The sequence below is a fragment of the Caloenas nicobarica genome, chromosome 25, assembly GCF_036013445.1.
Source record: "Caloenas nicobarica isolate bCalNic1 chromosome 25, bCalNic1.hap1, whole genome shotgun sequence".
NCBI classification, from domain to species: domain Eukaryota; kingdom Metazoa; phylum Chordata; class Aves; order Columbiformes; family Columbidae; genus Caloenas; species Caloenas nicobarica.
The window spans coordinates 3,599,632-3,671,720 of record NC_088269.1 but is presented as its reverse complement, the minus strand read 5'-3'; positions in this window follow the sequence as shown (position 1 = coordinate 3,671,720).

Here is a 72,089-nt window from a genome sequence, read left to right as displayed (position 1 = left end):
AAATATTTTATAGGAAGCCGTGCTAAGTGTTCTAATTTGTTTCTGTTGATTATCATCACAGAGATTATTTCCCTTAAAAAGTTACTTTTAACAGAAGTTAAAAGTTGGGATTTCCATCCCCCGGGTACCAGCATCCTCCAGGTACCATCATCATCCAGGTACCAGCATCCTCCAGGTACCAGCATACATTTAGAATGTCTTTAAACTGAGGAGTCGGGCCATGTATTTTTAACTTGGGAAACTGTTTTATGAGCAATTGTTTTAGCACACTCCCAATCTGTAGGATTTTTTTATTTCTATAAATCATCCTCTGAAGCTTTCTGAATGGATCATACATAGGTGGCTGTGAATACGTGATGATCTGGACCAAGCTGGACTCCAAGCCTGGCTCAGGATGTGCTGAATTTAACTGGATTCACATGTAGGTGTAGGTGGAATATATTTGGTCACTGAGTTTTCATATGCTTGATTTCTTGTTCTTCAAATGGTTATGAAGGTCCAGTAAAGGAAAATAAGCTGCTGGTTCATGGTTGTGACCTGGACATGGTAAATGACTGTGGAAAGGACAGAAGCAGCAAGAGTTGCTTGTATTTCATGTGCTGGAGGAATTGTCTGGTTACCGATGGCCAATGCACCAATTGGTATTTTCCCTTTTTCCCCTTGTTTTTCACCAGAAATTTTATTCTTAGCAAAACTGGAGCCTGCATGTGTGCTTGTCATTGAGTGTGCACCACGCTGGACTTTCTCGCAATAACACTTTGTATTCAGGTTTATGGGAAGTGAGTTTTAGTTTGTTCTCCTTTGTATAATATGAAATAAAGACACATTGTAACAGTTGGACCTCCCACATAGCACAGGTCAGAAGATTCCAGCTATTAACTTCATGCTGCAAGTGTTAATTACCATACACACAATGTGCTTAATTCTCTTTTCATAGATGTTATTGTTTAGTATAATGCACAAGTTTATTTTCGTCACCTAGAGTGGGGTTATTCTTATCTCGCTCAAATGCATTTAGGCAAAGATATAGTGGCAAGTTATTGTTTTTAGTTAGAAAATAATAAACTTGCAGATAAGTAACGGTGACACAAACACCAAAGGTAAAGAAGTGGAGTCGTTTACCTCTTTGTGAAGGGAACCTCTGGCAGAGACACAATGAAGCTGCTTGTATTCTCTCCCTTTCAGGAAATGCAGATTCTATCAGAAAACAGTATTCTCCCCTGACTTTGGGGTTTTAGTGATACCATTCAAAATCAGAAGCAATGCCATTTAAGTGAATATGTTTACAATTCTGTAAAATTGATGAAAGAGCCCACTAAGGTGGGGAGTGGGATTGTTTGCATGCCAGCAAATGGTTTGGCAGCTACTCTGTGTTTTATTCTTTGGCAAGAGATAACAGTATTAATTTTCGGCTACTTTTATATGATTTTTGTATTGATGCTTTTTTCAAATTTCAGCTTTTCAGACAAAAAGAGCAAGAGTTTTATCTTTCATGAAGAAAACATGAGCGAACGCTTCATTTTGCTGTTAAAAGTGGGAAAAGAGGAATAAATTTCAGGGAGGACATTGTATGTTTTCTAGCAAACTACGTGTATAGAGGTTTGGATGGATACTTAGCTTTAGTTTTTCTTGCACTTTTGCTAGGCCACACACGGCATTCTGCAAAGAAGCACATTTAGCAGTTCCATTCTTGCATCTTGTACTGGGCTTGGTCCAGAAGGTGCAAAACATTTGAAGCAGACAAGCTGTGAGGAACCTGCTGTTTCTGTGAAAGCTGAACCAGCTCTGCAAGGAGCAAATGCAGGAGTTGTTTTGGGTGTTCTCTCACTCCCCTCGTTCACTTTGCTCTTAGAAGTCACGTGAACAACTTGGCTGGTCATCTAAACCATCCCTCTTTCTATAGCCACCCAACCCCTTTTATCACGGTGTCCAAGTACTGGAGTAGTAGAATTGTCCTCCCGTCTCCCCATTGACGTTAAATCATCCCCAAAGGAGATTTGGGTAAGTTAAATCATCCAAAAAGGAGATTGAGGTGTCTGAGAGTTGGAGAAAGAAAATGTTTTCAAAGGCATGGAGGGGAAAGAGGTTTTGTCATGCAGAAATATGAGCCAGCTCCTTAAAAATCAGATAAAATTCGCATTGAACTGTGGCAGGGTCTTTAAGTGAAATGTGAATTTTAATCTCAATTGAGAAGAGAGTCAAGGCCTTAGGATTCAAATAAAAAAGGCAAACAAACCATTACATAATGATTTCTTCTTCCATTAAGAAAACATTGCTTTAAATATGGGAGTTCTTTAATGACTATGTTCGATTGCTTGAGAGAACCTGTGCGTAACAAAATCTTTTTTTATGTGCAGTATGAATGGTTCTGTTATCATACGTATTTCTAATTTGTAATTAAGCACCTTTAAAACACTGTTCACCATTTAAGTGTCAGTGCTTTCTTGAATAGTCTTAATTTCAGTAAGCTTTTAATGCTTTATTCATGGAGAATATTAAAAGGCATTTAGTCATCCATGAAAATATATGTATGGTATATAAGGCCAGAATCAAAGGGATGGATGAGAAATAGCAGACAGAGTTTACAGTTCTCATGGAAGAAAAGATATAACCGTTTTCAGGAGTTATTTCAAAAGCAGCAAAATATGTATATGTTAATACAATTTCAGATAATTTTCTTCCATTAGCTAATTTGGAGCTCAGTAATTACATGGCTAAAAACTCAAAAACCCTGCATGTATTTTATGCTGGCCAGCTTTATTGGCAAATTATTTTTATGTGCCTTTTCTTTGTGCCAAGTGAAGTATTCTCATTTTTTGTTTTCTTCCTTTTTTTTTTTTTTTTTTTTTCATTTTTAGGTAACTTGCTACATAAATGTTAAACAGGTGCTGATTTGAGTGGTAGCCTGGTATATTAATTACTGCACATAACGAATCTCAGAAAATGTAATCAAGGACTAATTGGTGTCAATAAAAGTAACACGGACAGATGCCTCCTTGTGTAGTGTAAGCAATGTTGGATATTTCATAAGCAAGAGAAAAAGTCCACCTCCCATGGGCAATACTCTGCCATTTGATTTTCCTCGGGAAGAAAGGCTTTAGCTGGATGCTAAATAAATAAGACAGAGAACATATGAAGTACAGGTGTTCATCAGCCTTGTTGACTGTTTGCATTTGATTTTATTGATTTCTGCCTGGGAGTATTTGTTTTAAGCTCAGGAGAATTTGAGCTGCGACAGTGTGATATTGAAACTAAAGGTGATGGCTCTTTGCCTATTGTTATTTCTTTCCTATATTATTGTATTTCTTTCCTGCCGTAAAGGAAAAGTATCATGGGGTGGTGTCCTGGTTGACATTCCCTAGATGGACACGGTGCTCAGGGTGTTGCTGTGGCCTTTCCACTGGCTTTTCTAGGCTTGATTTCAAATTATGGGAAAAAAGATAAGCTTGGCGGCTGGTGCCACAAGATGCCAAGAGCTCAGCTCCTGGTGAAGTCACGATATTCAGTAGAAATGGCTCATCAGACAACTGCTGTAATTTCATGTCATCCTTTTCTTTTTCCCCAAAGCTCAGGGCTTCTGTCAAGCATGGAGAAGACAGAAATGACTGAGAAGGGGCTGTCAAGAGTGAGGAAAGGAGAAAAAACACAGCTTTTGAGATTCTATTCTGCTTTCCTCTCCCCGCACTCCAAATCCTCATGCGTTGACGTGTTCTACTTTCATGGCTTTGCCAAAAAGTCTTTTTTCCAAACGTATTTATTAGCACCCAGCTGCCCAGCCTCTCTTGCGCCAGTCTCTTTTGCTCATCAGGCTCTTGTCATGGGATTTGCTAATAGCTTAAGATTGAGTGATCAAGGTCAATGGAAAAATAATGTTGTGCTCCGATGTGGAATTTCTTGTTTTTCCTAGCGGCACTAATAAAGGCTCAGTTACAGTAACACGGCCTTATCTGCCTTTTGCTGACATTATGTATTTCACAGTTTGGGGTAATGTTTTTGACATGTTTTTATTTCCTTTTCTTAAGGCGCTCTGAGTAAATTTTTTTTCTTGTTCCATTCTCGACAACCTTTTCTTGATGGTTCATTAGCCATGATGCCCGTCCCTTCTCCGCTCCTCTGTCCTTAAGCACATTTCCACTGCACCCTTAAATAAAACTTCACCGCCTCGATGAGATTTCACATGAGATTTGCAAAGAAACAGAACACCAGAGACATGCAGGAAAGCTCTGGGTACAAAGAATGAATATAGCAAGCTAGGTGGTTTACTCTTTTTTTTTGTCCCCCATCCCATTGCTTTCAGTAATTCATATCCAGGTAGTAATTGGCTGAGGAATGGAGGTTGGGAACAGGCTTTAAAAGAAAAAAAAATTCACGTGGTTATTCTTTTCTTTTGCTGTTCTCTCCTGGTACAGTTTTCCACAAGAAATATGTACTTAAATAAGGACCTGTCCGTGTGCATGTGTAGCTTTTTTTTCTTTTATATTTTGATGTTCATACCCTTGCTCAATGATGCAGATAACTAATTTAGCAAAAAGCATAATATCCAGAAATGGTTATTTAGTATCCTTACTTATGTGCAAAATGCTGGATATTTTGGTCTCTAATTTTGTCTGTAGCCTTTAGCTACAGCAGTGTTACTAATAAGCTCCGTGTTATGTATCCGCAGATGTTCCAAGATCTCTTTTCATGGGGAGTTATATAGCATACTAAATTTTCATGCAAGCAGTCTCTGCACCACAAAGGTATAAAATCGGAAAACTTGGATAAATCCACCAAGGCAACTGGAGGAATATGGTTATTTTCGGCAATAACTTTAATAGAATGGGCATATACATAGCAATAAACGTCCCCTCAACTTTACAAAGAGCCTGGCAAGGGTCACAGCACAAGGTGTTTATTACTGTAAGAGTCATTAGAGCTGAAAAGACAGATTTCCAGGCATTTGGATTGTCGCTATCAAATGTCATATTTGATATAAAAATGTAAATTTTGCAAGTATCTGTCGACTCTTTGTTATAATTTAATTATCAGAACAAGCACTTTGTCATGTGGCGGCTGCTGCTCTCAGCACATTGAGAAAGGAGACAATTAAAACTGCGGGACCGTTGCAGCTTCTTGGTGCTGTAACAGGTATTTGAATTGATGTTCCCTTATGGGATCAGCCTAAAAACCTGCATGGTACCAGAATTCTTCCACTTCAGGCTTAACCACTGGCTTAATGACTTTGTGGGACTTTAACTTTTTTTGCTTAGGGCTGGGCTCAGCTTTGTAAGGCGGAGCTGGCTGGAATTATTCCTCGCTTTGGCAGAGGTTCGTTTTCTGCCTCCATGGAAAAATCTGTGGATGCTCTTGTGTGCATCAAATATTTCAGAAAGCTGCCATGAAAAATGCTTTGATGCGTTTTCAGAGCCCGATACTTCATCAAGGCTGCTAATCCATGTCTTTATTACATCTTTAAAATCTTGGGAATACCCACCAGTTCTTCATTTCCTCGTTTGTATTTCCCAGGTAGGGAACTAATTGAAATTGACTTTGAAACCACTTAGAAAATAAATAAATAAAAGTTATTGAACCAAATAATGCAGGTGAGACTTGTCAAGGATTAGCAATGTAACTGATTTGTAGCCTGAATTATGTCACTAACTTTATAGAACCAACCACTTCATGAGCAAAGCAATTGACTCCCGGATGCCAATTATGCCTTGTACTACTTAGTTTTTTTATAGTGCATATACATTATAGCGCATATACATTATTTCATCAACTGTGGGGTTTGCATTTTAAATGAAAAATTCCACTTTAATTAACTCCAGTAAAAATTGAAGGCCTCCGTTCTCTGAGGTTAAAACAAACAAAAAAACCCCCCACCACACAAACCTCAAACCTTGTGGACCTACCCACTGTGCAGCAGGAAACCTGTGTCACTTTGCTCAATCCATCTATATGGCGTTATTTTATTCAACACTTCGGAACAGAAATAAGAGAATGATGCCTATCTAATATTAAAGTATAGCTGCATTTTTCTCATTTTCCTCTTTTACTTACTTGAAAGAGCCATAGGGAGACGTGGGTGCTTGATGTTTACAGGATCAAAGTGCTGCTTCTTGCTAATACGGTCTCAAGATTTAGCGATTTAAATTGTGGACGGATTTCTGAAGCTCAAGTATGTGACAGGTAGGTATATAAGGAAGAAAAAAAATCCTTTATCATTCGTATTTGTGTTACTCCGACATGGGCAGTAGATTATGCTAACTGAATGGTTTATGGAAATGAAGCCAAACAACTGGTGATTAAAGTGTTATGCACGGAAGTGTGTAAGTGGTACCTGACAGAAGCTGAGTGACAAAGTATAATAAATATTTGACATGTCCTGTAAATATATGACACTCGGTCAGAATCCATTTGAGTCACAAAGCACCTAGGGCATAATAAAGTTTAATAGCACTATTTCAATTTCACCCATTTGCTTATGAAGTTTTATTATTGGAATCTTTCAGCTATGGATTTTTGAGCTCTAATTTCACAATTCAAAGCATGGGGCTTCAAAAGATATCAAAGGGCTGACTCCCTTAAACCTGAAAGGTAGATTTACTCTCCCGATATTTATAATTTTCCCTCCTTTTGACACGGCTGCAACTTGGGCTGAAAGCTTTCCAATGGATTGGTGTTCCCTGGAATGCAAGGAAAACTTGTAAACTCTACATCATGAAATACTGAGCAGGGTGTACAAGTCAAAGAAACAAACCAGAGGCCACCTAGGAAGAAATGGAGACGACAAACCCAAAGGAAAGAGCGTGTTGTTTCGTTGCATTGTACTAGATGAAAGTCGGGTGAAACCAGTGATTTCTGCAATCTGATGATCGATCAGTGATCAAAGAAAGCAGCAATAGCTGGTTTTGTAAAAGCTTGCCTCCAGGAGAAGGTTCCTCAGCCCTCATGGTTAAGGTTGGTACAGGTCACATCGTAGTTGTTTAAAGGAGGGGGATGCGGCACCGGCTGTGATTAATCAGCTGCTTCTCTCCTGGAGAAGCTGAAATGAGCTCGCAGAGCAGGGGGATGCTGGGGAAGCTCTTGCAGGAACAGCGGGGAGAAAGCGTGGTGGAGAAAACAGAAATAAGGAGGCAGGAGCTGCTTTAACTTTTTTTTTAGTAGAAACTTGATTGATGTTGAAACAATAAACACACCCCTGGAGCCAGGGACTGAAATACAGATATTGACGTGCTGCTCTGTGGATAATAGAGCTTATGAGGGGAAAAGCGGAGGCTGCGGCGGATTCTAGTGCTATGTGAGTGCAGCTCTGCCACAAAATTCTTGTTTATTTTCAGAGCTTCCTCAAACGGTAAGAAAATGTTCCCTGTAAGACAGACCATGGGTGTGCTGACGGGTTCCAGAGAGTAAAAAGAGCACTAGATTAAATCTTAGGCTCACTCCTTTTGAATTAATTTTGAATGCCGCTTTTCCCATTGCTTTCTTCAGTTAAATAGTAACTTATGCCTTTAGCTGCTGTAAAATGTGAACTGTGCTCCCCATCCTGGGTTGTTTATTTTGGGGGGTTTACAATAAAATGCGGATAATGTTGACAAGGACAGTTTCAAATGTGTGTATGTTTTTTATCTCATTTCCAATGTCTAGAGGCCTGTTGCATCTGAAAATTAGTGCAAAGGCCAGCAGGAATCCCCAATACGGGCTTCACCTCGAAGGATCACAAATCTAACACACCATTTGTTAGTGGCCTGTAGGGAAACTTTGCTTGCTTGTTTTTAGCAGTGCAGTTATTTTCCTCTTCTTCTGGGTCGATTATTTGCACAGTAATAATAAACATTTTCTTTAGATTAGCAGGGAAAATAAATAGGAGGAAAATGCGATATATGAGCTGGTTGCACCGCCAAGGTAGTGCTGAAGTGGAATATCGTAGGCCCCGGAGCTAGCTCGGTGCTGTTTAATCTGAACTCAGAAAAGCTGGTTGGTTATTCTGGGCATGCATGTATCGCTGCTCAATTAGATGGATGTTTGTCCTTGTTCTGTTTGTGAAATAGCCAAGTGAGGTTTAAATTCTTTCTGCTACAGCAGCTTATTGCCAGTGTAACTAAGCCTGAATTCAAGGAATATACTTCAGTGAAGTTCACGGACCCGATTAGTTCTAGTTGACCATCAGGAGCTTGGTCCCAGTTCAGTTCCTACTGGACAGTTGTCCAAGTTACAAAGCCTGGCATTACAATTGGCGCTAATTGGGCCCCTCGTTGCAGTCATAACACAGTGTCCGATAATTCAGTGGCCCAGGTGTTTGAACCTTTTTCCAGGCAAATGCTCATTAGCCTCCGATGATATTTACTCTGAATGTAGAGACTCATTCAGCAGAGAAACTTAAATGAATGTAGTAGTGCAGCGGAAAGCAAAAAGAGGTATTTGTGTCATGTCCCTCCTTGGAAAGCTAAATGACAGTGTCGCTGTCTTTAATGCCATTTCTACAAATACTGAGCTTGTGTGTCAGCAGGAAGGGCCGTTTTCCTGGCAATATCCCAGCTGTTTTGCTGCCCTGTGCTAAGCAGCAGCTGGGAATGTGTACGACCTGGGAAACTTGGTGAAACATGACGATCACGTCTCGTCCATCGTCCAGACTCATCCTCTTCCCTGATGCTACCAGGATGTGTTACACTCATTAGCTACAGGATGGTCCATGTAGAGGTTTTCTGTCTATATCTGAAGCTGAATACCACTTCATATCTAGGCTGTTTCAATTTTATACTCTTTTATTATGACCTCTCAAGCAGCTTTTGCAGGCTCTACCGTGCAGAAAAGAAAGGCGATAAGGGCTAAATTTGGCAATTTGTTTTCGATGTGTATAGAATTAATCGTATGCTGTGTTGTGTGGTGAAATCCTGTCCTGATTCAAAGCAGTGGGATTATAACAGTGGGCATGAATATGATATTCCTTAACATGTTGAAGAAAGGTAAATGTTGCCCTCCAAGTTTTAATCTTCTTTCACCTTCTTTCTCAACTCTATAACTTCTGTTAATCCCGTTGGTTCCTGCTTACTCTATTCCAACAGATTTTCCATATGTAAGGAAAAAACAATAATACTCTACTGCATGATTCTCAGTTGTAAGCCAATGGCAGATTTATTGGTGTTTTCCAGCAGTATGTTACATAGACTTTTATTTATATTTGTGATCTAATTCTGGCCAGGTACCTGGTAACGCAAATGATATTTAAGCGAATAACTGTCACCCTTGCCTAGAAAGAGAAATAGTATTGGAAAGAGATTAGATTTATTCAAATTTGTGGACGATATATAGGGGATCTTCATTTTTTTTTTCTATGCAGTCTCTAGACTTAGAATTGACAAAAAGTATGCAGGATACTCTTCGTAAAAATAATTGGTCCATATTTCTAGGGCTTGGTGATTAATAACTCATGAATCATGTCACAGGTGGCTTTACGTTGCATATTAAGTACTTACCAGTCATTTATTTAAAACAAGCGTCAGTAATTTATACATGGGAATGGATGATGGGCAGGGAAATATCTGCTCATCTATTTCCAAGCAGTTTTGAATATCCCATCCCAAAAGTGATTTAATTTTTAGAGCCAATGTCATTTTTATTGAGAGGAGAGGCAGAAGCCCAGGCAGATCTGCAGGCTGGCAGCACAGCTGAGTTTGTACTTCTGAACGAGATTCCCCGGGGCGGGATGGACAAGAAAGAGAAAAGGAGAACAGGAGCAGTTCCTCTCTGTACAGACCATTGATGTGGGAGGGCAGAAACAAGGAAATAATCCATTGGAATTTAAAGAGAACATCTGTACTATCCGGGAAAGGAAGCAGATATATTGGCTTCTTGCTTTTTTGACTGCACCTTCTTCCTATCCCATCCCACCTTTCCGACCGAGCCCGATGAATCCCGTGGTGTGTTTCCCAACAGCAGATCTCCCGGCGGTTTCCCCGGAGCCCCACGGGGTGTTCACTTCACGTCGTGCTCCGTGTCGGTGCTGACACCGCGATGTCTTGTGCATGGTGCATTGCCATGGAGATGGGCATTGCCATGGCAACCGGCACCTTTCCCAAGGCAGCAGCAAAAGTGAAATAGCAAAATCTTGGGATCTGATACTTCAACATCAAAAACAAGGCAAAATTTTTCCTGATCTTCCTCCTTCACTTTGAGAATAACCAAAGCACTAAACGCATAAATGAATGGAGTTTTCTTAGTTCCGGTGTTAGTAAATTAACATTCTTTTGAGCAGATTTGACCTTCATAGATTGCCTAACAAAAAAGGAATCTATTTAGGAACAGCCACTGCAGAATAGCCATTGCAGCCCATCTTTTTGCTACCAGTGAATTTAAAGGCAATCAGTTCCATAGATACAATTGGCTCAGTTTCCACATCCATAAAATGGGCATGAGAAGCAGATGAAAGGAAGATGATGATGTTGTGGGAGGGGACTTTAGGTGACGGGTTGGGATGGGAAAATCCCGATGTCCCTGCTGACACAGAGAGGTATCACAGAGCCCTGCTGCTGAAATTAGAGCATCTCTGGTCTCTCCTAATGGACCACTTGGATATATCAGGGATTTGATGTATTGCCAAGAAAAGCAAAGTTAAGAAAAACCCGTTTACCGTATGTGCCAGTCAGCGTTCTAAAAAACTCTGGTATGTGTGAGGAAATAACGGAGTAGATCATCAAAAGCTTTGTTTTGTTTTATTTAGGTTAACTTTCTCCAGAATAGAAAACCTGTTTTCACATATTTTTCCATATGTGTTTTGCAAGTTCTGAATGACATTTTAAAATATCAATAAGATACAGGCTTTAGGCAAAATTACTTTTCAGCTGCTACTCTGTGTTTGAGCCTTTAAAATGTTAATCTGTGCCTTTGTTTTTTTAAATAAAAATCCATATGGAGAACATAGCCAATAGTGTTGCAAGCCATATGATCATGAAACTGCATGTACCCTTTTTTCATACCTTGCGTTTAAAAAGAAAATATTCTTATACATATATGTATTACATTGCCCTGCCTCACCGTTGCTATTGTTTTTATTTCTCTCTTCCTCACTTATCCTTGGCTTATATGGTAAAATAACATCTTCACTGCCCTTGTGTGGCTACTTCTGGTCCTTCACTGGGTTATACAAAATTATAAAATTTACTGAAAAGCCTGTTCTTAGGGAGCAGTTCCTCTAGTGCAGTCTGGATGTTTAAAGAAGTTTGGTGTGTACTGTGCCGTCGTTTCCATTCAATGTAGTCAAGCTACAGGTGATTGATAAAAACATACACAATTTAGAAATCTTTAGCACTTAATTCTTTGGAATTGCGGTTGCTCAGCAAATGTTATGGTGTGCCCTTTATACAGGAATCATGAAATGGTAGGAAATTGCCAGAAATGAGTTCAATTGGGGAAAAAAAAAAAGGCAAAGAAAGGAGGAAACCGCCCCCAGTCCAGAAATTACTATACTCAAAGCCACATATTTCATTTCACTGTAAAGATGTATTTCCAACCAATTCAGAAAGATTAAAGTTGGCAACTTTGCAATAAGGTGATTTTGCCATCTTTTAAGTTAATAGCACGATAGATACAACTTGTGTCTCTGAGAAGTCAAGCTCTTTTCTCTCTCCCTTTCAAGTGGTATTTTTTTGAAAGGTACCATCAGCTGCTTTTGTTGCAGGCATCTCAACATGTACTTTCTTGCGTGAGTTAAAATCAATGTCTGATATAATCTCTGTTGGAAGTCAGAAATGGAGCTGCTGGTTGCAGCTACCGAGCAGAATTTTGTGAAGATGCACTCTGGCTGCGTTCTTCCCTGATATCTGACATTTTATCGCTAAAATGACTGTGGAAAATAAGTTCTAAGGGCTTAGAGTTGCTACTGGAAAGTTTGCACTTCAGTGCCTTATTTTGATGTCATCTCTGACTTCCATATTTATGTTTTATTAAAAATACTCCAGTGATGATGGCTGAGATTTCTGCAGACCAGAGGTTGGGGGTTTTCCACGGGGGAAACTGTTTGGTTCTGTTCATTTGAACTGGCAGGAGAACGTTTGCTGGTTTGAAAAGCCAAGATTCAGACGATGATTGTGTTCACTTTAAAAACAATAAGTCAATAAGAACGTGGAAAGAAGATTCTTTCAAGTGGCATTGATAGAGTAGATGAATAATTTCAGATGCTTCCCAGGAGGTTGTCCAGATAAACAGACTCCCAAGCTGCTTATTAAAGAAGGAGAAATAATTCTGTGCTGTCTGCTCATGGGATGTCCACAGACAGATCATGATTTTAATGGTTAGATCCTCCAGCTACTGTTCCGCTGGACACTATTCAGCATGGAAAGTTGCATCTCTCTTGGATCATAAAATGGATTTGGATTAAGCCCAGGAGGAGAGCTGTGGAATTAACGGATGGACAAAGGGTCACTGCCTTTGGAAAAAAAAAAAAACTTACTTAAAATAAAAAGACCCGTCAGAGTGTTTTAAGGACACTTGCAAGAGAAAAACTGCAGCTGGTCAGATACTTAATTTTTGCCTACAGCCTGGCCATGTAAACTCGCAATGATAAAATTAGCTGGACCACATAAAGCAAACAAAATAAATGGATATTTTACAATATGTAAACAATTACAGAATGACATTTGGCTTTAGGTTAATTTCTTTGCCTGCTCTGGAAAATTGCCCTCTGGAAGCAAACATATTGACTGCATTATCTTCAATGCTATAGAAAAAAGGGCTAAAGTACTAGTGTTTCAGATAATGACATCAGCATTATTGTGGAGTTATGTTAACTTAAATGGCAGGTGGAGACATCAAATTAATCTCCTATGGTAAGCTGTACTGCATAAATAAAGAATTCATTTTTTTGATGTATTGATTCTCTGTGGATTGCTTGCCCAGAAGATGCTAACATCAGCTTATCTGAATTAATACATGATATTAGAGGAGGGAGCTACCGTCAATATTCCAGCACTTTGCAGACTGCAACCTGCACTTAGTCATGAATCAGGTTCATTGTTATGTACTTTCCATTCAGGAAAGCCCTTGCACCCCTTGGGTGATGGATATTGAAGCTGGAATATTTAAATATCAGCCCGTAGGATGTTCAGAGACAATCTGTTTCTGCTGGAGGTTGTGCAGAGCAGCTCTGGTGTCATGTCTCCTGGATTTCCTTTGGCCATGGGTCTCGTTTTAGGGTTGCAGAAGTGAAAGGGTTTGTATTCGGAAACCAGGAAATCACATCATCCTTTCATTGCTGAATGAACCGAAGCAACTATAGTGTTGTTACCGTTAATACCATATAGGATTGATGCTTTTATGGTTGAGATGTGGAAGTGGGGTTTGAAATACATCAGTTTTTAACCTTGAAAAAAAAAATTAGAAACACTTTGCTCTTTAATTTGTCTCGTTGACCTGTTTTGTATTTGTACAGCTCCTGGTGCATTGCAGCCTTGAACTGAACAGACATATGTGTCCAAGTAACAATCCAGAAAGGCAATAATATTAAAATGACATAACTCAAATATTCCAATCATGCAGAGCCCTTAAAGAGGGTGAATAGTCCAATTTTACTACAGGAAGACTACTTCAAAGCCTAAAGTTAAGAACAGAAATGTTTTTGAAAGTCTAGACAGTAACAGAATTAACTCAGAAACATAAAGATATCAAGAGAAATGTTTTATTGCATTTCAGCTCGGTGCTGGTCAGCATGGCTGAGCATTAACCATGATAAGCAGAGCTCTCTATTTAATTGAAAACCCATCAGGAAGAATAGACGTACAGGATGTTTCCTTAGTTCCACTGTAACAAACATTTAAATACTGTCTTTGACTTCTTGCCCCATTTCATTTGCAGTATGTAATTTTTAGAGAAAAGCAAAGCAAATTGCCATTTTTGGATCATCAGCAATGAAGCACTGAATTTTTTAACATAAGAAAAAAAGAAGCTGTGGAGTGCGGTATCGAGTTGTAGCCTGCTCAGTGATGCTTGGTAAATTGTATAATGGTTTTCAGCTTCTCTTCATTGCTACAGCTGTTGGCTTCAATTCAGTTTTGTGGTTTGATTCAAATAACTTTTTTTTTAATAACTTGTCAATTGCCCAGTGTTGGATAACATAATAGAACTCATCCTTTTCTCGAAGCTGACTTGAAGTATCTACTGAAGAAGAAATCACAAAAATAGCTCGATAACTGATATGGGAGGAAAGCAAAACAGAATCTAAGACTTGAAAGGGAGGACAGTTTGCCATGGACCTCATCCTTCACCAGATACCAGCTTAGAAATGCCTTGTCCTGTTGTCTAGTGGAATTATTGGAGAATTTTTTAAAAAAGCTCTACATAGAGACTGGCAGTAAACTGGGGTAAACCATCATTTGTTAATTGCTAGAAGAAACGAATGAGCATTTCATACGAGATGCAAAATTCTTCTCCAAAGACTGAGATGTCATTATTTTGTCTTCATGGAAAGCAGGACTCTTTTTTTTTTGTGCGAGGTGTCAGATTTAAATAGGCCAGAGAATTGAAAGTTAGGCCAAGAAAGAAATATTGTTCCCATTTTACGGCTGGGAAGTTTTAGCACAGGCAGTTGGAAGAACTTACACAATCTCATATAGGAGCAGTCAGAATCTGAATTCAGATTTAGTTCCAATAAGCAGCTTTTATCACGAGATTGTTTTTCTTCCTTTTATAACTTGTAGTTATAGCGTGAGCATAAATAACCAATAGGCCTTTAAAAATGGAATCCCTTCTTCTATTCCATTTCTAATTCTAATACTAGTTACATTGGCCAGTTTATTATCTCAAATATTTACTTTCCACTATAAATGGAAATCACTTCTTTCCCCTCATGTTTCATGGTCATAATATCCTCTAGCATTCCATTATCTTGTGGTACCTATGATAGATCAAAATTGTATGATGTTGCTTTTTTGGTAATAAATTAAATTTGCTATAATAGGAAACTTAAGTATTTGTAATCTTTTTTTATAAGTAACGGGTAAACTGGACTTTCTTAGCTGAAATTGATTTTTAAATAATGTATCGAGAATGCACAGTGTAAGAGTAGGAAAATCAGTGTCGTTCTGAATAAATGGTATAGTTATAGGGACATCGTTCATTAATTTTTGAGAACAACTATTTATCAGACTCGTTCTTGGTTCAATGCTGGTTATCCTGTGGACACTTAAGCCACTAAAACCTTGCTGAAAAGGGGGAAAATGTCAGGGAGATTTGGATCAAACGATGCTTTAGGCCTCAACGGAGATAAAAAGCTCATTTAAATTTATGCCGATTGTCCCAGAGAAAATAGGTGTACCTATAGTAGGAATTTGAGTCCCCTTCTGAAATATTCCATGTAAATGGAAAGCTGCTGTCACAGTTCTGGTGCTTCACTTACAGTTTTGTGCTCTCGTATTTCACCAAAGCAGAAGTATTGATCAAAACACAAAGTATTGGTGATTCATCTTGAGTCTCTGTTTTGTGTTCAAGTTTCATAACGGAGGTTTTGACAGGGAGCTGTTGAGTTGACTGATAAGTATCTAACAGCTTCTCCGTATGCTAAATGTCATCAACTTAATGCACATTGTAATTCAGCGCTGAAATGTGGCTTTGCTGCACAAAGAGCAGAGCGGAATGGGTCACGGTTTGTTTGCTGCTCTTGAACTTGCTGAAATGGGACCTTTGTGCAGCAAAATGATGGGGGATGGAGGCTTGGAATTTAGCTGAAATATTTCTGCAGGAGTTCACATCTGACGTACAGATCTATGCGCTGTCGCTTTCAACCTCACTTCTCAATTGCATTTATCGATGCACATCTGGCGCACGTAAGGCAGGACATTACAAATGGAATTCACCTTCGGAGGATGCTTTCTGCTTAAAAGTGGCAGGGATTTGATGGAGTTACTTCACTCTGCCTTTCGTTCATTTGGCAAGCCTGAATTAGAAGGAGAGAAGAATCTAGCATTGCAATTCAACTTTAATATTTTTACTCTTTTTTTCCTGTTCTGATTTTCCTGTTCTTTCTCCTATACTGATTTTCCTATTATTTTTCCTCTCACAAATAGTGCATTGGCCGGATTTTCTATATAAGTAGGTGCTGATGTGCTCTGATATATCAGAAGATGGCTTGACTTGGTTTGCTGAGGCTCATGCCCGTTTGCTTTACTCCTCCTTGTCTGTTCCTGGGTGCCCTGACTTGAGAAGACATGAACTTCATCCTTCTGCCATTCTTATGCCAAACACAGTCCGGGAGTAGAGTTTTAGGTGATCTTTTAGGTATTCAGACGGTCAACACTGCCCAAGGCAAGTGACAGCCTTAATATCCATAAGAGGAGCAGCCTCAGATCCATCATTCAGCACAGATCGTATGTCACACACTGTAACAGAGTCTTGCTCCTGTTGGAAATCCTTAAATCCTTAGCGTTATTGTGATGGGTTTATGCTCGTCCTACGCGGATAAGAATTCTTACCGTAGGTGCAGAAAAATCCGGGGAGTGTAAATACCCAAAGGAGAAACGCTAATTTTCGTGGCAAGCCAAGAAATCTGTGCTTTTTTATTTATAGGTCTCGAACGGTGTCTTTTAGTGTGCTAATATAGACACCTTTCAGTAATAACACTAGTAGCTACTAGAGAAGTAATTAGATATTGATTGCTTCCAGTGAACGAAACTTTAATGCATGCAAAAGTAACACAGAATATGTACGGATATGGAATGAACAGTAAGTTTAAATGTGATTCTTTTTTTTAAAAAAAGCATTTCATTAACTTAATGTTATATTGGTTTATGCTGGGTTCATTAAGTTACATACAAATTAGCTTTTCGCTTCATATAGACCGTGTGCTTAATGAATATTCTAAAATGGTGTTTTATTAATGTGCCGCCTTAATTACTGGATAAAAAAGGCTCCGAACACCTTTGAATTGTGTTATTTCCAAGGCAGCGTGAGAGAAACAGAAGGTAACAGTGAATTTCTAATTCCCTTCAGAAAATAAAAATCCAAAGTAATGGCTGCAGCTATTTGTGTCAGACATAAAAATTGATATAACATGTGGTAAACCTCCTATTGGGTATTATTACAAATGATTGATTTCTCTCTCCCCCTACAGTTTAGATGGCGTGGTGCTTACTGTACAAACAACTCATGAAAAGTCAACATGTTGTACAAGTAAATAATTTACAGCCACGCTGCAGAATACAGAATAATATTTTACATTAAGTGACATTAATTAGGGTGGAAATATTCAAATGGTGAAGAACTGGGAGATGACTGTTGCAAAGAAAATTTCTTTTACTTGCAGTCTAAATGCAAATCAGAAGCTCAGAGAGTCACGAACACATTGCTCTGGAGGGAGAAATAATTCCCATTAAGTACCCAGCCATAAAATTATTGCTAGGTTTTGGGAATGTGAACCAAATTCAAGTCAGTGACAGTCTCAACCATTGCTGTCATTGAAGGTTTTAGAGGCATTTTACATCTGTTTTAATTACAGGTGAGTTATATCTCATAGTCTTGGGTCTTAATCCCAGAAACACTAAAGCACGTACTTATCCTCACCCCCAGCAGCAAACCAAGTTTAGTTCCCTAGACCTGGCTTTTTAAGGTCAGTACAGACTACGGTGGTTTAATCTTGCTCATAAAATGTGCGCTAGATTCACAGCCAGTAATTCCTGAGCTGATCCTGCTGATAACTTCTGGCTGAAGTTGTGTGTTTTTTCAGAAAGACTTCGTGATGGATTATCTACCGTGTTCCATCCACCGTCAAAAACCTGGGGAATTATCATTTTAGCAAAGAAATCTCTGTGTGAAGACAACTTTTTTCTCTTGGAACTGGAAGGCCTATTGGTGACACACCATTTTCTTACAAGCATTGCGACTAATCTGGATGATTTACTTTGGGATTTCCTGGCTCTCTAAACTTCACTCAAAACCAGAATTCATCTATTAGACATAAATTAAGCTCTAATATCTTCAGAATAAACACAAACTAAGAAAAAACCTAATAGGGCTGCTACTAATTGCAGTTAAGTAAACTCCTGCATTTGCATTTAACAATTAATTGGGAACTGCTGGTGTTTATACGTTGTGATATTTCAAATGGAACGTTCATGCTCGCTGTAGAAGTCATTTATATTATGAACGGTTGTATCGAGTATCTGGTAAAAGTGGCAGGATGTCAGTGTCTGTGGAAGGAGGGGAGATGTTCGGGGATGATGGAAATGGTGGAAATTTGATGGAGGTCCCTTTGTACCAGTTCTCCCGATTCTTCTGTGGTGCCTGATTTATCAAGGTTCGTGACAAGGCATTGAATAAAACACAAAGATTTGAATCTCAACCTTTAACTTGGCAGTTTTAAATATGTCTTTTGAAATTGTAGTTGTTATAGTCTCAAAAATTGCTATGTACACAACCATTAGACTTAAGTGCATTAAAGTTTGCAGATGGTACACGGTCTTTAATGAGCTGGTCCATCATTACATTCATAAAAATATTTATATAGAGAGTATTTGTTACCTAATATTGCTACTTCTCTTTTTGCAGTGCTGGCATAAACTATATTTATTGATGCAATTTCAACCCTGCTAAGAATTTTCTAGCTGCCTTTCTGCCTGAAACAATTGTATAAAAGCAGTAAGTTAATGTTAATTAGTGGTCAATGAAAAAAAAAAAAATGACATATTTGTTTAAATAATTATAGAAAGAAAAGTTGAGGGGTCGTAAGCTTTGTATAGTTATGCGGATTAGTGCAATGCCATTGCAGTACAATATCAGATCAGAATAAAAATGATGTATACCCTTTTCATGGCTATAAATAATTTCACAAGGTTTAAGGTGGTGAAGAATGTTACGAAAAAAACTTCAGTAATCTCCTGAAGTGTGAAAATTAATCACTCGTAAGCATTTGACAGCATGGGCTCCATACTTTAGCTGGAAACTTTACGTAGCAGTGAAACTTTCATTAATTTTCAATTTGCAGTTTTTGTTTTGCTGGTGCTCATTCATTTTTGTAGCGAGTTGATTTGAAATTTTTGTTGACAAAATCAAAATCAGACTGATAACGTTGACTCTTTTAGAAGGCAGTTAAGAGCCCCTCATGCTTTGGTCCAGCCTAAATACGTTCCTGTCATGTTTCGTGTTTCGGTTTGTTGGGTGTATGTTGTTTTGTTGGATTTGTTTTCCTTCCTATGTCTTCATATCCTTTGGTGTTGTCCCGGCTGTGGATCATCTACTTGTCTCCGAAGAGCCACAGAAGACGAGCCCTTCAAATAGCACCTGGTGTTGTGCAAAGTAAAATAAGTCTTGCCAATTAACTATAAAAGTACTCTTAAAAATTGTCTTCTCACTATCCATTCCAGTTTATTATCCACTAACAAAAAAAAAGATGAACTGTACAGCTTCTTGTTTATAAAACAGTAGCATTTAACAGGAAATGAAACTGCGCGGTGTTCACTGTGCCTGTACGTCTCAGTGCTGTTTATTTGAGTTGTTTCAACGTTTCTGTGCAGTCCTGTGCTCCGGGTCTGTGCTTCTCCTCTTCAGGGACAGTTCATTTGTGATCATAAGGGGTCTCATCTCCCAAGGAACAAGTGATGGGATGGGAGGAAACAGCCTCAAGTTGCGCCAGGGGAGGTTGAGGTTGGAAATTTGGGAGAATTTCTTCCCCGAAGGGCTGTTGGGCATTGGAACAGGCTGCCCAGGGCAGTGCTGGAGTCACCATCCCTGGAGGGTTGAACAGACGGAGATGAGTTCTCAGGACATGGGGCAGTGCCAGGGGTGGGGGAACGCTTGGACTCCCTGATTTTGAGTGTCTCTTCCAACCGAAATGACTCTATGATTCTATAATCGCCCAGGGATGCAATCTAACCAGAGGTCTTCAGCCCCTGGGACAGACTGTAACATTATATTTTGTTGTCTCTTTTCTGTCTTTATCCCTTACCCAAGTTTGTCGTCATCTGTTTAGGTCCCATCTCTGCTGTAAGAAGGACCTTCTGTGTTATTGTACCTTTTCAATGCCTACTTCATACAGGTTACAAATAGACTCTCTTCCTACTCATTCTTTTTAAGTCTGAGGTCCATGGGGAATACGGTTTATTGCTGAGATATGCTGCATAATATATTAGTCAACAAGTGTGCGTGAAGCGCACGCTGCGGCTGAGCTGTGATGGTACCCAGGGGAGCAGCCTTGCACACCCCCCCCCCAATTGATGTGTAGAAGCTATATGTATTGTAATAAACAGATTATTCCTATTAAATTAGCTTGAACATCTCTGGGAAAACTCATAACGCTCCAACATTCAGCCTGTCTTTGGATGCGTAAGAGGAATGAGGGGATGTCAAAGGCGATTTATTTATCTGTAATATGTTTCCGAAGGTTGTATCTTGGCTTCTTTATATCCGCAGTGTTCAGGTGCACAAAGTAATATAAAGATGTGTTCAGTTATAGTGCCCCATGGAGAGCAGGAGGCGGCAGCTGCCGTCCTGGATCTTTATGGAGCTGCTCGGGAGGCTCTGCCTGATGTGAGGTGAAACGTTCCATTCAGCATCCAATGTCAGAGTTTGCTGACAGCAGGAACTTTTGGTTTATTCCAAAAAGATAAAGATATGAATGTGTTGCTAAATCAGTCTGTGGACAGCCTGATTTTTGTACAGGGAGAAGAAGATACAGGTTGATACTGGGGTCCTTAATAAGGTTTCAGATCTCTGTGCTGACTTGGGAGAACTATTTAGGCTTGGTTTATATGACAAAGTCTTTGCCTAAATATTTGGTAAAGTCTTAGTAAAATGTGGAATGCATCTGAAGTGCTCCTGTATCCTTCCAGTGTCCTTTTCACTTTGTTGTACAGCATCTCCCATCCAGGAGACTTCTGCCTGTGAATACAGAGATACTATTATTGTGACATACTGACTTCTAGGCCAAAAGCAGATGCAGCTACTACCTTTGGATCTTTCCCCTTCTGTCCTATCGAAGTCTTGGTATATTGACAACAGCTTCTGAAAGGAATCAAAGCAGCATTTTTAGAGCATGGAGAAAAACAGCAGAGAGAACGTCTGATTTTTTTTTTTTTTTTTTTTTTCTCCCTGCCAGCATGAAAATCTGTTCCTCAGCTTTTTATTTCCTTGCCCTCACTAATGACCTTTCTTTCAGTGCCAGTTTCAAAATCTTGACAGCTTGTTCGAATCAGGAGAGACTTTGCTTTATCAGAGTGATAGTTTTCAAATCACTTTGTGGCTGAAAGTAAGTTCAGGAGCATTATTTATTCAAATTACAAGCACGAAGGACCACATGGGAAATATGGAGGAGTGCCTTCTGTAAGTGACAGCTTAGGGAGAATTTTCAATTCCATGAGACAGCTGTATCCCCAAACTTAATCTAATTACTATAGTCTAGTGAAAAATGTCACCCTGAATAAAACTGATACCATCATATATGTTCATGGTAAATTTTGACTTGCATATGGCTGTGTTCGGCATAACCTTTAAATTCTAAATCCAACTTGGGGTTGATATAATGCTTTTGTAATTAGAGGAATCTCAGCGTGTGGAATTTCTTCTCTGCTCTGAGCAGACCAGCTCTGCTTGCAGCTGTACAAAGTTCAGAATAGCCCGTTCCTGGAACATATGTTTCCTTAGCACACGTAAACACATGGTACATAAAATTCTGGTTTGCTTCCTTTTTCAAAACTCATATTTCAAAATGTTTTCCAGTCGCCTTTCAGAAATGTAAAAAGAGAAGGAAATTACAGAGCACTGGTGTGCCGCCCCCATATGCTTTTTCTGTTTTGTTGCACATGAACAATTGCATGATGACTTGAAAAGTTGAGTTTCTGGAAGGCCTTCATTTTCAGCTGCTGGTGTGTGCCAGCAAATCTGAATATTAAATCAGATGGAAACCAGCAGCTTGAAAACCTGCAATCTGCTCTGTGCTGAAATGCACATCTGTCTGATGTGCACTGCAGATCTTTGGCTCCTGCTAAGGTTGTTGGAGATAACAAAAGAGCATGTTTTGAAAGCTCTGAACATTTTTTGCTTTGGCTTTTTCTTTTTTTCATGTGTAGAATGCTGAATTGACTGTACGGGAGCCAGCGGCTTCTTGGTTTTCCACAAAAGCAGATTTAACAGAATATAGAAATGCCAGGTTTCCTCACCCTGTTGAACTCAACGTGCTCCCAACCTCTTGGTACTGACAGCACCTTTAATCCTGGAATGTTGTCTCAGCTAAGAATGTAGAGAAATGCAAATATCACTGACTTTCTGTATCTGCTGATTTCCCAGGGAGTTCAGGGAGTCAAGGACACACTCAGCACCTCAAGGACTGATCTTGAAGAGCGCAATCAAGCGGGCATTGTGTGTGTTGGTGAGCAAAGAACTTGGAATCTGATTTCTGCCAACAACAAGTAAAAGCTGCCAGCGCGTGTTGCTTACCTGGGAGAATCCACATCCAGATAAACAGTTGAAGAAGAGCATTTCTGTGCAGCAAGGAGGGAGCAGACCTGCATTTCAAACTGCCGAGGAAGCCTGTAGGCCAGCCTGGTATTTTTAATCAAAGCATCCTTGAAAAATTGAATCAGTGTAGATGTGTGTGTGCTTAGACTGTACCCAGTGCTGATGATTTTCTGGGGCTAGCTGCTGCACAGCACGAGCTCAAATGGCTGTTGGATGCGGCTCTTGCATAACTAAATTTTCCGCATGGAAGTGTACTAGGAAAAAGAAGCTCTGTAGAAAGATCTTGTATTTTGATATATTTAAAACAATCGCTGGATTTCTACAAAGTTCTAAACAGCCAGGCCAAGGACCCCTCCCAAGTGGACAGATCTATATCATGTAGGGAGTTCAGGTGACATTGCTGAATCGAGGCTTCCTGTGTTTATAATTTCTGGTATATAATGGCATGTTCATGCATATTGCAAATTGCTATCAGGTGGGGATGTGCTTTTGCTGACGTGAGTTAATACCAATGACTGAGGACCCAAGCAAAGCAGAGTCCTAGGAAGTAGTGGTCTAGAGACCTGATTCTGGGCTTTTTTTTACCTCTGTGCATGAACTGTATTAGAGACAGAAAATGCAAATATATACATGAGAGGGAACGTGAAAGCTGTCTCATAATTTTTAGACCAACCCATAAAGTCTGAGGGGGTTTGCCCCACTGTTTTTGCTGTTGGACTTAATCCTCCCAGGTATTGAGCAAAGCAGAGAAGGGATTGAGGGAGCTCAAAGTTTTAAAAAATAAGGCTCTTCAGTCTTACTTCTGCTCCCCCTCATGTCAGCAGCAGAAGTTGCCTTGTTTTGGAGGCTGGACACACATCTGTGGCAGCGTCACGCTCTGCAGATTGCATGGACATCCAGAGCTGGGCTGCAAAAATTGCCGTGGGGGGAAGATGATGAGAACAGAGTTGCTGGCTCCGAGACCTGAACTAAAAATCCCTTTGGCTGTGGACAGTTTATCTGATAAATGCCACGCAGCCCTGATGCCAGCGGGCGGTGTTTCAGTGGCGAGGGACAACGCTGCTTACGGCACCGGCATCAGTTTCCAAAGCCTGTTGCCATTTTTGCTTTCGAGTTGCGGTTTCAGTCTCATTTGTGGCTGGCAAATCATTAACAGCAAGAGTTTATCTGGGCTATAGTGATAAGTCATGCTCCTGGTAAGAAATGCAACAAATTATATTGATGATTCACTGGGTGATGTTGTTCTCCTCTCGTTACAGATATGTACACGTTCTTTATGAATGGATATATGGAAAATATAAAGTGTATTTATTATTTGCAAAAACCTCAAAAGCTCAGCCATAAATTCTCTTGTTCCAGCAAACCAAAAATACTCTATTACACGCACACAGCTGTAACTGCACTCCAGTGTGATTATGCCTCTGTTCCACAGTGACTGTTTTGTAATAATAGCTTTATTTGCCATTGCTAATGGCCAGCATGGATATTTACCAGATACAGGCATTTTAATTTCCGCTCTATTACTCACAGCTTCCCCGCATGCTAAAAACTCCTTAATTTATGTTACAGAAAATGCATTTGAGGAATTCTCCCATGGCTCTTGTGTAGATGTCAAGACTCAGACTGCACCAACATTGCATCAAAGGTATGTGTTAAGCACTGCTTCATGTTTCCAAAGCCTGCATGTGTATAGTCTGGTGATGAAGTTAGGACACTAAATACTTGAGGGAGGTGCTGCTGTTTGGCTCGTGACCAGTGCCTGTGATTCCTGTGCAAGCCCTTGGCCAGGCGACTGTCTCTGGCTGTCGTGTTTCTGATAATACATGTAAAACACAAAGCAGTTGGTTTGGAGTGGTCTGTGGATTGGATGAAAATGCTCCATAAGAGACCAGTTCTTAACACCAGCGAAACCAGTGACAGCCTTTCTGTTGTCTCCAGTAAGCTTTGGAGGGCGTTCCCTGTAAGAAATGGCAGAAAACAACACTGGCAATTTGATAGATAACATGACTTCGATGTTGCAGAACTGCCATAGCCATTTCAATTGCTGTATAATTAGATGTCCCAAGACACCATCATCAACCATTATGTAGGCTTTAATAATGGAAAATCTCGGATATAACCGTGTGGAGCTGGACTAAGACTCAGAGTTCGAGGTCTGTACATGTCTAAGGATTCGGGTGTGTTAGTGGGATTTTCAGCAGCACTTGATTGGGTTAGATACCTCACACCATACAAGTCAGTTTAAAGATGAGCAACACTGTGGACTGTTGCTGTTTAAAGTGCCCTATATGCAAAAGATCAGACCTTAATTATTAGTCTCTAAGCACCACTGAGTTCTGAGTTATCTGCTCCAGGCATCATTTGTTTGGTACACCTCTGACCTTGGTTCATTTGACTGATAACAAACTTGGGAAATAGGAAAAAAAAAAAAAGCCCAGTGAATATAATTAACATCTGCTTATTAACAAAATTATTTATGAGAGAGCTGAGTCAAGTTCAGTTAATGGCTGAAATAATTTTTGCAGCAGAGAAAACCTTGCGTAATTGTTGAGGTGCAGCTTTGCCAGCCTGTTTGCAGAGCTGGGTGCCGAGCTGATGCCGTGGGGCTCCAGCCGCAGAGCTTTGCTGATCTCCATCAACTATCCTGTCAGCTCGGAATCTGAATTTATACCTGCAGGACAGGTTCATCGATAGTGCTGCTCGGTGCAGCTCCCCTTGCAGTGTTAATTATGCACTTCTCCCAGAGCATGAATCTGTGTTGACTTTGAAGATAAATTAGTTACCCTTGCACTTGCCATCAGCCTTTTGCTGTTGGTTAAGGATTATCTTGTTCCCCCCTCTTCTCTTTGTGGATCAGAAAGTCAATTAACTGGTTCCCCATCAGACTTGAAATCTATAGGGGAAAAAAAAAATCAAACTTTTCTAAGGCTTGGACTGGAGTTTAACCAAATTTCTTTCTCGTAACTTTGCAGCTCAAGGCAGGTTTTTATTTTCTCTATAACACTGAGAAACTTTTGTTCGGTCTGCATTATTAGATGAGGCGGTTTGTTTCCCAGATTCTCATTTAGTTTGTGTGTTCTTAGGTTGAAAGAAAGTTTTTATTATTTCTGGTTTCCTTAAAACACAGGAAAACTTTTGCAAGGTAGGTCAACATTTCAGAGAATTAGGTACATTCTCAGATCTTCTGAGTTGCCTTTTGATGTAGGGAGCACAGAAAACCCTCTGCCGTGTCGACAGAGCCATTGAAATTATGGATTAAATTCCAGATGTGAAATTCCAGAAAGGTTAGCACAGATTCCCAGTGTCGTGAGCCCTGTTTTGTGAACTCCATGCCTAACAACCGTCTCCTTGCAGCTGGTGGAATGGCTGTTTTCTCAGCTGCATAGAAAATAACCCAAGCCCTTGGGTTCTTCAGACCAGAATGATTGGGAACATTTTTGCAGAACACAAGAGTTGTGCATCCTTGTGAGCAGGTTGTATATCTGAAGGGATTACAAAGGATTATGATGAGTTACTAAGATCTGTGCATCTCCACTGGGTCTCTTGCTGGTTAAGGATTTATTGGTTTAGAAAAGTCTTCATGAAAATAGCAGATTTCCCCAGAGACAGCAGGGAAATCAGTATTCCTTTTGCAAACATCAAACTAGCCGGCTTTGTTATATTTTCATGGTAAAAAGTCTGTTTATGGCTCTCTAATGAACACTGGTTCCGTTCCCACAAAGTGACGCTTGCTGAATAATGTGTTACAGCTCTCAGTGACTCCTTCCCAGAGACTTCTCGGGAAATCTGCAGAGATAATTACCACAGTAGCAACCGAATACAAACAAATGCCGTTTCCCCCTTGTTTTAGGAACTTTCTGAGATTGCACTCGCTTCCCTTTCTCTTATCAAGTACATTTTTGCTGGTTTTTTACTATTGTTAAAATGATTAGATATTTATTCATAAGATCTATCCACCTACTTGAAGATGATTGCAACAGTCCCACTGAGTTAAACTGGAGCTGCAGCTTCATCCAGAAAACAATTGCTGTATGGGCTGAATTACAACCAATTTCTCAAATCACGCAAATTGGTTGTCCCAGACAAGTGCTAAGATTAAATTCATCTCCTCTGATATTAGTCATTAATGTAGCCAACCTTGCTTAATACACTCCTGCAGCAGATCCGACTCGCCTGGGAATTGCCTCTCATCATCTGCTGTTGACTGAATTCATCATGTGCAGCTGCTTAATTTAGATGACTTGAGTCCAGGACTAAGTGTGAATGTAACACGAAAAAGTTACCTTCATTTAGTTAGTGGCCACTTTTAGTCATCCTAATTTTCCAGCAGAATTTAATTGATCTATTAAGTAGATAACAATCTGGATTCAGCCCGGCGCCTGTCCCCATGGAAATTTTTGACCTCAGTGCCTTGGTTTAGAGGTGAACGCAAGCAAGGAAATAGGAATAACTAAGGTATTTTGTCTCCCAGCAAACTTAGACCCCCTGCCTTCTTTGCTGCATCCCTGTGAGGTGTGTAAGACAGAAATGTGAGGAAATTCTAAGAGAACTGTAGACAGAAAAACAGAAAAGCTTCAAAAAATTTCATTGATTTTACTACAATTTGAAAAAAAACCCACCAGCAACACCAAGATTTCCAAATACTGAAGTATCTTATTTGAAAGTTTAACTTATACCTTTTTGCAGTCACTGCTTGCTTGGAATGCATTTGTTTTCTAACCTGCTAATGAGAAATGAAGCTTGTTTTGCTGCGTTCCAGCAGTGAATTAATTCAGTTTTGCAGCTCTGGAGCGGAGCTGCCGCCGTCAGTGGGCTATGCTTGGTTATACTCACCATCCTGTAATCTGCTCATTGCAAGATCCCCCTGATCAGGCGACTCCTCAAATCACACTTTTGCATTGCTTTTTAAAATATATTTTTCAGTTCTCGATTTAATTTAAAGGTGGAGCACTTTGCCATCGCTCGCGTGCAGCACGTACACAGCAGTCAGTTTTACCCGGCTGTTTCTCCGAACTATCTGTTTTTAATCATCTGTAATTATTAAAATGTTATGCTTTTTGATTGTATATCTGTTCAGGAAAGCCAAGATGAAAGTCAAATATGGGAACGTTTTTCTTTCAGTTTATTCATAAGGCCTCAGGAAACTAATGAGATTTATTCTGTGAATTAGTTTATAATTGTGCTTTAACTGCACTGTGACATTTAATAATGTCAGAAGGATTTTGCTTTAGGCAGAGTGATTTCAGCCTCTGTAGAAAATTAATTACCACTTTCTGAATAAACTACTTTTTTTGTGTGTGAGCTAAGCGGTATTTTCAAGGTTAAGCTGCTTTCTGATATTTTGAGGAGAGAAAAAATGCACTGAAGATGCAGATCTAGCTCCTTGATTCACATACGAGAAGATGGGTGCGGTAAGTAATCAGAACCTGTTGTCATTATAAGAGTTTTTTCAAATGCAGCCTTTTGGTGTTCTCCAAACCAAACAAACCCAAGTCTCTGTCCTGCACAAATACCACCTTATACTCATGCACTTAACAAGAGGGCACCAACTTACTCTCTTTCATTGCACATGGAAACCTTTTCAGTAGCAAAACAAGTCTGAAATGCATTTTCATAGGGGACCTAGAGGAAGAAACAGCTACTGAATGCGCACATTTTTTTTCAATCAAATATTACGTTGTTCGGAAAGCCTGAATCAAGCTAAATATTGATAAGGTTTTCTTAAATGTGATTATATGAGGAAAACTAGAAAAAAATTCTGAGTAAAAACTAAAAACTTGATATACAGGACAACTTCTAGTGTGCTTATTCGTTAGATTATGTTTTGACGTTCACTCATTGCTCTAAGCTTTAAAGTGTTTTTATATATACATCTTTTACTAATAATAAATGCTAAAATTGATGTAATTTTTGCTTTGCTGTCATGTCAGGAACAGATACTTCCACTGGAGTGTGTGGGCTTTGCAAGGGTGCAGCAGCGAGGCAAATTAATTTAAGCTGCCCAAATGGCAAATCAGAGGGATTAATGATTTTCACAATGACAGCTGCATTTACATGCCTTTTAGCCTGATCACTTCATATCAGATCTAGTGCTTATTGAAGTCGATGGAAAAAGTGGCCTTTTCTTCAAAGGGAGTGGAAATAGTATTTATAGACAAATATTTGTCGATGGCTGTACGTACTCCAGACCTTGAAACGACACACACAAAAACTAGGCCACAGCCCATCATCCTGCTTATTCTAAGTGTTCCATAGTAAGCCAGACCAAAATAACCTGCTTGTATGGACGGCCTAACTTTAGGCCTGGCTTAACCGAGCTGGTCGTCTGCTTGAGGCAATGGGGAGATGCAGAGCAGAATGTTAAATTTTCAGCAAACCTCTGTAATTGCGGTAGAAACATGTCTCTGAGCATCCACCTGCACTAGGGATCCTCCTGCCATGGGCCTGCCCTCCATCCTGCCAATAAAATACAAGTTAGTCCCTGAAATTCATGCCACAATCAATAGGAATTTTTTTTTCCATTGACTTTTATTGAGCTAAGTTTCAATCCGTTTTTGTCTGAGCCATTCCCTGTCAAAATTGTGCATTACTGGTCTCAGAATGAGTCAGACACAACCGCCTTCCTTTGGTGCTGGAACTCAGCAAAACCAGAAGTGTTGCCCAAACTCCTTAGTTTCTCATTAAAGAAACCCCACAGTTTAGCACATGATTTTTTCCCGCATATTTAATCATTAGAAGTTTCATTATAATAACAACTTCAGGGTGCTTCCAATTAGCTTAACAATAACTGTATCCTGGGCTAATAAATGTTCGGCTGCGGGCCTTGAATTTATTAGCCCAGGAAAATGGGTATTGCCTCATAAATGGGAAGCACCTTCAGGTGATTTAATGACTCATGTTTCTCTCGCCCTTCTTAAATTTAATAAACAGTTGAGATGGGAAAGATATTAAAAGTTAAAAAGCCGATAACAACACAACAACAGACTTTCCACTGGCAATTACTTAATGACAAAATTGTGTTAATATGCATCTGAGAAGTTGCAGGATAGTCTGAAGTAATTCGCACAATGTTAGATCACCTCTTTTTTGTTTTATTATGTGAAGAGCTGAATAAATAATTGTTATGGTAATGCACTGCCTTTGCCATTCGCATGATGTCCTACATCGGCGTTCAAGGACTACATCTGAAGACATGCAGATGAATTGAGTGTTCTTAATGAGGATAACGACCTGCTCGTTTCATCAGGCAAAATTTGATGGCAGGGTTGTGGGCGGCTGACTTTCCGTTTCATTTTTAAAATGGAGTTTTTGAATGGATTTTCTTCATGTGTACACTACCAAACGTTTTCTTCTTTGGTAATGCTGAAGAAGCAGCATTTGGGGTGGGGGCAGCTGGTCAGGATGTTTTGACACTGCATTACTCATCTTGAATTTATTAATATTTCAGTGTGGTCCTGTTCTCGCATATCCATAGACTCTTTTCCCCTTAGTTCAGTTTTCCTTGTTGTCTGTTGCTTTCTTGTTGGAAAAATAGGATTTTGTAGTTTTGTAAAACTGCGAACCAAGGGCATCTAGCACTGTATTATTAAAATTAAATCCTCTCCGAAAAATCAAGAAAACCCCAGGGTTACTCAGCTTCTCCCCCAACTCCAACAGAACCACACCAGTGACAGCTTGTGTCCAAAGCAAAACATTTTAAGCCTATGCATCCATGAGGGGTCATTGTTGGTAGCTCATTTCTACGAAGTTTAGTTGCAAGAGATGATTAAAACCCGGTGTATTTGCAGTGCTACAAAGGGAAGGCGCCTACAAAGTGCTGTGGTCGTTAACATGGTCTTTTTTGCCACCCAAGTGATGTCCCGGCCTCCAAACTCAATACAGAACTGAATAAGAGCAAAATAAAATCGAGATTTCAGGAGATGGAAAGAAGGTGATTTCACTGTTCTGATAAATGCTTTGTGACTGTAACAAACCGTTTTACTTCTGTCCCCCACCTGGAAAAATGAAAAGACTCAAAAAAATTTCCTTTTTACCGCTTACTTTCCTTTGACTGCAAGTTCTTTGGGGCGCAGTCGGCTCCTTGATGCGCCTCGGGATACGGATGAGCAGAATGAGCCCCCGTCTCTGTTGCAGCATCAATACGTGAATGGGGTGCAGGTGAGGACACTTTCTGAAAATGTCCACACATGTTTCCACTCTCTAACTCGATTTTTGGCACTGTAAACATGCTGCTTAGAGTACCCTAAGTGAACTTCCATGACAGAGAAGATATGAAGTTATCCTGAGAAGCAAATGATTTGCTGGAAGAAAAGAGATAAATGCAAACTGCAGCTCTTAAGACAGCACGTGAAATAGGAAAGAGCTTGTGAACTGTTGTTCTTCACATAACATTGAACGGCCATAAGGCTCTGTCAGGATTTAATACAACTTCCCTTGGAAAGCTTGTATTTAAATAAGCAAGGCGGGCAAAACCAGAGATAACAGGAGGTTAATTCCCTTAATTTTACTGAAGGGGCCGCAGCTGAGATACCCAGATACCAAACTCCTCATCTCACTCGTTTCCCAGATTTCAGCTCAGAGCCTTCACGTGTCCCAAACAAGATATTTCCTACAATTTTATAATAAAACCTCACTGACAGATACTGAGCCCACACTGGTAGGTAACTTAAGCGACAGTCAGGTCTCCAGCAGTCTGTATAGCAAATGATAGTTGGCATTTAATAGAACTGCAAAGCAGAAATAGCTTTAACACACCAGTCGGTATTTTAAGCTACATAATAAATTCACTGCTAGCTAGTTACATATCAATTAATAGCACTAAACATCTTAAACGTATTAACAAGGATGTCATTCAGACATTAAAATTCAGTTTAATTAAAGTACAATAGCAATGAGGTTTGAAATGCCCAGTATTTTAAACCGCACCTGATCTTTGTTGCGTTCGGCTGTTCCCGTTGTGCCCACGCTGGTGTCTGCAGCCAAACGGCCACTGAACCCCAACCTGGGCTGTGCTGGGGGCGCAGGAGCTGAGTGTCTGCGGGGTCCGGACAGACGGACGGTTGTGCATCCAGCCAGACACTCGTACGTACAGCTGGACAGATGGACAGATGCCCACCCAGATGGACACGCATCCCCCTCCACCACCCCCCAGCATAAACCCCCCAAAAATGGACATTTTTTGCCCCAAAGGCCCTGCTCAAAACCCAGCAATTTCATACCCCTGCCCCACCCCTGCCACACCCCCCTTCATTAGCAGGATCGGGCCCTTTAGACCCCTTGACATGTCTGTCTGTCCCTGTCCATGTGTCCGTCACCCACTCATGGTGCTTGGAGGGGGGGAGGGCAGGGGTGGGGTGGGGGTGTGAATTTGCTGGTTTTCGAGTGGGGCCTTTGGGGCAAAAATGTCAATTTTTGGGGGGAGTTTTGTGCTAGAGGGCAGAGGAGAAGAGCGTCTTGTGCGTCCAGACAGATGGACAGTTGCGCGTCCAGCTGGACACATGGACACCTATGTACAACTGGACAGCCGGACACTTGTACGTACAGCCGGACACTTGTACGTCCAGCTGGACACATGGACACTTGTACGTCCCACTGGACAGACATTTATGTCTTTCACCCCCCAGCACAAAGTCCTCAAAAATGGACATTTTTGCCCCAAAGGCCCCGCTCAAAAATCAGCAAATTCACACCCCCACCTCGCCCCCACCACACCCCCGCCCCGCCCCCACCACACCCCTGCCCTGCCCCCAGCACCGGGAGTGGGGGATGGACACACGGACACACACGCTGCGGGGCGGGGAGGGGGGGGAAGGTCTAAAGGGCCCGATCCTGTTTCCGAGGGGGGCGGGGCAGGGGCGGGGTGGGGGCGGGGCAGGGGCGTGATAATTGCTGATTTTTGAGCGGGGCCTTTGAGGCAAAAATGTCCATTTTTGGGACATGTGTGCTGGGGGTAGAGGAGTTGAGTGGCAGGCTGGGGGTTGCCTGTCCATCCGTCCAGTTGTACGTACAAGTGTCCAGCTGGACGCGCAACTGTCTATCTGTCCGGATGAACACTGTGTCCATCTGTCCGGACACAAAAGACACTCATTTCCTCCATTCCACCCCAACATAAACTCCTCAAAAGTGGACATTTTGCCCCAAAGGCCCTTCTCAAAAATCAGCAATTTCACATCCACCCGTCCTGCCCCTGCCCCCCCCCGCCCCGAAACAGGGTTGGGCCCTTTAGACACCCTCCTCCCCTAACATGTCTGTCTGTCTCACCGTCCGTGTGTCCATCACCCACTCCGGGTGCTGGGGGCGGGGCAGGGGTGTGGTGGGGGCGGGGCAGGGGTGTGGTGGGGGCGGGGCGGGGGTGTGAAATTGCTGATTTTTGAGCGGGGCCTTTGGGGCAAAACATCCATTTTTGGGAGAATTATGCAAAAGGTAGAAGAGAAGAGTGTTTTGTGTTTCCAGACAGATGGACAGTTGCGCATCCGGACAGATGGACACAGTTTTCATCCGGACAGATGGACAGTTGCGCATCCGGACAGATGGACAGTTGTGCATCCGGACAGATGGACAGTTGCACATCCGGACAGATGGACAGTTGCGCATCCGGACAGATGGACACAGTTTTCATCCGGACAGATGGACAGTTGCGCATCCGGACAGATGGACAGTTGCGCGTCCAGCCGGACACTGTACGTACAACTGGACAGACACCTGCCCAGCCTCACTCAGCTCATTTGTTCTCCAGCACAAATGCCCCAAAAAATGGACATTTGGCCCAAAAGGCTCCTCTCAGAAATCAGCAAATTCACACCCCCGCCCTGCCCCCACCCTGCCCCCGCCCCGCCCCCGTCACACCCCTGCCCCGCCCCCCTCAGAAACAGGATCAGGCCCATTAAACACCCTCCCCCCCCCGGCCCCAGCATGTCTGTCTATGTTCCTGTCTGTGTGTCCATCACCCACTCATGGTGCTGGGGGGCTGTGCCGGGCCAGGGCGGCAGCAGGGGTGTGAAATTTCTGGTTTTTCGAGTGGGACCTTTGGGGCAAAAAGTCTTTTTTTTTTTTTTTTTTTTGGGGAGGGGGCGTGTGGGGAGTGCTGAGGGGTGGAGCTGAGTCAGACTGTAAGCAGTCCAAGCAAAATCCAATGGTGGGTTACTGAGGTGGATGCTCAAAGCTTGGGAGCATTTGAAAATTGAATCCATAGCTTAATTAATTTGTGTTATCAGCCTCAGATTTCAGTGCGTTCCATGATGAGCAGTCGGCCCCCCCCGTTGATCTGTGTTCAGTGGTGAGCTGGGTTAACTCCAGCCCTTTCAAAGGGGCTGCCCAGAGCAGGGCTGGAGATCACCCAGCACAGTGTGAGCTCTCCAGCTCGGGTCCTCAATGTGTTTTATCTGGCCTGAGATCACTTAATCCTTTGCTTCTAATGCATTATAAGCGGTAGAGAGATTTCAAGAGCAAAGTCCGGCCGTTCAAACTGAGACAGGTCCTCGCTATTACGTTTGGGGTCACATTCAGGTTCATGGTGTTGAGTACGAGGCTTTCAGACCTCTTGGGTTATGTTTGAAACTCAGGTGCAATTTGGAAACTTAATTAGAGCAGTATTTGTGTCCACATCCAGCTCTAAAAATCAATAAACAATGAAGTTTTGTATTGCAAATTCACTTGGCAAGGGAAGTCTGAGGATTAAACCACCCTCTCTCAAGTCAGCCTGGAAGGTAGGTGCTCCCTTCTGATTTCAGCCCAGCTTCACCTGAATTGCACAGGTGTCCCTGTTAGATGCTCAGGGACAATTCCAGGAATGCCACACGAACATGAACCGAATCCTCTGCACAAGCCGAGGCCAAGCGGGGACGGACCGAGCTTGAACCTTCTTCAGCACAGGATCATCTCAGAGTATTTAGTGCGTGTTTAGTGTTCGTGGAGCAGACAACAATCACTTATTTATTCCGTAAGTAATTTCTCCCTCATTATTTTGAGAGCTCTTGGTTAGTGATGTCTAAATATTTGGGACTGATAATAGATATTTAGGTGCTCAAGATACGAATGTAAAAGTCTAACACAAGGCTTAAGATTTCTAGAGGTTTGGCCTTTTATAACATTTCTTCTTACTGCGTCAGCTGGTCGAACCCATCCTAATCAGAAAGGGAGGCAGAGAAGAACCAGACAGAACCCACAATCCAATTCATGTTTGTTTGCTGCTTTTATTTTTCCTGTTCCAGGTCATTCTGCCTGCACAAGTTGTTTGTCATGTGTATGAGCGCACAGGCATTGCTGGGAGCCTACAAATGTCAGCCAGACGGAATCACATTTACGGCCCAGCAGTAAATATCCGTCACAGAATGCACCAGATCTATGGGTTCCATTCCATAAGAAGCCGAGTCTTTAAATCGAGTGAATCGTACAAACTGACAGTTGGACGCGATGATCTTAAAGGTCTTTTCCAACCAAAACATTTTTATGATTCTAAGAAGGGTGGTAAAACAGCAGCAGGAAATATCAGTTTAACAACAATACCAGTCACTCGGCTCCAGTTCGCATCATTGGCCACAATAACATTATTCGGCGCATACAACGAAATTCATGAAATGATCTTGGTCCCTTCTGGCTTTGATGCGCTTTTCGTCTCTCATTTAGCTGATAAGAACAAAACTGTTTCAGGACAACACGTCTACTTCCAGGATTGCAAGCAGGCTTCAGTGCAAAGATGTATATTGGTATAAATGTAATATACAAGTAATAGTACATTAGAGGAGTTGTCAAGCATACAATGGTTTTAATTTTACAAATTATTAAAGAGCTCCATCCGTTACACTGCTGCACATTCAGTTCTTGTAAGTAGCTCACATACCACGTTCTGCAGAGGAAATGTTAGAATATTCAAAATAAAGATGAGATAACAAGAGCCGCAAGGTGTTTCCGTAACATGAAGCGGGTCAGCGACCGCAGAAGAAACAGAACAGCAGCTCCCAGCACAGCAAGGTACCAATTCTCCCCACTATTCTGAGACATTCTCCACAAAACAAGGTACTAAGTCCAGAGGGAAATGTTAAAAAGTTTACTACTGCAATTATCACTTTCACAAAATGTTTAGCACCCCGTAGTTCAATTAAAAAATAAATAGGTCAGCTGGATTGAATGAAAAGGCACTAATTAAGGCATTCTTTATTTTTAATTTTGCCCATAAGAACTGAATACCAAACTGGTCTTTTATTGAAGCTACCTGATTTATATAATGCTGGATTAATTAATTTTGAATCACTATTTGATCTTTTACGATAACGCTTTACTTTCTTCCCCCCGCTTGCAGAGAATGATTAGGCTGTGCCACTAATGAGAAACATTAATTTAATAGTTTTTAAATACATCATTAACCTCATTTCTTGAATACATTAATATTTCTGATTTATTTTGAATTCAGATACCAGCTTTCCCACTTTTAAGCAAGGAAAACTTCATTCTACATTTCTAATGTGATCCGTCCTAACATGTCGTATATCCCTAAATGTGTTCCCCAGCATAAAGCGTGCTGTTTGTTTCATTGTAGGTCCACATAGTCCCTAAGAACAGATCTCTGACCAAATCATCACTTCATGAATCCCAAGGAGAAACAACATTTGGCCAAAATGCAACAGCCCAGGAGCTTGTCCTGGGTTTTACACACAGGGTGAGTCAAAAAGTTGTGCCCCATCTGAAATCGCTGCATCTTTGAAACTGGTGCATCTTTGTGGAACCCCCTGTATTAAAAACCCAGGACAAGCTCCTGGGCTGTATTTCCAAGACAAGAATTTGCCCGTGTCAGATCCCTAAAGAGAACGCGGTGTGCAGTGAGAAATGACACCATTATGAGAAGATAAACCCAACTCTTTTTCACAAGAAGGGTGGGGTTTGCTTCAGCTTTTCTTTCTGCTTATGACTGTGTTATTATGTCTCTGCTGCTTGGTGTAATACACTGTGTCATTAACTGAAAAAGAGTCTGAAGGTGAAAGCATTTTTTTAAAAATAAAATCTTTCTTATAGGTGTTGGTTAGCTTCTTTTCTCCTTGTTTTGATGTGGGAACAAATACAACAATGAAGAATATAATTCCATCGGCGCTTCAGACAACGACGAGTCTTCAAAAGAAGGGGCGTTCTTGTCTGTCTCGTTCCCTCTGCCGAAGAATAATGCAGAAGAAACGCGACCGCTACCCGTGGGATCGCACCTGGTAAAAAGAGAAGAATGAGCACAATCCAAAGTTCTGCCCCAGCTGGAGGACAGAGCGTCAGCGCCAAGACAGACAGACAACGCCCAACGCGGCTGGTTCCACCAGCTCCTTCAGCCCATCCAGAGCCAACCTCACAGGGAAGCTTCTGGCGTTTTGGACCCGTGTTGTATCACTTGTTCTGTTTTGTTCTTGTTTCGTTTGACTGCATCTGGAATTCATTCGGCATTGAGAAATGTAAGGAGGAATTTAACAGCTATCACCTGAGGTTGTTTAGCCTGTGCAGTCAGACAGAAACATACTGGTCTATACCAGGGTAATGCAGTAATGGATTTAGGCGACAGGGCATGGACACGTGTTTGTGACAGCAACCACTATCTCTCATCTACCTTCTTTTCTTATTTATTTAACTGGAAACAAGGAGCCCGAGCAGATGTGTATCAATGAAAGGTAGCTGAGGACAAGAAACCATGAAATGCGGTACCTGGTTAGACAAGACGGAAGGAAAACGAGGTGCCAGCACGCGGGAGCTGAACATCGCTTCTGCTGGTGGGCACGAGGCAGGTGGAGTCCGTACACTGGTGAAAAAAAGGTTTGCTCAATTCTGATCTAATTACGCCCATTTTATAAAAGCACCTTCCAGTTATTGCCAGTTTACACAGGATCATCTTCCATCTTTGCACCCAGCTCACACCACTGCGATGCTTCCATCTCCCAGCTGCGATGCAACAAGCAGAAGCAAAACTTCTTTGCAAGATCAAGCCCAGGAAGAGTGGGGGTTTTGTGATGCAGATCTAATTTATTGGTGAACAATCAGGGCTATAAAAGCAGTCATTTCAAGGTTAACGTGCTACTGGAATATCCAACAGTCAAGCTGAGTGAATAATCCATAACTAATTGCTTATTTAATTGCACATTCTTTGTACATGAGGCAATTGTAATATCCCTGAAGGCTTTAGGTTCCCCCCCTCTTTTAAGTGAGCTATAAAACTTCTATATCTGTTCTTCAACATGTGTTTTTGTTGCTTCGCTATATCAACCAGTGATATTATTTCTGTTCCCCAAATACATTGCTTCTATAGCCATTAATTAATGGCAGCATGTTAGACTTTTGAAACGTAACAACCTAATTCCTTTCCTTTCCTTATTAACTTAACATATAGGAACATCGACATTTAATAGCAGCATTTTCATTTTTCTGAAAAACTACTACAGAATACCCAATCAGACTTGACTATTTAATACTGACTCAAATACTTCTTGCATGCCAGAACTTCCTTAAACTGGATGTACCATTATTCCTAAGATATTCTTTAAGAATGTAGAATGTGGTCCTATGCATCATTTGTGCAGGAACTGCCCTTAAAAAAAAAAAAAAGGTATTAGCTAGCAACATAATTTTATATTATTATTTATAGATTTTTATCTATACTTTGGAGCAGGAATGGCTGACTTCAGGATAAAAAAAGCTTGTACTTTTTCAGATTACCTCCTGCCATAATTTGAGTTTCTCCATTTCACTACGAGTCTCTTTTCAAATCAATACTTGGAATACGATTTTTTTCCTTATCAGGCTATCCCAATTAAGAATAACAGCCCGCCAGCCTCCCACATTTGCTGACATCCTTCAAGCGCAGTGCTTGCAGGAGAATTCAATTTAAACTTTGTTAACTTGGTAAAACTTCCCTGCACTTTGATGCAATCATCCAAAATTAAACGGTTCACGACGAAACCAGCCCGGATCCATTTATTCAGTCCACATTTCCATGCAATAAAAATGACTAACGTGTTAAACTGCAAATCCTTGAGGTGGATCGTGGTATCCCAGAGAATTCATCAGGAACAATTAAGATAGAAACCTAATTTGGCAAGAACATGCGACGAGACCCTGGGTGTGGAGGAGAGGGGAAAAAGAAACGTAGGGACCTTCAGCAATAATATCTGTGCTGCCTTCTGATAAAAACCCAAACCGGTTCTGCTGTTATTCCCAGTCCGTGCCATTATTGTCATTTCAGTGGTTCTGCACAGCCCCGTTAACCTCTGTTCACCTTTACCTGTAAAAAGCATTTCTATACCAATTTTTTTCTAATTCTGAAGCAGAAACGTGCTGTTCGGTTACACCAGCATCGCTTCTACAGCAGTTTTCCAGTGCAGAGAAAACTTGCACAGTTCTTTCCAGCTCACACAATGCCCTTTTCCTTCCCCTTCTCTCTCCATGCCCTTTTCTAAACTCACCTCTAGCAAACAAAATATCCTCCCACATCTGGATTACACCAAAAAGTGCTCACAACAGGGAATGACATTTCACCATTAGCCAGCACGTGGATTTTGCTGCCTACCTACAGCACAAGAAAGGGGTGCTGATATATAAAAATTCTAATTCTATTCATACTGACATTTCCTGGGGAATTCCAGCAATTGAGAACCTCTCGTTTTCAAGCCTTGCTCCTGGAAAATGAGGCAGAAGTTTTCATCCCCTGTAAGGAATTCGCAGCCCAACTGACCTCCTACACAAAACCACCAGAGTGTTTTCACTAATGAAAATACAATATTTTAGGAGCTGCCCAATGCAAGTTGCAGGTCTGGGTTACTCAGAACTTCCTAAAAGGCAAAAACATCAGGTATTTGCTGTGAGGAAGGGGAGCTCTAAGTGGGTTACAGCACAGGGAGGTGCGAGTTTAGAGCACGCAGAGAAACAAGACAGGAGTCAGAAGTGGCCAGCGTTAAATATCAAAGCTCCACGACCGCTGTGAGTGTTGCAACATCTCGGTGCTGCGTTTCTAGTGCTGCAATCTCGCAAAAATAAAAACTGGCCGCTCCTCAGGTGCCTGGTTTTGCAACCGTATTTAATGCTAAAGGCCACAATCCTGCAGGATGCTGAGCGCTTTCTCAAGGGCACTCTAAGGCCAAGACTATGATAGGGCCTAGGTCTAGGTCTAGGTCTGGCCACGCCTAAGAACTCAGAAATCACAGCGAGGCCGTAGACTCGACTTAAACTACCAAGTGATTTGGGTTTTTTACCACAGCACAGTCCCCGTGCGTCACTGTCACCTTCTCACCAAACACCACTGTTAGAATTCAAGTGTCGGCCAAAATGTCCCTCCATGAGCTTGACTCCAGGAGCTGGAGCTTGAAGAAAATATTCTTAAAGTTAAGCTGGGAACATCATAACACTGCTAAGACCTAATCCTGGAATCAAGGGTTAACTGACTTTCCCATAGATCTGATGAATGCTGTTGGTGCAGCTTTTACCACTTTGTGAGTGAAAACATTCCTGTATTACCATAACAGAGAAGTCCTCACTGTGTGAGACTGAAAAAGACAAAAACCTTATTTCTTGCTTTCTTTCTTCATCAGGAACCCAGAGAAACGAACCAGCACTTGAGTCGCTTTGCCTGCTGCAGAGCTGGAACAAAACACAACGGTGCATCTTGCTGCTTCCCCGGCGAAAAGCTCCGTGTACGCAGGGACTTCGGTGACAGCAGCGTGAAAAGGGGTACGGGAAGGAGTTGTCTTTACATGCAGAGCAGTTTTGAAACCTCCTGTCTCCCGACGGGAGACATTTGTGCTGCTCCTTCCACCCACTGCTCAGTATTATCACATTTCACAGGAGTGTGAAGTAACTGAACAAACAGAGCCAGGGAGCTTTGGGAAAAAAAAAAAAAATACAAGCAGCAGCACCTCTACCTCGCTGCAAATGTCAACAGGAATCAAGAAGTTCATTTCCTATGCAAGCAAAGGCTTCAAAGTGAAGCCCCCTCCTGTTTGAAACCAAAGGGAAACGCTGCTGACTGCATCAGGCTGTGCAAAGACACAGCTGGGATAAACAAAAGGATGCAAATTTGGCTTTTTTTTGCCCAGGCATGCAGCTCTCCTTCACGAGGTGCCTTGAATCTTGGGGTTTCTGGCATCCTTCCCTGTCTGCATCTTGATTTGAGATCCTCCCTGGGGATGCAGCCCGGTACCGGGGATTCCTTCCTGACTTATGTTTGGGCAGCGGTGGCAAACTCGAGGTTTTGGGTTCTACTGGAGGTAAGTGACAGCTTGTTTTAAATGCCAGGGTTTGCGTTTAGTATTTGCGTTAGTTTAGGGACCAACACCAAAAAAATCAGCAAAACGGGGCCTCTAAACTGGCCCTGATTTCTCTAAACGGCCCCGATTTCTCTACTTACCTCCGTTTTCTGATGACGATGCAATGATGGCAAAGGCTGTCATCATGTAGCCGTCTTCTTGCTGCTTTTTTGAAGAGGAGTTTATTTTTTAAATCCTATCCCACCTTGACAAGGGTCTCACTGTGATTCTCCAGTAAACCAGAGTCGCTCAGATCCAACCTAGGAGACACAACAGCGTTTCGGTTCGGGCAATCTCAACACCGCCAGGGTTTTTTCGCCAACCCGACCCTAATTCCAGAAGCTGAGGGATGTTTTGGAACCTGCAGCATCCCCTCACCCCCCGGGATGGGACTGTGACCCTTCTGTTCCCCCTGATGTGTCCCGTTCCCTTTGATGTGGCTGAGCCGGCCCCGACAGGGACCAGCAGCCTCTGGCAGTCGCGCCAGGAAAATTAAACTTCCCAGATCTTGAGAACACACGGCACGGAGAAAAAAATGTGCGAAAAATTGAAATGACAAGGTTGTTCAGGTTGTTTCTTTAAAGGCAACTTCGGCCTGGACAAGTGGTGAAGGAGAGTAGCTCAGATTCCTCTTCGCCTGAGGGAGATTTCTACAATGTCTTTGACTGAAATCCCAAAGCACTTTTCGATTTATGGACTAAATCCTTAATTTCATGGCCGTACCCCCCCACTAGTTGCTTTTTACCTCTTTTTTTTACCTCTGTCTTAAACCCTTGCAAAGATTTGGCTCTTGTAAAGCCATCGTTCTCACCTTATTGGGGAAGGTGATGGTTCATGGACCTTTTCTGCTCGTTTCACCACCAAACTGGTCCCAACACAAGTGCAGGTAGAGCCAGAGCATCCCTGGAGTCCCAGCAGCTCCGTCCTCGTCGAACCTCCGGGGATTAAACTCAGCGCCGCAGCTTTTCAGATCCTTAATGGCAAAATGATGTAGTCAAAGACCACGCGACTCATTTTAAAGCAATTCTGTTCCTTTTGCTGGGGGCAAAAAGCAAAAATTGCAGTGGGTTCATGCTGCCTGCACAATGGGGGAGGACTTGGACCTTGTGATGGGGACGCAGAACAGCTTAATGCTATAGCTATAAGGTAATCCTATAGCTCTAAGGCACAGTTGACTTGTTGCAATGTAGTTGGTATCAGAACATCTGTCTCTGGAGCTCCAGAGAATTAATCGCTCAAAGTATTTCATATGCAGACGGCTTCTTTTGTCAAAAGTGGAGATTTGTGGGAGAAATCCAATTGTAAAGAAGCTTTACGGGATTTTTATCAGAAAGAGCCTGGAAAGCAACTCTATTTCATTCAATTAACTCTTTTTTATTTAGCAAAAGGGTTGATTTTTTTAATGCAAACTGGAGGAGTGTTTTTGACAGAAGTGAAAACAGATGCAGAAAAAGTATCCCAGCTTGGCTCCACCTGTATTTTAGTGACCGAGATGCTGTAGCATCATCCTAACAAAAGCTGTCAGCAAAGGGACTAATAAATATTACATTTTCCTAATATTTTTCCTTTACGGGGCCTCCCAAACCTGGTGTTCATCCTTGATTTTGTAGGATGTGGGGAACTCCAGCAGAAAAGAAGGCTGAAGGCATCAAAAAAGGGTCTGGGGAGCTGAAGGGGGCAGGTAAGGAGAAGGGGAGAGGGGATGTCAACAGGAGGGGACTTAAAATTAATCACCCCAGTGATGCTCCATGGGATGAAGTTATTAAATAATTTTCCTACCAGATGTTAGTGCTGCAAAAGTATTTTCCCCTTGTTTTTGTAGGCTAGCACAGCTTCTCTGGTGGGAATGCATTCTGTGGATCAGGAGCCTGTTTAAACATGAAAACTGTTTGGGTAAACACCAGCTGGTTCTCTGTCCTGTTAGCAAATAAAAAGCCTCTTTTTAAATTAGCGTTGCAAGGAAGAACAATGTTTAAATAGTCCCATTGTCTTCCCCTGGAAAATAAAGAACTTAAATGCAAACGGTAGGGTGAATTCCTGGGGAAAATGCTCTGATTGAACCGCTGCGGTCACCGGGAGATCCGCATCATCTCAGGGACAGGAGGACAATTAGGATGACGGCGGCGGGGAAGAGAGGCAGAGAAAAATGTTTTGCTGGGGTTACTCAGCAGCAGAGGCAGGGAGAGAAATTCAGGAGCATCCTTGGAAGGGTTTTGAGCCCAAATCTGCAGGAGTTTGGGGTTTGCACTCACCACCACTGGGCTGGAAATCTGGCTGCAGGGGGGAAAGGACACTGAGCTGAGCTTCCCTCACCCCCTTCTCCCCATGGCTGTTGGAAATTCCTCTGTATTTAAGAAGCACTAGAGGGCTGCAGAGAACTGCTTTTTGCAGCTGCGGAGCTGACATTAATGCTCCAGCCCTCAGCTGCCACTTGTCCTTAAAGGAAAAATGGACAAAAAGAGATGCGGAGATGTGATGGTTTGGTTTTCCTTACCTGCGAAGAGGAGACTGGGGTGCTGGGATGCCGGTCGTGGCTCGCACCTGGGAGGGAAACAAGAAGTGGGAGGTTATTGTGCTGCTAAATCATAAAATAATTCAGGTTTGCGGCCAGTCCGGCCCCTCTGCTCAAAGCAGCCGCATCCGGAGCCGCCGTGCCCTGCTGGGTTTTGAGCATCACCAAGGACAGACACCACAACCCATTCTAATGCTGGATAGCTCTCCTGGTTCATTAAAAAAAAAAAAAAAAGCTTTTTCTTGTGTGTAAACAGAATCCCTATATTTAGATTTGTTCCCATTGCATCTTTTCCTTTTAGTGAACGTCCCTGAGAAGAGTCTGGCTCAGTTTTCTGGATGTGGCGACAGCGATGCTTTGATTGCGACGTGACTATGCTGAAGTTAATGCTCTATATTTAATGACAAGAGACAATGACACCTAGAAAAACTTGAGGTATCGAGTTAAAACAGGGAGACTGGTCTAGAAAGGGCCTCGTGAGACCAACCCTTGCTGTCCCGCACACTGTTCCTAATTTCCAGCCTCCATTTATTCAGAGCCAGTTTAGACCCACTGTGGTGGTGCCAGCCCTGTCCATCAGTTTTTCCTCCCTATTACATTTTTCTCTCTCCTTTTTTAAAATAATATTCAAGTTTGTCAGGCTGCTCCTCTGGGCTTATGGTTTCTCCTGAGTTCTGTTCTGATGATCACAAAACTTTCATCTGGCGCCTCATGACTGTTTTAGTGCCTGAAATCATCAACAAAAGTGAAAAAAAAAACCACCCCAGAGTTGGTCTTTGAAGGTCTCCCCGGAACCTCTCCAGCGTCACTTACTGCGAAAAACGGGAGATTCAACCTCTTTCTCCTTCCCACTGGGTATTTATGGGGCTGGAATCAGGGGCACCAGGTAGATCACAAAGGCTGAAGGTGCCTGTGTCATCCCAGGTGAACATCCTAAAAACCCCCAGCTTGTCCTCCCCTGGTTCCTTCTGCTGTCAAACAAGACAAATGCGAATCATCATTTCATTTCTCTGTTGTTCCGCGAACACCCCTGCTCCTGCATATTTGCAAATCTGGCCTGGAAAGCTTTGGGAGAAAAAAACCCTACATGTATATAAGTACTTTTTTTCTTATTTAAAAATGTAATTAGACACAACAGGACAGAATTTACAGTATAATTATGCAAACGTAAGTCACAGAGGCCAGCGCCTGCTCTTCAGTCAAGACAGGCAACGATAACCCCATTAACGGCGGCTGATGAATAATCCGAGTTTCCCAGGTTTGCTTTAGGGTGCGATTCACCCATCTGCAGAGGGGCAGCACACGAGTTGTGTTCTCCTCAAGTCTTATTTAATACCAATAAATAAGGCGTAAAGTGATGCGTGGCCTTGCGCTGTCCCTTTACGCGGGGGTGAAGAGCAGCCGCGCAAAATCTTTTGTCTCAGCGCGTCCCTTCTCCTCGTAACCCCGTTAGCTTCCAACTGGGTAACAATCTGTTGAATTTATCTCTTTATTTTTACTATATTTTCAAAAAGGCAGTTCATACTTGGGTGCTGGCAAGCAGATTTCTCTGTGCGCTAAAAAAAAAATCCCCATAAATCTACATACATCGTTCTGAACTTCAATATTACAGCATCATAATCAGTATTTGATAAATGTATTTCTACAGAGAAATGTCCCCCAATACCCATTTCTCTGTTTTCTTCCTGTATCAGCAACAAAAAATAATTCAGAAAATATATTTTCTGGCCGCTGGCTTTGATTTCTAATTTGAATTGTTTCTCCTCTTTCTCTTTAGTCCATTTATCCACTGAAGGGGTGGCAAAGGGGAAAAAGTATGAAAATAAGGGAAAAAGGTATAAAAACAAGGGGGAAAAGGTATAAAAACAAGGGGAAAAAATTCAGCTGCCGGCTCCCTCAACCCTTCTCTTCAAGAGAGTCTTGTCTTGGCAAAAGTGATTTTTACATGTATTTTCTTTCCTCCAATTCACCACCAGATGGCAAGTGGACACCGGGCAGGACAGCCCGGCTCTACATGGGGCTGAGACCCCTTGCAGAAAGATGCTTTAAGGTAAATTTCTGTCCGTAACAAGTGACCCCGCGTCCCTCGGGAATATATTCATTTGAATTAAAATGATAATGGTACAGTGGTTTTAATTCAGGTTGATAATTTGGCTGTTTCCCTCTAGGCCTGTGTGGTATCTACAGAGATGGGGGTTGGCTCGGAGTGGCCACCACCGGCCAAAATTCAGCGTAAATCCGAGCCAGACCCAGGAGAAATAACTCACCTTGAGCCTGTCCTGGTTTTGAGTTTAAATTCGCTTTTTCCTGATGCTGTGCAGAGCTTCTCAGGGCTGGAAATCCCCGTGAACGAGAGCTGGGGACAAGGGGGTGAGGACGGCGTCGAGGCCTTTTGTCCCCCCAGGCCCCCGCTCTGTGAATTTTGGAGGGACAGGGAGAGGTGACAGCACAGGGACAAGCGGGGACGGAGCGTTTCTGTCTCTATTTGAGAAAAGGTCGAGACATCCAGCAATTAGCACCCTCCCGCGGCCTTGCTTTTGCCTACTGGAAACTCTCAGCATCTTTGTGCCTGTCGCGTGCTACACCGAACCTCTCGCATTTTTGAGATGTTTAATTACTTTTCTTAGCGTCATTTGCGTTGATTACATTTTTCAAAATTTGGGTAAGAGAGCAGGAGAGCTCACGCCGAGAGCAAATCACTGTTTGATTGGCAGCGCTTCCCAAAGCAGCTTCTCATCCCCCCCCTCCTGGTGCTAAAAACACTAATGATGTCCCGAAACAATACAAGGCTCCTTCAAAAATATATATTTTTAAAAGTTCTCTATTGCAGGCCATGTGCAGGCAGAGGGAGCTGTTCTGATGCTCGTTTTTCTCTCTTTATAGCTGGAGCCCAAGGTCGTTTTGCTGCCGGGGAGACTCAGCCCTGACCATCCCTGCAAGATGTTTGTCCAAGGGTCTCATGAAAACGCTTCAGCATCTTTTCCCAGGAGGGTTTTCCTTAAAGCAGGAATGCGAGTCCCCTAATTGCAAATTAAGCGGAGACCGTCATCACCTCGGTGGCTACGGAGCACGTCTGATTTGCAAGATGTGGAGATATTAATATTAATATTTCCCAACACAAGTAGGATAGCAACCCCCCAGCTCTTATATATAGCTTAATACCCTTCTGCATTTATTTTCCTGTTACTTTTTTCGATGCACAAGCATCACTATTTCAGCTCATTCTGCGGGCTGTGCTCTTCCCCCTGATTCCCTTTTGCCGTAACATTGTGCAGCCAGATATTCCCCACATTTGCTATTTCTGCACCCACCTGTTGTCTTTATCCTCTCCATGCAGCCCATTTTTGTCTTTCTCCTCTCGATCCAGCCCATTTTTCAAGTGAACAGGAGCTTTTTGAGCCATTGGAATGTCCCTCAAAGGGCCGGACGTGTCCCCTTCTCCCAGCAGCAACGTCCGCCCCTGTTTAGAAGACAAAACCACAAATCAGTCTTGGTGTTTTGGGCAATAATTTGCTCCCAGCCCCTCCTGGGTGACCCTCAGCCTTTTTCCAGGTCACCTGGGACAGGACAGGACCACAGGAGGGGAAATTCCTATTCCCTGCCGAAACCTCCTCTTAAACACAATTTGCTTAAGTCGTTTCTCCCCGCCACGACACGCAAGCCTGATTTTTATGTACCGTGGTAAATGTTGTGCCTTGAAAAGACCTACACATGAATAAAAAATCAGGCTGTCACTCCGCCGTGCTCCTTTTAAAGAGAAATTGCTCGAAGCAGCAAGAACGACGTCTAATCTTGGGAGTCCAGGAGCCGGCGTTCGTGAGCGGCCGCGCGGGGGTCATTGCAGCTTATGCTTATGAATAATGAATCTGACACCGTTGCTATGCAAATGTCACCTAACAAGCTCCAAACTAAATGAAAATCTTGTTTATTATGTCAATTACTCGCCGGTCTCCTTTCCCAAGTGCTCGCTTGGACTTTTGGGATGGAACCGATTTATTTGAAGAAGTGGGCAATCAACAGAGAATATTGGGTGCCCTTATGAATCCTGGAGCCTTGAGCATCCTATAAATACGAGACCGGCTTCATGGGTTGGATACACACAGGGATCTGGTCCCGATTGAGATTTCCTGGCCTTCTGTAGCAAACCAGTTCAGATTTGACCTTCTCTTAACCATTTGGTGATGGCCACAAGCGACAGAGGATTGTCGGATCTCGTGATAGTCACTTAACCCTTCTTCATCCTTCAGCTCGTTCATTTAGCGCAAAACATCAACACTTACCGCGTCCCTTGGTCTTGTAACGCCCCGCTGGACGGCTTCCAGCTGTTTTACAAACCCGTGTCAACCAGATGCGACTCAAAGCCGCCAAAAAACGATGATGCTCAATTCAAGACGCCCAACGACAAACTTGCTAATGCGTCACCCCAAGGAACAGCAAGCCAAAAGCTGCAGGCGCTATTTCTCCACTGAGGTAACCTTTATAGCTCTGACGAACAATATTTTACGCAGCTATTGCTCGAACAGAAGTCACCGTGTTGTTTTTTATACCTCTGCCTCTTGTCAGGAAGAAGCCAGAGTAAATTCTCCTGGGACAGCTCGGTGTAATCCTGACCCGCGTGCTGATCGTCGCTGTGTTTTCTCAACTCCGAGCATGGGCAAGGATGTGCGTCAGGTTATTTATGAATCCAGATCAGCTTTCTCTTCTTTTTTTTTTTTTTTTTAAAATTTAATTTCTTATTTTTTTGGCACCTGGCTTTGGTCGTGCTGTGCCTTTCCATGTTAACCCATAATGCAACCTGACAATGAGGCACTCGCATCTAAACAACCGCGTTTCGGTCGATCTGCTGCTGGTTTTCTGCAGGGATAAACCATCCCGGCTGGGGACGTTTGCCATGGTTTGCAGCTTTGAGAGAAAGGGAGCAGATCTGTGCGATGGGCACTGGTGGGAAAAAGCCCTTGTGCTGTGGTCCCACTTCTCGCCCCATCGTGGACCATGAGCTCCACGGAGCGATGCCCATGTCTTGGCCCAGCACAACCTTAAATAAATAATTTTTAAAAAAAGAGGAAATCGCTGAGTAAATTGAATTTTGTTTCTTGTTTTTTCCTGCTGCCCCCCTCATGTTGCCTAGAGAGGAGCGTGTCGGCAGGTGCCCTGCAGGAGATGGGAACAAATGGGACCGTGTCCCGCTGTCACAGAGCTCTCGTGATGAATAGCCGCTCTTCTGATGAAGCACAAGCATCTTCCTGCTCTTCACCTGACACAAATTATGCCAAGCAATTACTGAAATGGAGTGTGAAATTGTGCTGGTGACAGACAGCCTGAGGCGGGCACCAAAGAGATTCTGGTTCTAGAATAGAATCAGAGAATCATTTTGGTTGGAAAAGCCCCTCAAGATCGAGTCCAACCATGAACCCAACACTGGCATGAAACCATGTTCTATAGAACCTCATCTACACAAGATTTATTTTTCTGTAAGTTGCAAATCGCAATTCCGGGCGTCCCAAGAAAGCCTGCCTGAGAGAGAACATCCACGCTGGGCTTGTACAACATATATTTATTATGCGCAAGTTGGAATAAAGGAGTTGGTTTCCAATAAGGATGCTCTGATCAAAGCTGAGTCATTAGTTCAATGGCAAAATTAAGAATGAAAGCAAGAGTTCCCAAAAAGACGCTCAGCATGGCACGATGCGTTTTAAGCAAGAAAAGGGCACCAACTACGTCATCTTGACCTCATCGAGAACCACAAAAAAGCAGCAATGCGATTAATGCAGGCACTGAGAACATTACGGAAGGGGTAGCTCTAAGTAAATCTTTCGTGTAATTAACAGTACAGTTCTGCAAATTAGTGGAAATTACATATTGAAATGCTTGGACAGCAGCCACGCCGGAGGGAAAGCGCTGACTTTAGTCTGATCCGAGATGGGCTGCTCGTGGCCTGCCAAAAACTTGAATAGAAAAGGACCTGGAAACCCAACAGATTCCTGGCACGGCCTCAGAAGCGAGCAGGAGGGCGCCGTGACAAAATCAGGGGACGGAGCCCACCTGAGAGCACCGTCTTTGCCCAGCTCATATGCAATTAGAGCAAGAATAAACAGATACCAAAGCCCAGAAACCAGAGGCTCGTTATGAAATAATTACATATCTCTCTGTTCCCCTTCGCCTCAAGCCTGGCTCCTTGAGCACCGTTCATGGGAAAACACACCAAATATTTAGACATTTATGCCTTTATCTTGTGCAGAAACAAAAACAAGACGACAAGACGGCTTCAAAACACCCATGAGGCTGGTTGGAAAGCCTGGCTTTCCAGGACGTGGCTCTCTCTAAAATGGACGTGGCTCTCTCTAAAATAAAATATCGAGGGCTTTTCACAAAGGTTTGGACACAGAAGCAGGAGCCCCCCAAAAATACACTGAAATACATACATAGAATGATGTCCCGCATCCCCATCCCACCGATTTTACCCATATAACAGAACGAGGCATCCACACGCGTGCTAAAATAACATCCACCGACCTCTACATCAAGCAGAAAGGCGCCCTTCCCATCACGCAATATATATTATACATTTTTTGGGCCATTCCTGCCCTCCTCCCAGGGGAGCCCTGCAAACAAGCAGAGATGGGATGAGAAAAGCCGATAATTGCCCGTCACCTCCCTCGGTGCCACCACAACCGCGTTTGCTTTGACGAGAAACTTGGCGTAGCCGGCGAACGCGCAACAGCCTTGCACGGAGTCGCGTAAAATAATGAGGAAAGACGCCGCTTTTAAACAAAACAAGGCTTTTCTTTAAATTTTATTTCATTTCTTCACTCTGAGCATTTGAAAGTCAAGGGAACAAACCGCCCCGGCCCACTTTTTTGCAGAGAAAATACATTAAAAAGGTTTCTTTGCTCTAAGACAAGCCTGAAAATAGCTACAAACACCCAAATCCTTGCATGGGTAAAAGCAAAGTGCTAATGAACAGCACGCTGAGCTTAGCGGGTGCTAAAGAGGGAGATACGCTAATATTTTGGGGTCGTTCTGCCTGGTTTCCCATAAAACAGGATTCCCCAAACCTGGGAATCTCGATGGATTTATCTCCGGCCAATCTCAAATGAGAAAGCCAAGGCTTTTATTCTTCATTATTTATTATCTGCTCACCCTGCAAAAGTATTTTTTGGCATTTTTTCCCCGCACAAGCCGATGGGATGAATCTTCTCGGGTGCTTCTCCGTCGGGCAAACCGCAGCTACTTTCCTATTTTTATTCATTAAGGGAGCGAACAGCGGAAATAGGCAAATGTCTCCCATGGTACCAGCGCGCACTTTTTAAGGTGATACGGGCCTGATCTCGTCAAAATTAATGGCTTATGGTTATTCACGCTATTATTCTTAATGGGGCCAAGCATATACTGTACCCAGCAAGAAGCAGCGCTTGACTCGTCCAGGATTTATAATGGATCATGACCCGGCTGGGCTAAAGTATAAAAACTTCACGGCTAATAACGATTCTGTGCTCTGAATAAAAAGGAACGAGGAGGGAAAGGTACAGCAGAAAAATGGGAAAAACCTGCCACAAATGAAAAACAAGAGGGAAAGAGTAAAACTCAATGGAGCCGGGAAACCCCGTCCTAATTAAAGCTCGGATGCTGAAAACGAACGTGGAAAGACTCAGTGAAACTACCAGGACTTGGGGAGGATGCAGATGGAAAACTGCCTTAATTAAATAAAAAGAAAGAAAAGGCACGGAGATTTATAAGCATTGTAAAGCTCCTCAATGCTAATTCCTGACTTTAGAAAGAATATCCTTCCATCTGTTTATTAAAAACATGCGCTCCTGCCCATTAGGGTGCAGAGAAAATGATTTTTTATTCTTCCACTGTAAAGAAATGTTTTTCTGATTGTGAGTCAATATTTCTGTAACGGAAGGAAACCTCCTAGGAAAAAGTCTCCTGTAGAAAAGGGTTTGGGTTTCTTCTCCGCTCCAATTGTCTAATTTCTTATTTTTAATCAATGCTTTAATTATTATTAGCCTTACAGACACAATGTCCCTAATTGCTGTATTCGTTCATAATAAGAACGGTGAAGAAGCACGACAAGGGGCAGGTTTGAACCGCAGACTGGACGGTTTAAAATAAAATAAAGAGGAAATTTGCCTAGTTTTGATGTCTTAAACACTTGGGTCCTCTGGTTCATTACGAGAGAATCATCCCTGCACCGTGCTTGATAAAAAGCTGAAAGACAGAAAAGCCTTGATCAAAGCGTTAATATTTCTGCACCGGAGCGAGAGAGATTTAAATTGCCATTAAACTCCAGCGCGAGTCTAACCTGCCCAATTATAGGGCTAATACCTCCTGGCTTTGGGAGCCACAAACTGTGTTTTAATGGGAATTTCATGCTGGACGGGCAGTTCTGGAGCCTGAACTTCCCCACGGACCACGTGGGAGATGGAAGGATAAAGGATATGGATGCACATGGCGTTTTACCGGCGCTTTCCGTGCCTTAAAACACAGGTACAAATAAATAAATTTAAAAAAGAAAAAAAAGCTGAAAACACAGGTATATTTGTGCTCTGCCCCGGGTTCAGCATCCTCAGAACTGTAGCAGGGAGCTGGAACGTGGATTGAGGAAAATTTGCTGACGATAATAAAATCACGCGTTGCCTTGGAACCGACACAGGCAGCGCGCTGCTTGGCTTGCGGAATTTTTTCTTCTCCCAGCTTTCTCTGTGAAAAAAGGAGCCCTAAATCTTATGCAAGCTGTTCCCGTGGCGTGGACAAGTAGGGAAGGCTTCAGCAAACCTGAAATCGCAGGGATTCACACGCCATCTGTATATTCAAAAACGCAACTGCTGACGTTGACAAATACGCTGATTGTCTCGTTTGCTCCAAAAGGAGAAGAAATTAATGCCAACGGGCGGTGACAATGGATATAAGCACCCAGAACTGTGCAAACCGCACCCGCACCAACCAAGAGATCGACAACGAAGAGGTGGCCGCTGCTAAAAGAACATGATCATGAATATTTGCTTTTGGGAAACAGAGAGAGAACATCTCACAAGGGTTTGTGCAGTAAACGTCGCTTATTGTGTTATTTATAAGATACTTCAAACAATGAAAAATATCCTTCATCCATTGCCTGTACTTCAGTACAGGTGCCTGGTCACCGGTACTTACAGAAATGATGTTAGGAATGTATTTTTGCATCCACAATAATTACAAATAAGACTTGTCCGTGGTTATCAGACCAACACAGAGTTGCACAGACACACGTTTCTCCTTAAAGCATCATTAGAATTTGCCACCCAAACCCAATAACTGAAACCGTCTCATTGAATATCTGGTTGTGGATGGTTCATAAGCAGCAGAGTTAACAGAAAACACAAGGAGAACAGGAAGATTTAGCGCTTTCACAGCTTAAGAACACACAGGAAAATCTACTGACCCCTGCCTGGGTGAATTCCACCCAACGCGGTGACTCCTATGTGGATTTTTTTTAAGTCGTGCTTTTCTTTTTGGCTTCAGCAGACGCTCACCGAACCCGTAACAGTGACCGCAGAAACAGAAAGTCCCCATGATATCAGCAGTTGGGACACGGACAACCCACCCTAACCAGAGGATCTTAAATATAGAGTAATTAGTACATGGAGAATACCTGTCGCAAGCTAATTGGGCTGTCTGGAACTTTCCTCTTAGCAACTGCCAATGTAGGAAAATAATTAGTCTTTTGTTATCTCTGATGTTTCTTCACACAAATTGGCTATAAAAAAGATCAATTGATCTCTTTTTTTCTTTCCCCAGAAAAACCTGTCTTCGAGAAACATGACGTAAAAAAAGGCAAGAGCTGTTCTCAGTCTCAGCAAAGGGCAATTGTCCTCTTGCAAATCCCCCAAAGTTACTTAAAATCCACTGTCACCAGAGGCCAAACAAACTGGAAGAGTCTTCTCCAGGAGTTAAAGAGTGAAACGTATGGTGTTACCCGAGAAATTAAAATTATTGAGGGTCCCGGATCCTGTTCTGCACATCAGCGCTCACTCACCTCTCACTTTTGGCCTCTTAGCCACGTTTCCCATTCTCTATATCTAAAATCTTGCTGCAACTCAGTTAGTTTTCTATCCAATGGGAATCACACTGATTTCTTTCTCTTACCCATTTTGTCTCATTCGGGCTGTAGCCTCTTTGAGATACGCAGCGTGAATGGTCCATGAGATAAATATCGATACTGTATTATCTGCTCTCACTCGTAGGTGTGGTTAAAAAATAAAAGGTTCATTGCAGAAGTCTGTCTTATTCTTTAGATGAAGGGTTATCAACTTTCCCCCCAATCTCACGCCGTTTTATTCTGTAATTTGCATTTTGGGAAGGAAAAAGAAACCTTTCCATAAGGCTCCAGTGTATAAATCTCAGTTTATTGTTTTCTATCAGGGCAAAATGTTAGCTCTGTGCCAGGTGTCTTAAAATAATAGGCTGCAGGTTTAAAGGGAGGAGAAAATTGCCAAAAATGTTTCCGCATTTGTTCTAGTTTTGAAAAGCACTGATTTAATTAATCTTCCTTCGTCAGAACAGAAAGCATGGGCCTAATTGCAAGCTCCGAAGCATCGGCTGTCCAAGTGATTGGAGAGTAGTTAGAGATGAAAGAGAGTAAAACAAGGCATTGATGAATGCAGGTTTATTAGGAGCTGTGTCTCATTGACTTGTCTTGTGAAGCAGTTGGAAATCGGCTACGAAGTCATAAAAGAAAATTAAAACACATAAAACTTTGTTAAAGTAACGTGGAAGGGCCTGCGTTAAACCAAAACAAAAGAAAATAGGAAGTGAGAAGTAAAACACATCGTAAAGACTTAGTGTCCAAGCCAAAGCCCGTTGGAATCGATGGCACGGGGATGTACGGAGCCGAAGCCCATTACTCAGCCATTAAAGGTGCATATGGTGCCGCGGAGCATGTGTATGTCCCTTATAGAATAAGCCAACTTGGGCAGAAATGCCTCAGGATGGGCGAGCATGTAGAATCACAGAATCATTTTGGTTGGAAAAGACCTTTAAGATCATCAAGTCCAACCATAACCCACCCCTGGCACTGCCCCATGTCCTGAGAACCTCATGTCCGTCTGTCCAACCCCTCCAGGGATGGTGGCTCCAGCACTGCCCTGGGCAGCCTGTTCCAATGCCCCACAGCCCTTTGGGGAAGAAATTCTCCCAAATTTCCAACCTCAACCTCCCCTGGCGCAACTTGAGGCCATTTCCTCACGTTCCTTTCAGACAGTCCAAACCCCAGAGCTTGAGTCCTTTCAAAAGGGAGAAAACATATGGGCAGGTATATGCAACAACAGTATAGCACAGAAAGAAGCCGGTAATGACCAATGACGCGGTGAGCAGGAGGGTTCTCCAAGGACATCGCCCGTCCCAAACGAGCTCTGCACAGGCTCAGCCATGGGGAATTGGCCCCTGAGCCGCATCTGCAGGTGACCCAAAAGGGTCCAGCTGTGTCCTGTCCCGAGGGGTCCGCGTTGGCACATGTACACAGTGCGTCACCACCAAACACAGCCCTGGCCGTGCCTCTTGGCTTAAAATACAGGTTTTCACATCGATCCGCAAGTTTTATCCACCGTTGTTTCTTTCAAATACTCACTGCAATGAAAAAAAAATCGAGAACCTTACAAAACTCCTGCATCTTGTGGGGAGTAACGTTTGGCAAGAACTACAAAGTCACTGTTGTTGGTTTATTTTTTTTTTACAGTATGATTATTTTTTGCACTCTGGTGAGATCGAGAAGCCTGGAGATGACTCAGGTCTGCGACTGAAATTGCACATGAAATGCCCTTTTTTTTTAATTCCCTGCTGACTACACATCACGCCCGAGCAGCCCCTGCCCCGGCAGCTCAAACTTGACACTGTGGACACCCAGGTGTTATTTTCAGAGCTACGAGGCTGAGATATTAAACTCATCCTTATTCTTGCTCTTTCCTACCTGGCCGCCTATTTGTACACGCTGGGTAGACAAAGATTTTGTCCTTTTCTGTGCCGTTCGTCACAGCAAAAACCCGACCTTGGCCAGAGCTCCTGGGTGCTGGTGTATTAAAAAAAGAAAAAAGTCTACAATTTTGGTGTTGCGCAGCTGACATATAAACGGAGAAAATGTGGTGGGAGGAGAGCAGAGAGAAGGTAGCAGTGGAAATTAGTGCGCTTGCATAAGTCAATAATCGCAGGGGTCTCCCAGGTGGCAGCCATCCCAGCTTCTAAATTTAAAAGATTAGATGGAAAATAATGCCTCCCCCAACACTTCGCCTTAGGGGACTGGGATGTCTCGGGAAACCATTTCCCCGTAATTAGCACCTGTGTCTTACAAAAATCAGCACCTGCCATGGCTTCTCAAGCCGGGCAGTGGGAAGCTTTGCCGCATTTGCATTTTTCTCGCTGTCAAAAATGTGCCTCAGATGATGCATTCGGCTGGTGTTCGCAGGAACAGCCCCACCCGTCCCAAAAACCCACCAGAGCAACTTCAGAAATATGGTTTTCAGTGAGGCGGCTGCAACCAAATCCTAGAATCAGAGAATCATTTTGGCTGGAAAAGCCCCTCGAGCTCATTAAGTCCAATCTTAACCTAAATCCAGCACTAACCTGTGTCCCTGAGAACCTCATCTCCGCATCTGTTCAACCCCTCCAGGGATGGTGACTCCACCACTGCCCTGGGTTCCAATGCCCGACAGCCCTTTGGGGAAGAAATTCTCCCAAATTTCCAACCTCAACCTCCCCTGGCGCAACTTGAGGCTGTTTCCTCTCGTCCTGTCAAAACAGCATATTTACTGGCACTTAGAGGAAGCTCAGGATTATTCTAGATTCAATCCGTGGATGCACATCAAGAGCAGATTACGCCGTCAGCTCCGTCGGTTTTTCCAGTCTCCAGCGGCTGACAGCAGATAGAGAAATAAGAAGCGAGTTTTCAGGAGAATCGAGTGTCTCTGGGAGGTACCAGCTGCTGGAATTATTCATGAGTGAGCAGGTAAATGCAAGCAGGGAATGTGTGTGCTGTGCAGAACCGCAGAGCCATCGCTCACGCCACAGATACCGACTAGCCTGGATGCAGCACAGGAGGAGACGTCACCATGTGCATGGGTGGATGAGATTCATATTTTGGTTCACTCCTATATATATATTCAGAAGCACAACTTAAAGCCTAATTCAGGTACAGATATATACCATAATTTTGAATCTAAGGCTCCTCTCAGAGGCTTTTCCAGCAAGAAAGGACCACAGTATTGCTAACGAACTCTCTGCTCATACCTGCTGGGTTAGCTTTGCTAGGGGAAAGAAGAAAAATAATTGATGAGTGCCGAGACTCAAGGGAGTTGCCTGCTTGTAAACAAAGAGAGTTTGCACGCTGGTAATTGGGAAATGGAATTTGAATAATAAACCCTTTTCCCCCTCAACCGCTCGTTTCCCTCTTTACATTTGCAAATCTTGAGGAACACGCTCCGCAAGGACACAAGGATCTCGCATTTTCCTGGGACAACATCCCTGATGCCGAAGAAAGAGCCACCCAAGCAGTGCCAGGTACCCAGGAACTTGTCACCGAGGGTCAGGGTGACAATTAGGAACCGAGAAATGGAGATAAACTCCTTGTATAACCAACCTTCCCCATGCGACTAGTGCGGTAGGTGCCCAACCTCCTTCATAAATCTTCTATTTGATCGCATCCAGACATGGCTAAATACTTTAGTAAACGTGACACAACATGGGTTTTGTTCCCCCTCTCGAGCAAACGTAACTATAAAGAGATCTGCCAAAGTATTATAATCAATATACCATTTCAATGAGGAGCAAAGGGACTGATTTTTAATGAGATACTTAGTTTTCTGAATGAATCCCATTTTTTTGGCCAGCATTTTGATTACAGCCACTTCTCTGATCCTAAAACATCTCCTGCTTTAAGAATTACTTAAAACTAGTCTTTGTGTATGGAAAGCGATTGATTCCTTTGTTTTATTTTGCAAACCCAATTTTGCTTGCTCTGTGAAGAAGATCATACAAATGTTTATTTTGCTGCTTTGTCATTTTGTCGCTTTGCAGGAGGAAAAAAAGGAGTGCAATTATTTTGTGCCAGCGATTAAAAACGACAGGAAAAAAAAAATCCCTTTGTGGTAGCGCTACAGACTATCAGCTCATCAGGACTCCAATGGCTTTAAATCTACCACGACTGCTACTTTGAATTTATTCATACAACTGCATCAGCATTGAAACCAGAGAAGGGACAGGATAATTATCCGAGAGGATCCGCACTCGTAGCCAGCTCGGTTTTTTGCTTTTATAGGGCCTACCTGCCCCTTGGAAATTCAAACCCACCCACTTGCTGTGGTGTGAAGTTTATCGTGGCCCGTGGGTGATGGAGGGCAATGGTCTCATGGGCTATTTACCCCAAGGCGTAGGCAGTTTGATTTAGGTCAGTCCATAGCAAGAGCTATTTCACCATGTGTTGCGTTTGTTGCTAGCTGAATTTGAGAACAAATCTACTGCAAGGGACCCGGGGATGGTAACCGAGAAGCCTTCAACTCTGCAGAATTCTGCAGAATATGGGAAAACTCTTCCTCCCGTGACCTTCGAGGCAATACTCAAGCTCAACAATATGTAGATTAAACTGCATTTACACTGACGCCAAACCGGTGCCAACTTCACCAGGCGGCATCGACAGCATTTTTCACTATTTGTAAAACAAATACCTGTCCTGCTACATCAGCTTGAGAAGGGTCAATGTCAAGAGTAGAGAAGGGATGAGCATCCCCCCCGTCACTTCTGTGCTCGGGCACCGCTTGTGCATCCCAAGGCATGTGTTGCCTCAGAGCTCCATCATAGAATTGTTTTGGTTGGAAAAGACCTTTGAGTCCAACCATAACCCACCCCTGGCACTGCCCCATGTCCTGAGAACCTCATGTCCGTCTGTCCAACCCCTCCAGGGATGGTGACTCCAGCACTGCCCTGGGCAGCCTGTTCCAATGCCCCACAGCCCTTTGGGGAAGAAATTCTCCCAAATTTCCAACCTCAACCTCCCCGGGCGCAACTTGAGGCCGTTTCCTCTGGTCCTGGCGCTTGTTCCTGGGGAGCAGAGCCCGACCCCCCCTGGCTCCAAGCTCCTTTCAGGCAGGTCAGAGAGCAGAAGGTCTCCCCTCGGCTCCTGTTCTCCAGCTGAACCCCCAGGTCCCCCAGCCGCCCCCATCACACTCGTGCTCCATCCACGCGACGGCGCCGCGGGGGATCGGGCCCGTGGCCGCTTCTCATCGGAGGGAAAGGAAGAAAAGACACCCAGCGAGCAGAGACGCGCGCTAACGAGATACAAATTATCGCCTAATGCCGCTTCCCTTGGCTTCGGTTGAAGCAGGACTGTGACCTAAGAGATGATTTCTTTATTTTTAAATCCACACATTTCTAAAGATGAATGCTTTTAAAAATAAAACCTTAGCGGAAAAATCTGCATTAAAGATATAATCCAGTGGCATTGTGGCTCCTTATCCCATAAAGTTGCCACTGAAAAATGGGGCAGATAATGTGAGCTTTTGTCATTTATATCTGAGAAGACTTCAGGAAGCAAAGACTTTCATGTGAATCATGTAAAAGGATTTTCTGCAAAACTCTGTGTCTGAGCGAGAATTTAAAAAATCTCAACTCCAGAAAGGGCATCATGTTAAGCAGATGTACAATATTGCCTGGCAGGTCTAAAACCCTCATGAGCTCTAATTTTAAGTTTGCTAAACCTTAAAAAGTTTTCCCTTTATTCATATCAGAGCTTTTTCCCTCCCTTTTGAATGCAAGCACTGTTGGAAAATCCTACTTATCAAGATTGCAAAGTCAATGATTTTTAAAAAAACTTACACAGAAGGAGCATACCAGCTTTTCTGCATTACAATCATCCTGCTGCCAGCCAGAGCATGTATCCAACCCGAGCCACACGACAAAAAGAAGAGACGGGATTTGGAGAGATTGGCTTGAAAAGTGAGATCCCTATGGTTGGAAACACCAGAGACATCGGATCTAAATTAGCATCGCGCTGTTTGCATAATTTCCTCACGACAACGCTGGCTCCTGTGACATATCCAGCATTCATTGCTCCTGCCGTGAAGCTTTAAAAACACCAGATGTAAACTGTAAATCTTTGTTTTCTCTTCCGGTAACTGAGGCAAATGTAAAAGTCGCATTGTCAAACTCTGTTTAGGAGTTGGGAGTGAAGTTTCCCCTCCTAAGTGTTAAAGCGTGCTCTGAACTTCCTGATTAGTATTATCCCTGATTAGGTTGCAGATAGTCCTCTGATTAAAGTGCTCTTGGCTATTTTGGAGCTTCACATAAATATACATGAATATAAGAGCTGGGAGAAGAATAAACAGACAACAAACCAGAGGCTGGCAGCTGCCACCCTGAGATCCAGGAGCAGGACCCAGGGCGGGGGTGACAGAGATGGAGGACTCGAGGTGGGACGTGTTCCCTCGGGATGCTCTGAGCAAGCGGGGACCTGTCTGAGGCCACCAAGGGCTCCTGGCAGCCCCGGTCGGACTCAGATTGAGCCCCCCACGGTTGAGAGGTGTCACAAAGGGGTTACGGGTGGTTCGGGCTCAGCCCATGGTTGACGCAGAACACAGCAATACATCCGCCGTGGACCCTCGTACTGAGCTCTGAGGTCTCGGATTCAGGTTTCCACCTAAGGATTAATACATAGGTGTTTCAAGTTTTTAATTTCTTTTTTTTGTTGTTTCCATAGACCTTCTCTACCAAAAAGCAAAGCTCCTCCTTTTTCCTACAAAAGTCTGTCCTGCCACCCCTAAACTCAAACACGTTTGCAGTTCTTGCGTGCGTGGAGAGAAGACAAACGTGGCCTGGGGTACCACAGTCATACACGGTCCAGCTCAGTGGGATAAATCACAAAGCCTTGTGATTTAGAATCACAGAATCATTTTGGTTGGAAAAGACCTTTAAGATTGAGTCCAACCATAACCCACCCCCGGCACCGCCCCATGTCCTGAGAACCTCATGTCCGTCTGTCCAACCCCTCCAGGGATGGCGACTCCACCACTGCCCTGGGCAGCCTGTTCCAATGCCCCACAGCCCTTTGGGGAAGAAATTCTCCCAAATTTCCAACCTCAACCTCCCCGGGCGCAACTTGAGGCCGTTTCCTCACGTTCCTTGGGACCAGAGCCCAACTCCCCTGGCTCCAACCTCCTGGTAATTCTTCCTCCTCCCACCCTTCAAAGACATTTCACTATTATCTAAACCAGATAAAAAAGGAAATGAACCGCAAAACCACCTGGTGCTTCCCAATACAAGGGAAAATCGATAATATGCATCAATAACATTCACACGTCTCTAGCCCCTTCCTGCACCTTATGACTTTCTGCACAAACAGATATTTCCATCGCGCTGGTGGTGAACAGCAGCTCGTTCTGCTGCTGCCGGTCGCCTTTTGATCCACAAGCAGAAGAGCAAACGCTCCTCACCACATTTTCATTTTGGGCGGTGTATTAGCAGAGGCTGTGGGCACCAACCTCCCTCCTCTCCTCTCCGACACCTGCAGAGCTGTTACCGCTTGTTTCCTCTTGCGGTTTTTTCATCCCGAATCCCTGTCTCCCGTGGGGACCTTTATTCTCACCAGGTTTTTTATTTTTATCTCTGCTTTCCCTCCGAGGCTTTGCGAAAGAAGGAGGAGAACTTGTTCAGCTGTAATAGCCAATAACCAGGATTTCACCCCCTGAACCGCGTCGGATGGAACAGAATGGACAAAAATAAAGCAGTTGCCCCCATGTTTCTACAACACGCATACACGGAAGAACACATGTCTTCAGAAGAAGATACAAGCCCTCTTTGGCTTCTTCGGTAATAGAATTTCTTCTTTAATTTACAGAGTAGATGTTCACGCTACAATAGTGGAAGACGACTACCACTGGCGTAATTGATTGTCACCGTCGGGGCTTCACTGGGCTGTAAAAGAGGTGCTCGATATCTCCAGATGCCAGCGTGTCAAACCGACAATGCCGGGGAACGCGCAATTACGGTTTCTGTGAAATCTCTGTGGAGTTTCCTCTCCTCTGCTGGAGCTGCCTCATCTTCTAGTGCTCACCTCTACTTGATAAATCATGAAATTTTTGAATTTAGGATGGAGAATGCCAACACCCACCTTTTCCAGCCCAGCTTTAATACTCTCAAGCACAGCAAGAAAGTAAGAAAGTACTTGGTATTTCTCTGGGAAGATGTTCCTTTGAATTTCTACGGCAGGATGCGACAGTGCACACTAAAACGACAATCTGGCCAGAGACACGGATCACTGAATCATAGAATTATAGAATCATAGAATCGCAGAACAGTTTGGGTTGGAATGGACCTTCAAAGACCATCTAGTTCGGCTGGCCCTAAACATCCGTCCACTGTTTTACGGCCGGTATAACTCCTGGCCTAGCAGTAGCTTACTCTTAATATCCATAAAGCAAAGAAGAATTCTACAATTAAGAATAATTGTAATTATGATGACTGATGACAACATTGAAACCCGACTGCTTGCAGTTTGGTTGGAAAATGCACATCGCAGACCCCTTGATTATTTATTTCTTAGAGAAAATCTTTTCCTACACGCGCTTTATTGTTACAGAAACCGCATGTGCAGCCTGTTTTAAGAAATCACCTGAGATGTATCTGATCAAACAACAGGGTCGTTTGGTCTGTCAGCTGCAGGACCATGGGGGAAATGCACACGGAGAGCCAGAGTGTGCAGAAAAGCGCCAAGGGAACGGCTGGAAATCCAGCAGCGACTCTAATTCCTGCTCTTGAAGTGGACGTGTCGGATGCACCCTGTCACACTACGTGGGGCTTCTCTTCCCAGCACTTCAAGATTAACGAGTAACAGGAACGGGTGCCCAGTTCCGACGTGTTCTGCTATAGATCACCCCGAGAACGTCCCCAGATCTGTGTGACAAGCGGCATATTCAATTGCTCCTCTTGAAAGTAGTTGCATCTTTGAAAGCAAATATATTGTGCATAGTGGGAGAAAAAAATCAACTTTTCTGGCAAGACATGCACACTTCATTTCATGAATAGAGGCAATTTAATCAAGAATGTCGGCTACTTATTGCAATATACACCTTCTCTGGGGCACTTCCTGGAGTACAATTCCATTAAATATCTGAGTCCCCGCCTCTTCAACTTTGTTAGTGACTATTCTGGATTTTATTGCAACCACAGTTTAATGCAGATAGAAAACGGAGAGCTCTGCGATTAGATAAAAGCTGGATCTAAAAGAAAAAAAAAATCTGGATAAGATAAAGAAAAATGCGCATCTGGATAAGATAACGAAAAACGTGCAGCAAGAGGATGAATAAAAGAATTTGTTTGCACAAAAGCACTCCGGGTCAATTAACGCCAGATGAGAAATAGGCTCCACTTGCCCCAGCACCTCTTCAGCTCCACTTAAGCCCTTAAAACTAAAGCTTTCCCCAAAACCTCGCTTTTTTCCTCAAACGCCAAGCAGGACTTGGACTGATCCTCTATGCAAAACTGAATTTCGCCCCCAATAAGTAAGAGGACCCCAGACTCATCTCAGTCATAGCGGTGAAAATCCAGGACAACCGCCCAGATAATTATGAATTTTCTCCCGTTTTTAGGAGCTGTGGGATCAGAATTTAATCATCACAGAACTGCAGCGAGGGTACGTTCGCATGTCACATCTTATCTTCGTATCTGTCTTTAAACTAGATCTATAAATGGTTCTGATGCAACTAATAATTCAATACATTCATCAGAGTAAAAAAGAAAAAAAGAAGTATCATCTTAATGACTCTGTCCCAGTGATAATTGTGTATTTAAATAGTGTCTGTCAACTAAGAAATATTTTATCTTCTCAAGGCGTTATTTGTTTCTTCTGGGAAAGGCACAAGCTCACAGGACAACGTTTCTCTGAAGACAACATCGACAATATTTTCGAAATTGGCCGTAGTGGTGAAAAGTATCCTCATTTCTCCATAAAAAAAACCCAGAAAATAACAAAACATCAGCATCAACAGATGGACAAGCCAGCGGGAGGATCTGCAAGAGCCACCTGAACTAAGCTGAGCTGATAGAATTTGGCACTTCTATCAAAACAGATCTTGAGCAAAAGCTTCTAAATTCAGCGTGACACACATTTACATTTCTTTGACAACGTTTTTTTCAGTCCATTGCTGCACCTGAACAAGAATATAAAAACACAACGTATTGTTATAGCCAGAGTGGAGCCGTGCAAAGCGCTAGTCATCGCTCAGCCCACCCAAACCCTAATTCATAGCTTATACACTAAATAACGTCAGCTTTGGGTACCGCACCACGTGGTATCTGAAGAAACCGGGTCCTACCAAAAGTTCTCCCCCAAAATATTGCCTTGTGGTAGGAATTGCGGATCCCATACGTCCGGAACAGCCTGGATTAGCAACCGCTCAACTTGCGAGACTTGCTCATCTACAGACAACAAAGCTCAGGGTTCCAATTTCCTTTTGATTAGGCCTTTCAAAGAATCAAAAGGGAAGAATATAACATTATTCTCTGGCAATTCCGACATAAAAGCTGCAATATTAGACTGTTTAAAACAAAAAGGAGTTGCCTTTTTTTTTTTTTCTCATTCCAGAATAGAAAGCAGCTTATAAATATCAGAAAACCCAACCATCTCCTGATGATAACGACTAAGCCAATTTATCATAACAAAATGTCAATGTCACCCATAGAATAATCAGGCAAGAATATTTCAAAAACCAGAAAAAGAGAAAAAAAAAGAAATGTACCCATTTCTGGTATGACTGTAGGGGTTGCTTAGGAAAATGATGAAAGTCAGAGGCCCAAGTGATTAAGTCAAATATATGGCTCATTCATTTGCAATTTGATTTTAACTACGGACAAGATGAGTGAAAACAAGAACGGGAGTGTCTGCATCATAATATTAATAAAACATAATTAGGAAAAGATTAGCATAGGAGAAAGAAAAGCATCTTAATTCACCTTCCCTTCGCCTGCCAACGTGTCTCTTGCTGTTGATTATTATTTTCAGAGAGCTGGTGTTTACAAAGGTTTGATTAGATTGGAAGAATGCAAATTAAGACAGAACTCGCTGACAACATACTTCCCTCTGTGTGCAAGAAAGTTCTTATAAATCACAGCAGAAACCGCTGCCAATATCCCTGGACTATCCGGAGAACATGGATGGTGCTGGATGTTGTGTAGTTCCATGCCCAAGTCCCAGCTGAGCAACGTTCATCGGGTTTTAAGGTTTTAGGCTCAGCCATTAAACATTGATTTTCTCTTGGAGATCACAGAATGATGGAATAGTTTGGGTTGAAGGGACCTTCCAAGCTCATCTAGGCCATGAGCAGGGACATCTTGACCCAGATTTCTGCTGTCTCCTGGCAAATGACGAGCGACACGTGCACCTACGGACACCTGGATCTACACATTTGCCAACGAACTACCAACCACGAGCAGTTCCCATCACACAGTTCCACGGAAAGGCCACTCGTGAAGAGGTTTCGGGCTCTTGCAGAAACGGTAAACGGGGAGAAATAATGTGGGCAGCGCTGGAGATGGAAGAAGATGCAGATACAGCAACGGGAAGAGGCCACAAAGCCAGGTCAGATGTGGCAAAGCTGGGCAAAGCAACCGTAGGAGAGAAAAGACAATATATTTATCACAGAGAGGATTAGAATAAAAATGAGGGGACGCATCGTGTGTTTTCACTGTTTCCTCAAGGGGAAAATACGCTTTTCCTGCCTGCATTTATTTAAACACTCATACACAATTTGCCTTTGGTAATGTGGTTTAGTTTCCATTTAAAATACTGTTCCTAGAACAAAAAGTGTTTCCTGGGCTTCCTGTAGCCACCTGAGGGGGGCTGGGGAGAAAAGCAGCTTTCAAGTCGAACAACAGACTCAGTGAATAATGAAAGGGGCTTTTTTCTCTAGCAAGCTGCAAGAGTAGAAGGGCTGAAAATGATCTGGACTTGTGCACAATGGCGCAAACTCAAAAAACCCCACTGGGATAAGGGGTTTAGGGAACGGCAGTTCAGGTTCCTTTATACGTCCAGATCCCTCCTCTGCTCTAACACTCGATTCTTTATTCCTGCGTGGATTCAGCAAAACCTTCAAGGACAGAAAAAAGAAGACAAAAAGAAAAACTTATTCTTCAGACTCTACCCTACATCTTTTGTTACAATATAAAGGCACATAATCTGTAAAAATCATTTACTCTCTTCTCCAACTGAGACTGGCAAACTGATAGCTGAGAGAGGAAGCCACTTGCACATTTTATTCAGATAATATTTTTAAATTATACAAGCTCTGTTCAAGTCTCAACATCGAATATAGCCTGAGCCAGTCAAGGAAGAAATCTCGCTTTTTGTAACTGCTACAAATAACTTAGGCATTTGCTGCAGAGACGTGATAACAAAGAACATCGAATTGGTTATTTTTACACCCGATCTAGAGCACACATTTCCTTATAAAAATGAAGATTAAACTAGTTTACACACCAAAACTGTTTACAAAGATTAACAGCCATCTTTGACCTCAGTCTAGAGAGCAAATCCAAGCCATTAAAATTAGAAATATGACCTTTACGGTACCTAGTCTGTTATATCCTCCTTGTGACCTGCTGCGAGCAACAATACAGATAATTACTCTGTTTTCCATCCCACCACGTTTTCTCTTTTCCAATCAAACACATGGACGAGTTCTGTCCCTGCAATAAAACTACGGCTTAATGAACAGTGCACCCACTATTCATACACGATGTTCCTTTTTTTAAAAAATTCATCTCCCACAGCTGTTATCACCTGGCTTGCATAACTCCTTTGGGCAGACATTTCGGATCAGCAGAACTCACTTGTGCTTAATCACACCCAACGCAAAAATAGATTTTTCTGCCTGGTTTGTGTAGCTCTCTCGTATCTGTATGTTTTTATATCACATGCAAAGAGTGATTCCCCTCCACATGATGCTCATGAGCAGCAATGTTTTAACTAGAAAGCTCACTAGTGTTTGACATTTTTCCTTGTCAGGTTTATCGCCATCACCTACAGTTTTCCACTTGTGAGCGGGCTGCAGCCGATGCACGAGATCTGTTGTGCCTTAGTAATTCACCCTCCCCGGGAAGCTGCAAAAACAGGGAGATTGAGCCATGGGGAGGTAATGTCACCCCCATCCCACCACGAGGTACCCATCCCATGGTTGCTAAATAGAAGGGAAAGGTACTAGGAACGAGTTATAATCTTTAGAGAACTATCATTTTAAACGTTAAAAAAGGCTGAGAGAGGAAACAGCAAGCGAAGCTCCAGTGGGTTCATAATTAGTAATCCTTTCTGGTACCACTTTGACTTGGCCATCGTTTAAATTGCAATTTTTTCAGTATATGTTTAGGAGGCAATGAGAACGACAAAGCTCTGGCCAGCCCGATGCTGAAGGAGGAACGGCTCCCCGTGCGAATCCTATGGGCAAAACGGAGCAATTAATCCTGCCGCACGCGGGGAAGGACGGAACCAGGTGCTTCGCGTCTGCCAGGACATATCAGCACTGTGAGATGCCTGAAGTGAAGCGTGGCATAAATACAAGACACGCATTTGATCTACAAATCAGGGAAGACTGATAAACACGCAAGGTTAGAAAAACATATAAAGCAAATTAATACTCCTCCAGGCATTAACATGCAAAGAGGCAGCCTTTGATGTTAACGAGATTCTCTATCGGTCCCTACGCATCAGGTAGGCTCAAACGTATATGAGCTTTAAAAAGATGTGTTCTGTGTTTGATGTACTGCCAGGATGATGTTTGGTGTCCTCCCTGCAGGGCGCTGCTGCGGGCAGGATCCCTGCTCAGATAATCCTGGGGTGCTCCAACACCGGCAGGTCCCACCAGGTAAACCACCTCTGCATCCATCGCTCGCAACGCAACTCCTGCCTGTCAGCACCCCTCGGGGCCATAAAATAAAGCAGCAATCCATCACAGACCTCAAGCTGGCCTCAAATTGGACCAGGGATCCTGGTATTCCATCGAATCACGGAACCGTTTTGGTTGGAAAACACCTTTAAAATCTAGTCCAACCATAACCCACCCCTGGCACTGACCAATGTCCTGAGAACCTCATCTCCATCTGTCCAACCCCTCCAGGGATGGTGACTCCAGCACTGCCCTGGGCAGCCTGTTCCAATGCCCCACAGCCCTTTGGGGAAGAAATATCCCAAATTTCCAACCTCAACGTCTGCAGCAGAGGAACGTGACAAACGCTGCTGGCTTTGGCTGCGAGAGCTTCCCCCAGCTGAAGGATGCTCGGGGCTGTGAACTGCCCAGCTGGGAACAGCAGCAAAAATTAAACCCAAAGCTGAGACGTTTTAGCAACAGTTTATCATCAAATCATAACTTCTCGATATCAAATTTGCACACAAATTTAACAGGACAATTACTGTCAGGGACTTTACTGGAGGGTCTAAATTTGGAGCTGCTGCTGCCTATAAAAGAAATAAATACATGAGACAGCAGCTACTGTCACTGTCTCGCATATGCCGGCCAAGGCCTGGTATTAGCACTGAAAAATCACTTTCTGTAGGGATGGGCAAGGTGGGGAGAGCAGCAATTCCAGGGGGCAAAGTTTCAAGATCCACATGTTAAGTGTGTGTAGACGATCGAGGTCTCTGCACCTGGGAACAGAGGGTTTCATCCTAACAGGCTCGGATGATGTTGCCCAAAACTCCACCACACCATTAACAAGATCTGCAACGGAGCAGATGGGAAATATTAAAATGGGAGCCGAAACGCCAGCAACTCCAACACTGATTCCTTGTGTTACCCAGTGAGACAGAAGTTTACCTACAGCCCCAGAGGTAATAAAACACCATGTCATCCACGAGATATGATAAATGAGGTCCCCTTTTCCAGTAGCTGTGTTGCCAGTTGCTGTATTTCATGAGAAATGTGCCTTGCTACACTTGTCTTACTCGCTTCTTCGCTCAGCTCGCGCGTGTGTGTGCAAGGTGGAGGATGTTTGTTAACCCTCCTCTCCTCCAGCAGCATCGTGACGCTGATTCTGTTGGTGACGCAGAGAAAGCTCCAAATGCAGCGTGACCGCTGCTCGGAACGAGGGGATCACGTAGGACTTGGGGTGTGGGGACATCTCTCTGCAGCGAGAAGCGTTTTCTTCCTAAATCCCAGGGAAGACCACGATGTTGGGACTGCCAGCCAGGAGAGCAAGACATTTTGCAGCATAGAACAGTTGGAAAAGAGCTTCAAGATCATTAAGTCCAGCCATTGGCCCAGCACTGTCAAGTCCAGCACTAAACCACGTCCCCTAAGAACCTCTTCTTGACCCTGGAAAAGGATTTACATGCGTGTAAACTCTACGGTAACACTTCATTGCTGCCCCCACCCCGCCACCAGCAGCAGGACACTAACGAGCGATAGAAATGATGGCATTAACTTTGGGCTTTGTTTCACATTTAATTAGGCCATCGAATAGAATAGTTGGTGTTGAAGGGACCTTCCCGGCTCATCCAGGCCATGGGCAGGGACATCTGCACCAGCTCGGGTTGCTCAGAGCCCCGTCCAGCCTGGCCTGGGATGTCTCCAGGGATGGTTCATCTACCACCTCTGGGCAACCTGGGCCAGGCTCTCACCACCCTCATGGGCAAAAAATTCTCATATCTGGCCTGAATCTCCCCTCTTTTAGCTTAAAACCATCACCCTTTGTCCTATTACAACAGGCCCTGCTGAACAGTCCGTCCTCATCTTTCTTATAAGCCCCTTTTAAGTACAGGAAGGTCGCAATAAGGTCTCCTCAGAGCCTTCTCCAGGCTGAACAACCCCAGCTCTCTCAGGCTTTACCTTTTTTATAGGTCTACTATAGGCTTAATTAATTAGAGCCACACCAGTTGAGACCTGACGGATGATACGTGGCGGTGCTCGAGCAGGAATGAGCTACGGCTGCATAAGAAAGCAGCTCATCCCAAGTGGTCTGAGTCCTCTGAAGAAAGAGAAGAAGAAAAAAAGAAATATAGAGGTCCTGCCCGCTGGAGAGGAACGCTCCGCAGGCTGCAATCTCCCCAGCGCAACCTTCCTCGGAATAATGAGGCAGGTGAAGGATGGATGACTGCAGCTTCAGAGAGAGCCAGAGATGATGGATGGGCCTGGAGAGAAAGGTATGATCCCTTGATTAAAACAGAAACTAATTGATGGGCCTGGAGATGCAGATGATGGCTCTAAGCTTCCAACCGGTGACACTGAAAGGCGGGTGGATGGAGAGCCAGGAAACGCTGGTTCAGCAGAAAAAGGCGAAAAAAAATGAGAAACTGGGGCGTCATGGGTGTCAAACGGCGGCGGGAGAAGACCAGAGTCAGCGGCGCTTCTTCCAAACGTCCTGAGGGACTTGGTGGTCACATAAAAGGACTGAACAAAGACTCTTCAAGGATGCTCGACACTTCAGTCTTCAGGTTACCAGAATTTACGGCGTGTTCGGCAAGGACAAGAGCAAGAGAGGGCGAGGGGAGGAAGGTGCAAGATGTGTTGGAGGGGAGGGACGAGTTTACAGCCAAAGCTACGCCTGAAAAGGCTTCTCTGCCCGTCTTACTTCATGCGTGTTAGCAGAAAATGGATTTTGAAAGAAATTCTGCACGTTTACTTACAACCACTGCAACTCTCGAACGAGCCAAAGTCTCAGTCTCAGCACACAGGAACTAATGTCCTGCCATCTTCCAGCGTTTCCTCCATCACTTACACAAAAACATCACCTGCAACCATTTCTTTCTAGCCTTCTCCATGACAGATCACAACGACCCAGAACACCCACGCTTTTTTTGCCCATTTTAAGGCAGTGCTTCCTGGAAGTACAAGGTTAGACCTGGTCTAAGGTGATAATCCTGCTCCGACAGCTCTCCGGCACTTGGCTGGGATGCTGGAGGCTCGAATTTTTAGTCTGCCGCGGCATCCCCTTGGCAAAACATTTCGGTTCCTCACGCACAGTTAGAAACCTCGAATAATATTCCCTTTTTCTTCGTTATTTAGATGAGAGTCTCTCTGATTGAATGACTCTCCTTGAGCTGTTTTGGCAGCCTGCACAATAGCGTCCTGATCTTCGACACACGCAATAACATAAATATTAAACTAAATTACCCCTCCATTAACACAACACATCCAGAAAACTTCCCGCAATTTGTGCTAAAGAAGGTCCAGTCTGTTTTTATAGCTCTCATCATTTATCCCCAATGGCTGTAATTTTGAAACTATTAACAGACGTAATGCCAAAATAAGGATTTACAAAAGTTTCATTGAGTTCACTCACGCATTTGGCTCCAAGAAACTTCAATTTAGGTCTAAGACAGATAGTCCACAAAAGCTTTTGGAAACCGCAATGGGGGGAAAAATCCATTATGAACTCAGAATTAATCTCGACAATCTTACCTATTGATTTTTTGCCTTTTATCAATTGAACTTCCTGTTCCTGAATAACTCATTTACAGGTAATAGACTGAAATAACAAAGTCCTACACAGTTATAATTGACACCATTTCCTAGAACATGTTCATCAGAAATTACTGGTCTAATAACGATTTTTTCAGATACCAGGGTAGGCTAAACAAACTCCAGGCTGCCATAAAGAAGCAGAAAGCTTAATTAAATCTCATTTCAGACATCAGACTCCTGCATCTTTCTTCTCGATCCTCTTTAAGAATAGGGCAAAGCCCTGATTCATGTGCATGGAAAGAAATGACCAATTGCAGTTCGTATTATAGAATCATAGCATTATTTTGGTTGGAAAAGCCCCTCAAGATCATCAAGTCCAACATTAACCCACCCCTGGCACTGCCCCGTGTCCCTGAGAACCTACACGATGATGTAAATAACAGGGAAATGTCACTTTTTAAGCCAGAGTTTGCACAAACACGATTTGTCTTCTGTAAAACAACATTTTAGATAGCGGTAAATAGCAAAGAGTGGACAATTTAAAATCTGGATTTTCTGCCTGTCTATGAAAACATCCACACTACATCCTTCTGGGTCAAAGTTTCTCGGTTTTGAATTTTAAATAAGGACTTTTGAGATTACAAAAAACCATCATGAATAAGAATTCTGTATTTAGGTAAAAAGGGTTCCTAATTGATTATAATAAATTCAGTGTGTTCAGCTATTGTCATTAGATATAAGTCCGGAATATATGTAGCAAAGAGTAATTGCTGCTGCTGAATGCATAAAAAGGTAGTCCATGTTTCATTTGTACCGTGTCCTTTTTATTTGCATGAAACATTATGAAACTAGACAATCATTAAAGAAATATGAAAATCACTGAATGGACCCTCTGCATTAGAGGCTCATTTTCTTTTATTTCTCCCCATTTTCCCAGAGCTCGTCCTTTGGGCCGCCTTATCTTTGCATTTCTATTCAGCAAAATGCGTTTCATGTCAGTCTCTGCCACTGAAGAGAGTGACGGCAGCACAAAATAAATAAAAGGATGAATTAATAATAAGAAGAGATGTTTATCCATTTAACAGAGACAAGGTGAGAGGTGACTACACAAATAATTCAGGTCCTGACTGATGCTGCCTGGGGCAGTGATCTCTCGGGTTTAGCTCATTCTAAAGGAAACGCCAGATAAAAGTTTGGAAAATGTACAGATTATCGAGTTAATACACGGCAAGTCCATCATTTGCAGTAACACAAGGGGATACTTATGACTGTTTTTTCCAGATTATTCAGTGCAGTGTGCTCCTAACACTTCTTAATCACATATTAAGTAATTGCTAATGAAAAGAAAGATCCGTGGCTCTCACCAACCTTTTAACACATGTCCATGATGGCCGGGGGAGCCCAGCAACTCAAAAATAAAGTTGGATGTATTGCTTTGACATCAATTTTATCCTCACTGTGATTTGCGGGGCAGTAACACCTACAGACCCCTAAAAA